At 37.0% G+C, this 64,973-nt stretch overlaps 4 protein-coding genes across 5 annotated transcripts in view; 2 read left to right on the top strand and 2 right to left on the bottom strand.

The window, feature by feature from the left end:
• The window catches only part of LOC121733954 (solute carrier family 35 member F1-like), a 7,615-nt gene extending 7,034 nt beyond the window's left edge, over positions 1 to 581 (top strand). The window contains exon 6 of the mRNA XM_042124358.1: positions 1 to 581. This exon is cut by the window's left edge and continues 1,667 nt beyond it. The gene's annotated coding sequence lies outside the window, so the exon portion shown is untranslated.
• A 7,243-nt stretch (positions 582 to 7,824) lies between these two features.
• LOC121733953 (RNA polymerase-associated protein CTR9 homolog) lies at positions 7,825 to 38,975 on the bottom strand. 2 transcript variants are annotated; one of them, XM_042124357.1, is made up of 21 exons: positions 38,808 to 38,975; positions 38,631 to 38,729; positions 36,890 to 37,129; positions 36,544 to 36,812; positions 36,128 to 36,323; positions 23,074 to 23,301; positions 22,714 to 22,920; positions 22,114 to 22,268; positions 21,642 to 21,812; positions 20,920 to 21,134; positions 20,457 to 20,608; positions 19,472 to 19,600; positions 18,441 to 18,703; positions 17,511 to 17,643; positions 16,980 to 17,078; positions 15,479 to 15,681; positions 15,047 to 15,158; positions 9,522 to 9,754; positions 8,975 to 9,236; positions 8,886 to 8,926; positions 7,825 to 8,422 (listed from the first exon to the last, which is right to left on the bottom strand). In XM_042124357.1, exons 1-21 carry the CDS (start codon positions 38,841 to 38,843, stop codon positions 8,239 to 8,241), a joined length of 3,627 nt encoding a protein of 1,208 aa, XP_041980291.1. In that variant the 5' UTR covers positions 38,844 to 38,975; the 3' UTR covers positions 7,825 to 8,238. The 2 variants fall into 2 exon arrangements, with proteins under 2 accessions (XP_041980291.1, XP_041980290.1); XM_042124356.1 differs by having other exon boundaries at positions 8,886 to 9,236.
• A 2,381-nt stretch (positions 38,976 to 41,356) lies between these two features.
• Positions 41,357 to 43,668, top strand: LOC121733770 (crossover junction endonuclease MUS81). Its single transcript, XM_042124119.1, has 3 exons — positions 41,357 to 42,395; positions 42,675 to 43,101; positions 43,289 to 43,668. Exons 1-3 carry the CDS (start codon positions 41,377 to 41,379, stop codon positions 43,628 to 43,630), a joined length of 1,788 nt encoding a protein of 595 aa, XP_041980053.1. The 5' UTR covers positions 41,357 to 41,376; the 3' UTR covers positions 43,631 to 43,668.
• Positions 43,669 to 44,758: 1,090 nt separating this feature from the next.
• On the bottom strand, positions 44,759 to 49,919 carry LOC121733710 (surface protein-like). The gene is made up of 3 exons (XM_042124055.1): positions 49,753 to 49,919; positions 46,606 to 47,062; positions 44,759 to 45,657 (listed from the first exon to the last, which is right to left on the bottom strand). Exons 1-3 carry the CDS (start codon positions 49,829 to 49,831, stop codon positions 45,540 to 45,542), a joined length of 654 nt encoding a protein of 217 aa, XP_041979989.1. The 5' UTR covers positions 49,832 to 49,919; the 3' UTR covers positions 44,759 to 45,539.
• Positions 49,920 to 64,973: the final 15,054 nt, after the last annotated feature.

The following is a 64,973-nucleotide window of genomic DNA, read 5'->3' as shown; positions in this document are numbered from 1 at the left end:
TATCCTGTCTCATGACTAAAAGTTTCTTCTTTTACACACTTTAAGTATCATCGAGTAAAACTGTTTTGATGATCTATAATGAGGGCTCTTTTAATCCTGACAGTGTTTAAAATAGTTTTATTATACTTACTGTAATTACAAATGTACTGTGCGGTAAGCGATTATATTGTTTTAACGCTTTTAAATCTATATTTATACATCTTAATTACTGTGATTTAAATTTTAATATCGACTATTTATTTAAGCTTAAAGATTTTTAGCTACGTTCAAAGATTTTATTACAAATTTTTAAACTCCAAATGGTATTTAATGCTCAATTATTAAGGTAAGTTTTAGTCGGCTCGATAGTATTTAGTACAGTTTGTGAAAACTAAATTGAACGATGGATTTGAGTGGTTGATTTGCGTGTGAGTTTTGTCGCCCGCCGTAGAGACGTTAACAAATTACATTTCAACAGCGCCCCTGATGGCAAACGTTACTCATTCTGTTAAAAAGTGTAATTGACTTCTGTACGGCTAGTTTTGGCAAAAATTCGCACTTATAGTCTGTCAAGAAAGTGAAAAAATTAAAAAGTGGCAACATCGTAGTGTCATCCCTTTCAAATCAATCTAAGAAAAGGGATGACACTACAATGTTTCCACTTTTTTATTTCTTCACTTTCTCGACGGACTATAGCACACAGTTCTTACAATATACAATAACAGATGACCAGTGATGCCAGGTTGGGGGGAATCCCCCCAAATTTGGGGGTTTTTTTAGGTGATGGGGGGAAAATTCGGGGGAACAATTTTTTGGGGGGATAGTTGGAGGAAAAAAATCTGGTAACAGACGGCGAAATCTAAGTACTATGGTCCCGTTTTTACCCTCTAGTTACGATTTACGGAACCATAAAAATGATCAAGGAGCTCGCGAAGATGCTGATTCTGAAAAGATTGGACGCTATTGCAGAAATAGTGTACATTCATCGTATCCATTTGTGAAATTCCCATTCATAATGAACTAAAAATTTTCTTTTCTAATTTGTGGGGGGATTTTTCTTGAAATCCCGAATTTTGGGGGGATTTTTGGGAACACTTGGGGAGAAACCGAGTTGGCCGTCTGGCAACACTGCAGATGACGCCCGCAACTCCGTTGTGCCGGAATTCGTTTATCGCGCGGGAACCGTAATTTTTCCGGACAAATAGACAGACACACTTTCGCATTTATTATATTAGTATGGAAGTATGGATTGAACATTTGCCATGTCACTTTCCGACGCGTTATAAGTCGAAGGTTACACGTTCAGTTTCTCATCTGTATGATCTATCAATCTGGTAAAGATTGACTCGAAACTGAACGTCTAAATGCCAGTCAACACCCCCTCCCGCTTTGTCTCGGGGGCTGTTGTCCGTCATGTGTGCGTTGCGACGACGCAGCGTTGGTTATTTGTATATAAAACAACGCAACGACAGTGCTGCGTCTACGCAACGCTGATGTAACGCGCCGTGTGGACTGGCTCTAACCCACGGATTGATGGATCATCAATCTGGCGTCAATCTCAGATTGATTGAGTTTAGTCCGAGCGTCTAACCTACGAGTATGGTTTCTCGAAATCCCAACATTTGCTATTGAAACTAGGGTTGTTGAGGAAGTTATTATGAGGAAGAGGAGGAGGAAGAGGAATTGTCACGCGCAAATTTAGAGGATGCGGATGAGGAAGAGGATATTTTTTTGAGGGAGAGGATGCGGATGAGGAAGCGGAAGAGGAAGTACGTCCATATAGTACAGCGTTTCCCAATGTGGGCGATTACGCCTCCTTGTGGGCGCTGAAGGTCTAAAGGGGGGCAGTGTGGGACTCAGAAAAAATGGCGGCATTTTGTAGAGGCTGGGGGGGCTAATATTAGCGACAAATTTGTGGCAAAAGCCCCTTAATTTAAATTAGGAAAAGAAAGTAGGTGAAACAATGGGGGCACTTAAACATATTTTGTTCTCAAAGTGGGCAGTGGACAAAAAAAGTCTGGGAACCCCTGATATGTTCATCTTACAATGCTATCAATACGGCTTACGACATATTCTCTGGTTCTCTTGTCTCTTCTAAAAAGTCTCTTAAGGGCATCTTCGGTTAGGGTAATGGCTGTCTTTTTTTTCCTTTTCTTTTTGTAACTGTATTTATTTTAGTATTTAGTTGACACAACTCTTTTATTTTGTTATGTGCATGTTGTGTTCACTTCCTAGAGAGATACTTTCCCTAGTATTAGTCATTTTTATACTCTATTATTTATAACTGCATGTATTGTGAATTGTATCTTGTTTTGTGAACCAAATTAAAAAATATATATATAGCACTACACTTCGGTCTCATTTCGATTTTCGATAAAAGAAATCAAATTATTAGATTATTCGCACTGCGTGCGTTTCTGCGTAGTGCGTACACGCGTAAACAAAACAACGCTTGCTATATTATGTCAATAAAATTAAAACAAACAAGCAAGGAACAGCGCGGGTGGCGAGAGGGTAGGTCTCGCTCGCCCGTTCGGTCCGGCATTGCGCTCTGGCGAGTGCGTTGCCATGATTAGATACGCGACGCGCATGCGCAGTGAAATTCCTCATAAATTCCTCCTAAATTTTGAGGAAGCGATAGCGGAAGAGGATTTTTGTATTTTTATTTATAAGGATGCGGTAACGGTTGATGAACCCAAATTATTGCGGAACTTCCTCATTATGAGGAAGAGGAATCCTCAGCAACCCTAATTGAAACTGCAATTGCGATTTGAATGAGTACCCAACTTTAATTGTCTATCGTAAGAACTGCAGTAACTAGGAATTTTGAATGTCTTGTTGATTGTAAGTTTTTGGGACCCGCAACAGTATTTTAATAAAGCTGATGATTTTATGGTTCTGGCTGCGACTAGGATCCGGATTCCGGAACGCCGGAAAAATTCGGGACACTGTAAATATAATATGGGCTACTTACTATAGACAAGTCGGAACCAAAATGTCGACATGATGATATGATTTTCAACACAGTTGTATTATCAAAGAGTTCTATTTTCAATAATCTCAATTTTTCTCCGGTGTTTCAGATTCTATCTAAAATCCAGGAGATCTAGAATCTAGATGAGCTATACTCAACCTGCGGCCCATCGGGGCTTTACCAGTGGCCCTCGTGAAGTTAAACCGTTTTAAAATTCATGCCCACCGGCAAAATAGTGCAGTCGTCGTGAAAGTTGTAAAAAAATCATTTGAAGAACGTTACTTTTTCAACCCTAAAAAATTTTAGTTGCGGCCCGCGACACCAAGACCAAAACTAACTTGTTTGTGGCCCGTATAAAAAAGGTTGAGTACCACTGACCTAGATCCTAATCCCAACTTTACAGCACATGGTCGTTTTGTTACGCGGTTTTGGTGTAAAGTTCTCGTAGTGTTGTAGCTCTTGACTGTGTCTTAACTGTTTCAATATACTGTTAGATGACGAATATACACGTTTTCATTAATACTTGTTTTATTGTAGCTGTCTTTAAAATTAAGGACACGAGTGGAAGAAGCTGGTAACTAACATTTTACAACATAACAACAATTACTCATTTTTGTTGCTTATAATTTGAACAAACCTTGTAATTTATCTACTTTAGCTAGCTAATAATTATATCTAGCAAAGTCATAGTTTAAAACAAATAAGCTACCCCTTTAATTTGTCAATTCACAAGAATTAAAACAAAATATTGGGGGTAGACACAAGAAAAATATTAGAATTAGTGAGTAGGTCGAAAAAATTGAACGCAAACACCTCTTCGTACGTTATGCGCTCCTGGTACTTTATAGTTTAAATTTTTAAAACAAATGGCCTACTCCTATTAATTTGTCAATTCCCAAGAATTATAACAAAATATTGGGGGTAGTCATCATGGGGTAGGTAGTCACAAAAAAATCTTAGAATTGGCGGGTTGGTACTTATTTATTTTATTTATTAAAGATATACCAACAACACATTGCGGCAACATTCATAATTAAAATCTACTACAGCTATGATAAGATCTAACGCAATAGTCTATTACAGGTATATACAGCTTGAACAAAGATTCTCCGTATTTAAGATAAAAGAAAATTAAAAACTTAAGAGTAAATTCATGCTTAAAAAATTAACCCTATTAATACGATTAGTTTACAATCAGTTTATATAAAGATAATAACAAATGGTCAATGATAAAAGTTAATAATTCTAATAAAAAGTCATAGGATAAAAATGAGTTTTAACATGATAGCAAATAATTTAAATCAAATCAAATTAAAATAAATTAAATTAAAATTAAATTAAGTCAAATGAAATCAAATTAAATTAAATCAAATTAAGTTAAATACATAATTGGGATAGTCAAGCGTTACAATTATTAGAGGACAACGTACGTTTAACATTATTACTAAACTTTACAACTAGATGACAAACTACATTTAACTTAAACATATGTACAAATAATTATTAATAATCACAAAACTCAAAATATACAATTCATATCAATGTCAAATAGTTTTTTTTTTAAATTTGCAAGGGAATCATAGAAAATGTCAATATCATGGTCGGCGAGTTTGTTATAGGAGCATGTGAGTCTGTTAATTGTAGAGTACTTACTTAGGTTGGTTCTTACGGGGATTGGTGTGAATGTTTTGTGAGGTCGCCTAGGAAGACAACGGGGTACGTGTATGTTGACAAGACCTAATATATTCGAACAGTCTAGGGTGCGATTAATTATTTTGTGAAGAGTGCAGAGATCAGCTACTAGCCTACGTTGCTCGAGAGAGTGGATGTTAAAGTGTTTCAGGCGTCTTTGGTAGTTAGCTCTGTAGGGACAAGACTTATCTTTGTAGGAGAGGTAGCGTGTGAAGGCTTTTTGAACGCTCTCTATCCTTTCGATATGAATTTTATAGTGAGGGTTCCAGACCGGTGATGCGTATTCCAGAGTACTGCGTGCTAGAGCGTTAAAGATTGCGATAATGCTATCTACATTTTTGAATTCAGCGGTGTTACGTTTAATAAAACCCAATAGCATCCATGATTTTGCTAGTATCTGGTTTAGGTGTTCAGCAAAGGATAATTTTTTATCAAGGATAACGCCTAGATCCTTAATTACTGATACTTCCTGAAGCAGCTGGCCCTGGATGAAATAACGGGATTGAATTATATTTCTTTTGCGTGAGAATTTTATGTGGGCGCATTTTAGAACATTGAGGCACATTCTATTTTCATTACACCATTTCTGGAGAGCGTTAAGATCTGTTTGAAGAAGGATACTATCCTCAATTGATTTGATTACTCGGTATATTTTAAGGTCGTCAGCGAACATAGAGTACTTACTAAAATTCAAATATAACGAAATATCATTTATAAAGATTAGGAAGAGGATGGGGCCGAGATGAGAACCCTGTGGAACTCCAGAGGTGGCAAAAAAAGGTTCTGAGGAGTATCCATTGACCGTCACTCTCAGAATTCGGTTTTCAATATAGGAACGGAACCACGAGAGTAGCGGTTCCTGAATACCATACGCATGTAGCTTAGCGATTAATATATTATGGTCTACTTTATCGAAGGCGCTGCTGAAGTCAGTGTCGTAAAAATATTTGTTCAAATAAAGAAATTTGAATTTGCAAACACCATTTACTTCAGTCACAGTATAGCAATATGACATATCCCTACAGTAGTGAAACGAATGTACTTGCGCAGAGCAACGAAGGGGTACCCGCGGGGAAGTGGGCGGCGTGGGCCCGCGTACACAAACTCGCGGAGTTTGTGTACCTGCGCCCACAGGGGTGACGTTGGGGCGTTGTCTACGAATTTTGTGTTGTAAAACGATAACTTATCTTATAAACAATGGGATATTATAATAAATGTTCAGTGTACGGATGTAAATCTGATTCAAAAAACAAAAAGGATTTAAATTTTCATAAATATCGGCTCACAATTTACACCAATAATATGTTGGCCTTGGCGACATGTATTTGCATCTCTGTTTTATTGTTTACGTTGTAAGAAGTGTAACAAGGAGAGGAACAATATAGAATAAATTAAAAATCTGTCAAATACCCTGTTACATACTAATTAGTACCTACCTACCCAGGTACACATATCAAGTGTAACATACCGCGCCCTTACCGCGCACGTAATAAGAGTTTTGAAGTGCTTCTGTTACACCTGACGTGTGACTAAAGCACACTCGTTTTCTCTTTGAATGAATGATTGTCTTTATGCTGCAGCTGGTGTAAGCATACGTTTTTAAAAACAATTTATGTAAGCTCGCTGAGCCCCTATTAGCCCTTAATTAAACAGCAAAGGCGTTATTAACTATCTTCAACCATTTTGGGTACAGATTAAAACAACATTTCGTCTTGTTTATGTTTATTTATAAACTCACATGAAATTAATATAATATTTTGCATTACAACAAAATAGTTATTATGTGTTAAACACAGCGTCGATATGACGATTGCGCGTGTAAACTCACCTTATTGTCAATACTTACTGACAATTTTCTCTGCTTGTCACTCTTAAATATTGGCTTCAAAATTGATTTTTACAGCTTATCTGCCAGCCCAAGAAAACTTCCTGGCTTCCGCAGCCTGTATGTGCCATAACTCACCGGGAAGCCATTGCAACGTGGCCAGTGACGTTACCATGGCAACGTCTACTACGTCGCCGCAAAGCGCTGTTTATAAACTTAACTTTAAGAAAAACACTGCTTTGCGGCGAAATAGAGACGCCAGACGTTGCTTGGACGTTGCCATGGTAACGTCACTGGCCACGTCGCGATGGCTTCCCGGTGAGTTATGTCACTAAGGTCAAACCCACACACGGTACCACAACCACACCACGTCGCAACGACAAAATGCCGTCAAGCAGTGGTTACGTGTGAATGGTGTCGCTGCAGCTTTTGTAGTTGCGTTGTGGTACCGACAAAACGTCGACGTGGTTGCGTTGTCGCCAGTGGTTGCGATGTGCTCCGTCGATTTGAGATTGGTGACTAAGTGAAGATTCAACTTTATCAAATAAACTATTTGCAAATTGCATTTAGCGTTATTGATAAGTAAGCTGCCCAATCAACTTAAAACTGTAAATCATTTTAAATAATCTCCTTCTGTTCTAATAAGCCATAAGTTAAGCCAGCCATAGTTCTCTCTGTTGCCGCTAGATACATTTATAGATTGACACTAGGGGCAGTTTTAAAGTTAAAGAACTAAAAGTTTATTAATATTGTAATGAAACAACTGGAGTGGGTTATAATTTTGAATTTCTTTAACTAAATATTAAAATTGACTGCTTATGGTTGTCGTTAAAAACATGACATTATTTTAACCATTGCTAAAATGGTGCGATCCATTATCGACTAAGGCTGCGTTTCCACTGAAGCGGAGCGGAGCGGAGCTTAGCGGTGCCGAATTGACCAATCACCATGCTCGAAATCTTTGCTCCGCTTCGCTGTCATTCCGCTGGAATAGCACGATTGGTTAATTCGGGCACCGCTAAGCTCCGCTTCGCTTCAGTGGAAACGCAGCCTAAACCAGAGGTTTGACCATAGACAAGGTATACACAATAAGGTGAGTTTACATACGCAATCTTCATATCGACGCTGTGTTTATGTGAAAAACACATAATACTACAAATATATGACGTTTCTATGAATAAAATGTAAAATAAATCTTAAAAATCAGGTAAATTACTCCAACTGATAATACTTTAGGGTGTGTATGGGTCCCCTTTATAGAATTCGCTGTGAAAGTAGCAGCGCTGAATGAGTAACTTTTTTCACATTTGTATGGAAAAATTCATGACGCGGAAGCGCTTGCTACAAATACAATACAATACAAATGACAAAAAATTGCTTTTTCAGCTACTTTCACAATGAGCTCTATATTAGTGACACATACACATCACTTTGTTCTGTTAAGCTCTGGTTTCCTCCAAAAGCGGCGCCGTCAAGCAACGGCCGTAATACAGCGGTGTATGACGTCACTAGAACGCTGTCCATGTAAGCAATATGGCGCGGTTTCCTAGAAAACGGTAATTGACACCGTTCTCTAGGAAACCGCGACATACCGCCCACATAGACAACGTTCTAGTGACGTCATTCACCGCTGTATTGCGGTGAATGGAAATGATGAAAAAAATGGTAGCCTTGGAGGAAACCAGAGCTTTACACCTTGTATATGAGTTGTACGTCAAAAAATCGAACGATTATAATAATTGAAATGTTAATAATGGAGTAATGTACACTAATTCTCGTCTTCGCTGGCGGAAACGGATTTCCTCGACTCCGGCGTTGCCGGACGGGAGTTTCTCGAGCCGGATCTAGATCGGGAACCGGATCGAGATCGGGAGCCGGATCGGCTGCGCGATCGGCTCTTCGATCGCGACCGAGAACGCGATCGCGACTTCGATCGGGACCTGCTCTTGGATCTGAAAAATAAATAAATGTAATGAAAAAGCGAATAGCTATAGGTTTGTTTATCTGGCACATTCAAGTCATATGCATAACACAGCAAACCTTGAAATGTAGCAAAATCTTTACTCTCTTATTAAAAATATAAGAGAGTAAGGGTCACCAATACCTCATAGAGAACGAATGGGCTATCCACCAATTAACTTGACAGATCACGTATGGAGAATCTGTCAAAAAAGTTGTGAATAGCCTATTCGGCACTTTATCAGACAGTGGTGAAACTGAAAACTAAAGATTCTACAAGTAACAATATTAATTTGTAACTAAAATAAAATATGCACAATATTGTCATTCTATGTTGCGTAATCTATCATACTAGAAGTTTGCGATACAATGCATCAAAACTATAGTTAATTATAGGCTATATTAATAAAATAATGTTTAACTTTTAATAAGTCAGAAAATAAAATGAACACATACCTTGATCTAGAGCGCGAAGCGCTTTTAGACCTCGCACGGCTCTTAGAGCGAGATCTACTCTTCGAACGGCTTCTCGACTTCGACCGACTTCTAGAACGGCTCTTGGACTTCGACCGACTTCTAGAACGGCTCTTGGACTTAGACCGACTTCTGGAACGGCTCTTGGACTTCGACCGACTTCTCGAACGGCTCTTGGACTTCGACCGACTTCTAGAACGGCTCTTTGACTTCGAACGACTTCTCGATCTAGATCGGCTCTTAGATCGCGATCCGCTTTTAGATCTGGATCTAGATCGGCTTTTAGCGGAGCCGGAACGCGAGCGACTGCGCGACTTCGAACGGCTCTTTGACCTGCAAAATTACACGTTAAAGTTAGAATGAATACAAATATAAATATAGTTAACCAGGGTTACTCGGGTTAGAAAACTCTTCACATTTTTATCCAATGTAACAACGAAACAAAATAACGACACTTTACATAACACACTCACATACTAATCAAATTATTAAACAGCATATTCATATATTTAATTGTCATGTCACTTTACCAAGTAAGACAAAGACTTTTTTAAATAAATGTTGCATTAAATATTTACTACTAAGGCAGTTAAACTTAAATACATCTAAAAACATTACCTGTCACTATCAGAAGCGGACATGATCCTCTTGCGGCCCTTATTAGCCGGCGGGCTGCGACTGCCGCCACGACTGCGACTACGACTGCGACTTCGCGACTTCCGCCCGGCGTCCGAGTCGGACTCCGAAGTGGATATAGTCTCCTTCGACACGATCTTCGCTCGTTGCTTGTTGCTGAGTTTCTCCTCGGCGAGTTTAGCCGCTTTCTCGCGACGACCGATGCCTTTCTCTCCCTGAAGATGGAAGCAATATTTTTTTTTTGTAAAAAATAAATAACACTTTATTTAATTTAATTTTCTTGTTACAACCTTTTGGGGCAATCACCTCAATACTTTTTATAACCCCAAACTTTCATAACTCCTTTCAAAAGTAGAGGTTGCGACAGCGTAAGGTAGCATACATTTTGTGTGATGTGGTCTGTAGAACAACCACTGCAGTCGTATTGTTCAATGTCGTTTTTCGTTTGTCTATCGCTAGCCTCTGGTTCCTGTTTGTACTTTTCTGTTTTTTTTAATTATAAATTGAATTTATTTATGTATTTATTTATTTATTATTTTATGTAGTTTATAGTTTTATTATTTTATTATTATTAGTTATGTTGCTGCGTAGGGTAACCTCAATGAAACCACCACACTGCTGTTGGAACTCGGTTTATTCGAAACTAACTCAGGCTTATATAGGCTCACATTAGGTTTTCGATAGCGCGATGTAGCGGATTACAAAATTTGTACAGTGCCATCTGTTATCACATCCTATAACTAAAATAACAACAATCGAACTAACAACTTCTATTTAACCTGCCTAGATATGAACCTATACTAGGTGGGATCTTTATATGTCAACGTTCTCAATTGGCAATATTATTTTGTGTACTTATGTCACCTGTCATACCTCTAATTCGTATTAAACATCCCGCCCACCAAAAGGACTCGTTCCTTTTCAAACTTATAAAAAGAAAAAAGCTAGTCAACTTACATCTTGTTGCTATTACAATTACATGAAAATGTTCACTTTCTCAAACTTGACATTCACACATTTGACTTAATAATAAATATTAACAATCTCCTTGGTGTAAAGAGCAACAATGTAACTTAAACACATGAAACTTAAAAAGTAAACAATTTTACACTATCATTCAAACTCACAATTAAGTAACAGTAGACACACAAGATATAATGCAAGTAAAAACATAACTCAAATTAAACAAAACTTATTAGGCTTTTCGCAATGAACACAACTTATTATATGGACGTTCACAGATAGTATTTTTGATAACAGGTTTAATACTAACTACTCTGGTAAGGTTGTCTTTACCTGCATGGTTTTAACTACTCTTATCTCATACACAGTCATCTCTAGCTGATGAAATATTTTGATCTCAAATACTACAAAATCAATAACTTCTGGTACAGCATTTTATGGGAAACATTTAAGTATATTATTTAAAGTCACATTAACCATCTTTTGAGTAAGCTTTCATCGCTGAACGCCAGTAAGACGCATCTCAGTAATCTGGTTCTGAAATTGTAACCAGTGGTTCACCGATCAAAATGTGATCGGGCGTCAAGGGCATTGGATTATCTATACTCTCACTCAAAAAGTAGATTAGATATAAAACTTAAGCAACTTCCACCAGGGTCAAAAGCGGTTCTCAATTTTCCAAAGGTAAGTGTTGCTAGTACTCTCTCTCTCTCACTGACGTGCGATTACTAGGCAAATTGTTTCTCATTGAAAGAACAAGAACATTGGGTAATATAGCCGCCCACCCTGAACGCTCCGTTCCAATGAAAATGGATGATAGGGTATGCAGTTGGTTTTTCTTCGTAACGATTCTCGTAGTTCTCCGACTACTTAAATCTTCTTCGAAATAAATTTCTTGCGCAGCTTTTATACTTCTATTAGACTATCAAATACTTTACCCATTTCTTTAACTAGTATTACTTTTGTTTCAGGTTTCCGATTTTAATAATACTCTCAGAATTCACTCAAGTGTGGAAATCTCAGCTCTCTCTCTTCTTTAGGATAAATTGCCAGCACCGTGGTTGTTCTCGCTTCTATGTCAGTGCTGACATCTATTTTCTTACAGGGAATATCACTCACTTGCATTACGTCTGGAATATACCACCACAAATTGTGCTCTCAGTTCTTTGACCGAAGTACCTCTTGTTCTTGAGGCAGAGTCAGTGGCTTTTGATCTGTGGCAATATGAATCCAGTGGTCGTAGTCTGGTCGAAATTTCGGAAACCTCTTTAATCTTGTGGTCTAACAACTCGGTTCTCTTCGAAGCCAAGCTAAAATTAAAAGTAGAGTGGAATTGGACCAGGCAAATAACTTCTCCTTAGGTATCTTCAATCTGTGAATACCTTAAACAACACCTTTACTCCAATCATAGTTGCACACACCTCAAAATTTGGAATAGTACTAATAAGCTTTTGAACACGTTTGGCTGCAACGATATATACGTAAGTATTACCACTTTACCTCTTAGACTTTAGGTACACGGCTGCAGCATATGCCACCTGAGACACATCAGTGAAAACGTGCAACTCTACGGGATTGTGCTACGTGATCAACATCCATCGTGGTAAGTACTTCCTTAAACTCATCTCTGTTAAATTTGTTTCCTAAGAACTGTTTAGATCTCTTTATTCCGACATCCTTGGATTTATCATACATACACTGTGGATCAGGATCTCGAAAGGGTAATCTCACAACATGTCTGCCTTTAGTAATTCTTGCAGCTGTAGTTTCATCTATTTCTTTACATCTCTTTTCTTCTTTACATAATTTCCTTTCCTTTATGTCTGGCTTTCTCTCTATATCTCGAAACTGTTTCAGCATGCTATCTTCTTTTACTTTCAGGTGATAACTAACAGCTCTTGGTGTTTGCTCTCTTGTACGACCTGCATTGCCAGATATGATCCAGCCTAGCTGGGTATTCTGAGCAATCGGACCACTGGGTGATGAATGCTTAAGAAGACCACTTAATAATATTTGACTATAACCCTCTACTCCTAGAATAATGTCTATTTTTCCAGGTGAACCATAACAAGGATCTGCTAAAGGTAAGTGGACAAGATCTGGCCAGTTCAGGATGCAAGCTTTGGAAGATGGAAGAAATGATGTTAATGAATTTAAAACAAATGCATTAATCGATAAAGAAAAGTCACGATTATGAAGTGACTCTATCTCAAAAGTAACAACACTCTTAGATATATTCTCTTTGCTTTGACCTACACCTGATACTAAACTATTAACTGGTTTGCGGTTAAGACCAAGTGATTTCACTACACTCTCAGTAACAAAGGATGTTTCTGAACCTTGATCAATTAACACACGCGCACTTTGACAGTAGCCATTTTGTGATTTAATTCTCACTAAAGCTGTAGGTAACAACACTCTGTTATGCTTTTGGTAATTCTCACTGGCAAAATGAGCTACTACTTTTTTCTCATACTTTGGAATTTCTCTCTCATGGCTGTGAACTGCGTCTCCTGAGTTGGATGCAGTACCAGTGGATGAAGTTGGTTGGCTGGAATTCTCTCGAGGCCGACTTCTCTCATAATGCAGCAGTGTGTGATGCCTTCTACCACAACGTCGGCAACACGTAGTCTGATGGCAATTCTTGACGTTGTGGGTACGTGCAAAACAATTGAAACAAAGCCTCTTGGATTTGATAAACTCTGCTCTCTCTTGGGGAGACTTAGATCCGAATCGTTTGCATTGGTATAACAAGTGTGGTTTCTCGCACATTACGCAGCTTCTCTTATATTGGACAGTAGAAGAATGATGGACTTTAATTTCATTGGACATTGCAAAGCGGCGACCGGACTTGGAATCGGACAACATCTCTAAGGTTCTGAATTTCTTCTCTAAAAATGTAACTAATTCATTCCAGGTTGGGAAATCATCTGACTCTCTTCGGCTTACTTCCGACTCCCACTCCGTTCGTGTCTCATAGTCTAGCTTTGAGACGGTGATATAAATCATAATCACATCCCACTTTTCCGTCTCAACTCCTAAATTCTGTAGCGATTTCAAACAAACGGCAGTAGTGTCAAGTAAATTCTTAATTGCGGCTGCGGATTCGCTATTTGCGGATTTCAATGAAAATAGTTTTTTCATAACCTCATTTGCATTATATCTCTTATTGCTGTACCGCTTAACTAGTTTGTCCCAAGCTTCAGCGTAATTTGATTCGGTAGTCGTCATACTTCGCAATAGCATCTCAGGCTCGCCTCTTAAGCCACACTTCAAATAATGCATCTTTTGCACAGCACTTAAAGAGTCATTGTTATGGATGAGCGACAGGAACATATCGTGAAAGCTTTGCCACTCTTCATATGCTCCCGAAAAAGTAGGTAGCTGGATCTGGGGTAATTTAACCTCTGGCTTTGCGGGATTACAGCTTTGGTTACATGCAGAAATCGCAGGTGCATCTCTTATCTCACTTCTCTTACTCATGTCTAACTTTAATCTACATTTATATTCGCTGTATATCTCTTCTACAGTATCATACCACTCTTCTATGAAATAAGGTGTCTGTAATCTCTCGGCCTTAGATACAGTATTCACAATCTTAAAATGGTTTTCTCTAAATTTTGTCCATAATGGTTCTAAAATTTCCAATCTATTGTTTATATAAATCGAAGTTAATTTATCTTTGGCTGTTTTTTTATAGTTAGTAAAACCTTTCTTTATGAGTGTACTGATTTCCTCTTGTTCTAGCAAAAGTGACTCCATTATGTCAATCGCTTAATGCCAATACAACTGTCATATACTTCGCAGAATCTGACAATTCGCACAGCTCTGAATACAATTTACAAGTCCAAGCCACTTAATTTGAAGAGTCTCTTATTTATAGTCTACTTACGGTCTATTGTCCTTTGCACCTACTACTCACTGCAATCCAGTTTTCTTGTCATTTGCACGCACTACTCACTGCAATCCGAATCTCCTGTCACTGCAATCCGAGCTTCCTGTCACTGCAATCCGAGGGTCCCTGTCTCTGCAATCCGAGGGTCCTGTCACTTGCACTCACTAGTCACTATTCACTTGGGTCCTGTCCACTCACTATTCACTGTTCCACCGCACTCACTATTTACTGGGTTCCTACCTTGTCCGCCGCACTCACTATTCACTTCACTTCTTCACTGTCCACTACACTTACTACTCACTCACTTAGTTCCCGGTTTCGGCACCATATGTTGCTGCGTAGGGTAACCTCAATGAAACCACCACACTGCTGTTGGAACTCGGTTTATTCGAAACTAACTCAGGCTTATATAGGCTCACATTAGGTTTTCGATAGCGCGATGTAGCGGATTACAAAATTTGTACAGTGCCATCTGTTATCACATCCTATAACTAAAATAACAACAATCGAACTAACAACTTCTATTTAACCTGCCTAGATATGAACCTATACTAGGTGGGATCTTTATATGTCAACGTTCTCAATTGGCAATATTATTTTGTGTACTTATGTCACCTGTCATACCTCTAATTCGTATTAAACAAGTTACCTTCTTCCGTCCGCGTTTCTTGGGTCGGTCGGTGTCGCTGCCGCTGCGGTCGCGCTTGCGGCCGCGTTTACGCTCGCCTTTCTCCTTGCGCTTACGCTGCTTCGGCTCGCGACTGAAACGCACAAATATTGCATGTTAGTCTATGAAACATTTATTTTTACGCAAAGGATGACGCGCATTTATGGAACCTCCTATGTAGTAAGATATAAGTTTTCCTCTAAAATAAAATATTTATATGGCAATAGACGTGCCTACATACAAAATTTCGTGATTGTAAACGGCGGTTGTAAAAGCGTTTAATCACTCACCACTTTCCTTTGCATACCATCAGTAAAGCTGTCAACTCCATAAACTATTCACAACGTACTCATACGCCTTTATCATTGCCGCTTCCTAACGGATACATAACCTGTAACATATTTTTTTACTCACCCTTCCTCCTTAGGTCCATCTGATCCGCTGCTATCACTGACATACTCGTCTCTCCTCCCTCGGCCTTTGCCCTTGGGTCTGTCTGGCGGGGCCTCCTGAAAGACCACAGCGTTGCGGGTCCGCTCCACGAACTGCTGTCGCTTAGCTGCCGCCTCCACGCTGCTCTTTGTCTGCTCCTCGAGACGACGGCGACGCTCTTCCTCCTGAAATAGCATAATATTACATATCAATTCAGATATTATGAGCATAGCTTATAGCGCTGGTCTGAGCGCGGCGACTGAATCAGAAAATTCCGTAACCAAATTAACTTAACACGGGGGTTGTCAGGTTTATTTTGGTTTTTTAAATCCCTGGACTGCAATTCCGCCTTACTTTGTCCTTTCTTTCTTATTTTATATTTATAGTAAGTAAAAGGATGAATTTCTATGTGCTCGGACAATATCACTAGCCTAGAACATCTAGCCATATACATATTTGTACGAACTAGACAAAATTTTCCCTGCGCCGCGCTCGCACTATATCTATCTCTATCGAACTATATCTATCTCTGTCTCACCTGCTGCCCGGCGGAACGTCTCGCGCTGCTCTCTCTGTCTGTCCCTCAGCGCCAATTCCTCCTCGTGCTGTCGTCTAGCTCGCGCGACGTGCCACTGCGCCGTTGTCACCCCGCACTATTTCTATCTCTGTCTCACCTGCTGCCCGGCGGAACGTCTCGTGCTGCTCTCTCTGTCTGTCCCTCAGCGTTAACTCCTCCTCGTGCTGTCGTCTAGCTCGCGCCACGTGCCACTGCGCCGTTGTCACCCCGCACTATATCTGTCTCTGTCTCACCTGCTGCCTGCGGAACGCCTCGCGCTGCTCTCTTTCTGTCCCCCAGCGTCAACTCCTCATCGTGCTGTCGTCTAGCTCGCGCGACGTGCCACTGCGCCGTTGTCACCCCGCACTATATCTATCTCTGTCTCACCTGCGGCCTGCGGAACGCCTCGCGCTGCTCTCTCTGTCTGTCCCTCAGCGTCAACTCCTCATCGTGCTGTCGTCTAGCTCGCGCGACGTGCCACTGCGCCGTTGTCACCCCGCACTATATCTATCTCTGTCTCACCTGCTGCCTGCGGAACGCTTCGCGCTGCTCTCTCTGTCTGTCCCTCAGCGTCAACTCCTCCTCGTGCTGTCGTCTAGCTCGCGCGACGCGCCACTGCCCCGTTGTCACACCGCACTATATCTATCTCTGTCTCACCTGCTGCCTGCGGAACGCCTCGCGCTGCTCTCTCTGTCTGTCCCTCAGCGTCAACTCCTCCTCGTGCTGTCGTCTGGCTCACGCGACGTGCCACTGCGCCGTTGTCACCCCGCACTATATCTATCTCGGTCTCACCTGCTGCCTGCGGAACGTCTCGCGCTGCTCTCTCTGTCTGTCCCTCAGCGTCAACTCCTCCTCGTGCTGTCGTCTGGCTCACGCGACGTGCCACTGCGCCGTTGTCACCCCGCACTATATCTATCTCTGTCTCACCTGCTGCCTGCGGAACGCCTCGCGCTGCTCTCTCTGTCTGTCCCTCAGCGTCAACTCTTCCTCGTGCTGTCGTCTAGCTCGCGCGACGTGCCATTGCGCCTGCAATTTTTTTTTATTACTAGATATTGATTTTGACATAAGTCTCATACATTATCTGTCAAACTATTAAATTGAAATCTAATCACCATTAAATGTCTATGCATTAGAGGAATAAACTTTTCATTCAATTTAATGTTACACAGACACAACTAGTAAAATAATAATAATAACACATTTATTCGGTATAAGTTTAGATTATTAATTATTTTGATCTGTTGGGTTTGACGTAACGCGACCAAACTACGTAGGTCCACCATCTGCCTAGGAATCAACTTCTCTGATAACCATCGAGCAAATTCATTCCTAGGCAGATGGCAGACCAACATCATTTGGTCGGATCATGTCAATCAGATCTGTCGGATGGGTTTGATTTACACGACCAAACTTCGTAGGTTCCCCGTCTGCCTAGGATACAAATTCTCTTGCACATACCTGCGACAGTAGATCGGCGCACGTGCGGGCCTCCGCCGCTGCGCCGTTGTCGCGTCGCGCCGCCTCCGTCGCCGGCGCGGGAGTGCCCTGCACGGGTGTGGCGGGCGGAGCGCCGCTCAGACGGAGGAAGTATCTGTTAACAAATAATATTATATTTGTATAGCATATAATAATATAGTAATATTAGATAAGACAGAACTAGGGAGTACCTCGACTTCAAACAAATGGGCGAATATACCATAAAGTTAATATACCTAGCGGAATAGAAAAACAAAGGCCTGAGCAAGAGAGATGTCACTATCAGTAACACTGCGTGGTAAAAAGAGACGTGTGATACATGACAACAGCACTCTTTTTTTGACGTCCAGTCGGCACGTGCCGCACGTTGACAATTTAATCTCATAGAAATCATATTCAATCATGCTTGTGTAAGTGTATACGTACACATATTTTTCACACAGATGAAAACCAATTTTGGTTACGTTTGACAGCTCGAGATTGTGAGATTGTTGCTCTATTTCGCTAGGTATATTAACTTTATGGAATATACGCGAGTACGGCGCGAGTGTCACTTTTGACATGTTTGACAATGCTGGGAGTTGGGACATTAGTACGGCGCGCGCCGCCAGCCAGACATACTACGTAAAACGTATAAATTTCGAGATCTCTTCAAAGTCGGCCTACCCGTTAGTTCTGTTTACTCTGGTAATACTGAGGTACAATATTGTACATTCTTTCACACACGTTAAAACACCTATGGCTAACATGCAGCTCGTGTACAGCACGCAACACAGCGCGTAACTCCACTCGTTCGTCGCGTAACACATGAGCCGCCAATCGACACAGCGCTAGCGCGACGTTGTGCGTAAGCGCAGCAACGTTACTCGTAACTACGTCGCTTTACAAGCTACATAGAAACAAAATGCTTACCTGTGGCTAACATGCAGCTCGTGTACAGCACGCAACACAGCGCGTAACTCCGCTCTTTCATCACGCAGCACATGAGCCGCCAAACGACGCAGCGCTAGCGCGACGTTGTGCGTAAGCGCAGGATCGTGCGGTGCGACGCGACGCGCGCGTAACAACGTCGCGCGGGCCTGACGCGCACGGCCGGCGAGAGTCTGCGCTCGCCCTAACCACGTCAGCCATTCTACGTCGTGGTGTAGACGGAATTTGCGGATGCAGTTCTCGTACTAGAAAACAAAATTGGTGATGTAAATGTAGTGTAAGTAAATTTCAAATAGCGGTGATAATAGTTAAAATGTGTTTAATAATGTGAATGTTGAATAATAATAAATAATGCCTCTCTCTCAAATACAATTTACTTTCAATGAGTAAATTGTATTTTCCAACCATTATTAATTTTTTTTTTAGAGACATCATAATGGCAAACAAATCAAAAGTCATAGACATAAAAACAAAATAAAAAAATGAATATAAAGTGTATTTACAATATAAATAGATAATAGGCATGATGACAATTTTTTCTTATCGGTAATTGAAGGACACTTAAAAAATAGAAACATCGTTGAAAGAATGACTCTGATAGCTTAAAAATTCACCAAGATATGACAATTCAAATATCTCTTAAAAAAGACCTGCTCGAAACGCTCCATACAAAGTGCTACGAAAGATTGACGTCAGTCTTTCGTAGTTTGTACGCATCGGGAGACAACTTTGTTCGACAGGTATATTAAATATTGCGTTTATGAAAGTAGTTTCATAACAAAAGTTGCTTTTAATTGCATAAGTTATCGAATTGTATACAAATATAATGAAATTTAATTGAAAAAAAATTCGACTTGAATATCCAACTTTAAAGGCGCATAACAAAAAAAATACACATGCTATGAAGCTGAAATTTTGGGAACATTTATTTTTTACCGTGATTTCTTTATTTTATTAACAAAATTTGCTAATCTTTGACCTTGTCATCATCCCTATAGTATTAAACAACATACCATCTGAATAGCGTTGATATACTGTTTCTGCTCGACGTATATGTGAGCTATGTTCATCCACACGTCGGGAAAGTCCGCTGTCGCTTCACGGACTTGGGCGAATATGTCGCGCGCCTCGTTTATACACCCCTGTGGAATAGAATTGTCTATGGTAAAAAAAAAATAAGAATTTGAGGGGCCGAGAAGGTCAGAGACCTCGCACTGTCGCATAGCTTTTTAGCGTCAATTTATACTAGCGCAGAGTCGAAGCGCATTGAAGCGACATACCAAAATTGAAGATAGCAATTTCTACCTTAACTCCAGAGCAACGCACACATTACTTCTGAGATATCCTTTGCCCCTTTAGGCGCGATTTCTCGCGACTTCGTGCGTCCAACGACCAACGCTGATGGCTCTCGCGCAGAATCGCTGATGCTGATGTAAAAACACACCTTTTTACATCAGCTGTGTAAACGAGTGCGCGAGTTTAATGACTGTGAGAGTTATCTCAAGTAGATGAGTAGATAGTAGGCAGCGTTTCACTGTCAAGTAGGTCAAACGTTTCGTTCATGTTTTTCGCTGCCGAAACGCGCGCCGGTCGAGTTCTTCTGACAGGCGTTTCAGAGTGACGCCAGTAAGACGTTGCGTGCACTTAAAATGAGTAATGTTTTCAAACGCACGATACTAAAACTCGATTCACTCGATTCGCCGGTCAAACGCGGGCTGTTATCGCTAGTCGAGGAGGCGTGTCGCCAGCGCCATTTTGAAACCAGCTTTCAGACCGCAACGCGACGCTTAGAATGTAGATGCATTTCTAAGTTTGTACTGAATTGATAGGTTTCAGTTGCGTCATGGAATTCTGTCAAATCCATACAAATTTAGAAATGCATCTACGCGTCGCTACGCGGTCTGAATTGACCCTAACAAGTTACAGCACATCGCAAACTTGCCGTCGCTCCTTGTCCCGTTCGCGATGGCACACGTTACCTGCAACACGACACAGTACCTTGTGCGCGAGCACGCAGCCGATGCCGTTGGCGGCCCAGATATTGCGCGGGTCGTTCTTGAGCACCTGCTTGTACATCGCCAGCGCGCGCTCCTGGTGCCGCCGCTCCTTGTCCCGCTCGCGCTGGTGTAGCGTCTGAAGCCAAACATTGCCTGGAACGAGTTAGCACATTTTCAACCGACTTCAAAAATATGAGCTTATCAATTCGACCAGTATATAATAATTCCAGACCTGCCCAGTTTTCGCTCTTAACCCAGTGGAACGGAAGACCGACACGACTGGCGAGAGGTCAGGCGCAGGACCAACCTTACTTGTCAGACACTCAGCTGATCAGACTGCATTATCCTAACCATACTTGGAAATAACATGTTTCCAACGCGGGGATCGAACCCACGACTCTCAGTCAAGAGCTACGCTCCAAACCACTTGGCCACAGAGGCGTATATCATTGAGTAAAACTTACCGAGAGCAATCAATGAGTAAGCATCACTGGAAGTAGCCGGATTCTGAAGTATCCTCTCGAACTTCCTCTGTCCAGGACTCCACTCCTGCTGCGCTAAATGCAGGTTGCCCAGCAGTGACCAGGTGTCAGGGTGCTCCGTGTTAACCTTCAGCGCTTCCTTGAACCAGTCGGAGGCCTCGTAGATTTGACCCTTGTCTCGGGCCATGCAGCCTAACCTATGAAAATAAGAGAAAGATTTACTAACAAATCTTCTAATGTGATTCAATTACATAGATTTTTCTTGTCAAGGATAAATTCAACATTAACATTAAACAGTTTAGAATTGCTATTTTTTTATTTGAATTTAAAATTGTTTTGGGGTCTACACAGGGGTCTATTTCTTTTATTGTATATGTTTTATCAGGCAGTGGTCAGTTACAGCTTACAATGTTACTTTGTAATGAAGGTTCAGATGTTAGTTATAATATTTTGTTGTTACTCGCTTATAAGCCCATAACTGCCTTTTTTCTTTAGTCTTTACCTATTTTTTATCATGGAACTTTTTCTATCAGCACAGGCGTAGTAGGCGTATTTATGGTTTAGATTTTAGATTATAGTTAGCAATAATGTTAGCATAGTTTAGTCACATAATCATATTATTATATTATTAACAGGACCGACATGTATCAGTATAAAGGTCCTATAAATAAAATAGAATAAAAAAAATCTAATATTATTCTTACCTCAAATAACAATCAATATAATTAGGATGCTCCTTCAATATGTCCTTATATAGTTTTTCAGCTTTGTTATACATGCACAGAGCCTCGTTGAGTCGGGCTAAGTTATACATGGTAGTCACAGCTATACTGTTGTAGTATTGTGCGTCTAGTGTCTCTGCTTCCATCTTCTCTCTGAATAAAAGAAGATAAGAAGAAGATAACATTAATATTATACAGATGATAGTTTGTGTGCATGTTTGATACTTCTTCAGGCTTAGAGTCCTTTTTTTGGGTGTAGGCTAAGGGCCAAAAAGCGGCCACTTGTAATCTCGTAATATAAACTCGAAAAACATGACTCTTTTTGGCGTAGTCGCGTAACATACATTATTTTAAGAACATTTGCAGTGCATACTTTTTTTACCACACACAGGTACTAAAATACACAGGAAAAAAGTCATATTATGTCAAGGATAGTTTTGGCTATCTAATTTACCTTTCCAATGCCTCCTCCAGATATTTCATAGCATCATCCAAGTTCCCGAGCCGGTAGTGCAGAGCGGCCACATTATTCAGTATTTCAGCTGGAATGTCAGCTTTTACCTTCTCTTTCAGAATTTTCATCGCAGTACTGTATGCATTTAGAGATCCCTGTAAATAATTAATACGATTTTATTAGCTTGGGCTGTATGTACGTAACGGAATCATTGAGCACGATTTTTACCTATCTCCAGTAGTCTAATTAATTCGAAACTTTGCATAATATGTAATAAGCCAATGACAATGTAATAATTTGTTATAATTTTAAAAAAAGTGTTTTTTATAAACTATTATTTATTTAAATGAAGGTTTAGTAACTTATAACAGTATAGTTACTATAACAATGACTTATAATAAAGGAGTTATCTAATTTAAACCTTCGATCGTGAATTCTTGGAAATCTATTGTTATTCTATTGTGTCTCGCTCACCGGTGAGCTTATGGGGCTAGATGGGTTTTCAAGTTTCAAACATTCAATTTGAAATTTTTATTGAGTATTAAATTTCAGTTTCATCTTGTCATAGCAGTAATATTAGAAGAACAATACATAATTTACCTGCAAGTCATTTTGTTCTAATATCTGTGCCAACTCGATCCACGCTTCAACATCATCAGGAAACTGTTCTGTGACCTTCTTTAGATGTTGTCTAGCGATATCCCTTTGGAGTTGTGAGGGAGAGTTGGCATAGAGGGAACCAAGGATCTTCATTGTCTCGTAGTTACCAGGTTGTGCCTTTAGTACCTTCTCAAAACACTGTGCAGCCTGTAAAATATATGAAACATTTTATTTACTACGAACCTCGACAAAGATGATAAAGTATAAAAGAAGACATAGAAAATTAAAATTATATATGATTTATACTCATTGTTCAGATGTTAGATAAAACATATTACCCATACTATAAAACAAACTTACATTTTCCGTATCACCTCTATAAATATACATCTGTCCCAGTCCGTAATGTGGGAGTACGAAGTTGGGTGGAGCAAACTGTGTGGCCTGGTAGTAATACTGGAAGGCCTGCACGCAGTCCCCCTGAGCGTGGAACGCCCGGGCAAGGTGGTGACAGCTTTCGGCACGCATGGCCTCGTTTTCCGTATTGTGAAAGGCGTGTAAAGCCAACCTCTGTACTTTACCGTAGTCCTGAAAAATTGAAAATTGATATAACTTATCAATTTTAGCGAACATTTAGCGAAATCAGTTTATCATAGCTAACATTAAAAAGAATTAAGAAGACATTCACCTAATTACTAATCAAAATATTTAACAGTTAATTTAGGTGTTCGAGCCTAAAGGCTTGATCCACCTTGAGATTACGCATGTACATTCTGACGTCATAACAGTGTGAAGTTAGCTTTTAGTAGCGCCCTCTATCGTATTTCGTAAGTGTGAAGTGCATCAACTTCACTCCAATGGAGGGGACTCATTCAACGCGGGTGGTGCATTGGTCAGTACGCTTTTGCATTCTGACAAGTCAATACATATACAAAAGCTGATATCTTTCTAGGTAAGTAAATTTTTGTGAAATAAAAGCTATAGTAATACAATACTCCGTCGTACAAGTGGTCGTAGTGCGCCCTTGAGCCACTAAATGCAGTGCGCCACTGTGCCACGTGCGTGGGTTGACAACTAACCTCAAATCAAATTCCGTGCGTCGCAGTACCACGGTACGACGTCGTATCATCGATACGCCAGACAAACGACTCGTCAATTCGAATAATTTCATACGACAGTAATACGACACCCTACACGTCGTATCGTCTCCGATACGACAACCTTCTCTGCGTTAACGAAACGTAGTTAGCTCAATATTAGGTTCATACGACAAACCAGCTGATTCGACACAAGTCACATAAAATTGATACGACATACACAAATCAATAAGTTGTTATGACCTAATTCATCTCATTGCAGAAATATGGATGCAACCGCCTCCTGCTCAAAAACAATGACGATGGGCGAATTGTCATGTCTTTTACCAGAAGGAGATGAACGGCGTTTTAAAACAGTTTTAGAACTCGTACGAAAATACTACCCTCCAGGTTGGGAAAAATGGGAAATCCAAAATTACTCATTTGAAAACCTCTTTGGAAGCACAATATCGCCAGAAATCGAAAAGAAAATTCGTTTTGCGCTACCTACAGTGGAACTTATTCAAGCGATCTACCCTGATTCGCTAAACGCCTCGGAAAGATCATTCAGAGACTTAAAGCGCCGCCTTTTAAACTGGTCTTTTTGCCGCGCATTATTATATTCGCCACATAATATTATGGAAAAAAATCATTATAAGTCTCACAACATCTTCATGGACACAGTGGTAAAATTGAAACCTCTAATACTCTCGAGACAAAGTGCCCTCGAGCACCTCCAGAGCATTAAAAGAACAAGCACCCCCTCAGAACGCTCGATATCACCACAAGCACGTGAAAAACGAATGCGATCACCTTCACCAAACCAAACAGATTCCCCAAAGAGGCACTGTCCTACTCCACCCGCTTTATCAGCAAAAAGCGAAGACCTACTCTCACTTCTTTTAGAACAACAAGTACGACAGAATAAAATGTTTGAGCGCATCATACAACTAAGTCAAAATCAAGTGGAAAAGATGTCTAAAATTGAAATGAAGATAGACCATAGATCACCTGATAGTGCCCCAGAGGATCTTAACGTATCATTTGCTGACAGTACTCATCCAGAAAACTTTCACTATGAAGATGATGAAGATGACGAAGAAGAAAAGTCAAACACAACACCACCTAATGTCTGGTCACCAATTAAATCTAAGAATGCTGATGATAATAAAGGTGCACAAATCTCCCAAGAAGAATCTCTAAGATCCCAAATAATAGAGGCTCAAAGAAAACTCTTCGATTTACAAAAAGAAAATCCTCAGCCTCAAACAAGCGAAACTAATATCGATTTCTCTCCATCAGTAGTTGAATCTCAAGTAAAAATCGCTAAGGCTGATCCATAACTTGTAAAACAAGGCTCAAAATGCCAACGTCTAGGAGAAGATACGTGGAAAAACATACGGTACGCTGATGTCCAAAAACAATTTCAGGCAACTCCGGTTTTCACGTCACTAAAGGTAAACAGCCATTTAGCACTTGCTATACCTTTCTGGCATAGCGTGTCAATCCTAGAACGACACGACAGTACGCCGGCAGCTATAAGTCATGGACTTCTTCAACAACGCAAACATTTTGAAGTATGTTGTCAAAGTCTTAGTCCAGAGCTTAAAAATCAAGTCAATAAAGAGATCTTAGGTCCTGATTCTAAATTTAGATAGACATCTGATGCCTATTACAATACACATGCGGGAAGAGATCTGAAATAATTCATCAAAGAAGACAACTATACAAAGCTTCTAATAAAGCATTAAACGAAACCCTCCATGATATCCCACCGTCTGATACCCATTTATTTTCCGAAAAATCGCTCAGCGAAGTGGTGAAAGATCATGGAGGACCACATAAGATGTTTCCAACAAAATCAAGAAAAGTTGCAAAAAATAAGCAAACGGCATCATCCAGAAATTTCCACAGTAACAAAAGGAACTTTACAAACAAAGAGCCATTTCGTGGAAACACGCGTAGAGACAATAGGAAAAGTACGAAATCTCAGTATAACATCTCAAATAATTCCAACAAACGATCCAATCAACATCCCAAAAAGCTGTGACACATTGCAAGCGGGTCAACTAGCAAAATTCGCTCATATATGGGAAAGTATACTCCGCTCAATTTTATCGATAATTCAAAATTACAGAATTCCTTTCATACAAAAACCACCCTTAATTACTTTAAATGCAGAAACACGAGCAAAAGTGACGAACAAAAATACAGATGTCATATCAACCCAAATATCGGAACTTTTGAAGTCAAAAGCAGCCATCCCCATAAGGTACTTAAGAGGATTCGTGTCCCCAATATTTTTGAGGAAAAAACCAAATGGAGATTACAGAATTATTATAAATTTAAAGAACCTCAACAAATTCGTGAGCACTCCAAGGTTCCACCTTCCAAATTTATATTCAATACCTGTGGCAGAAAGATTACATGGTGAAAATAGACATCTCTCAAGCATATTACCACATCCTAGTTACACAAGCTCACCAACAGTTCTTAACTTTCCAGCACAATCAGTCATTTTTCCATATGACATGTCTTCCATTCGGACTCGCAAGTGCCCCATCAGCATTCGCAAAGATCATAAATTGGTTAGCACAGTACCTAACACAGAAACAATTAAAAGTGATCGTCTACTTAGAGGACTTTCTGCTGATGCACGAAGATCCAGAGATTTTTTCCAGCAAGGACGCTTCGCAATAGAGCTTTTGGAAAGTCTCGGATGGTGCGTGAACCATTCCAAGTCTATAACTACACCTACGCGTTGCGTCAAATACTTGGGAGTAATATGGGATACAGAGAGAAACGTGAAGTTTTTGCCACCAGAAAAAATAAAAGCATTCCTAACACACATCACGAAACTTCTCAAAGTGGGTCACTGGAACTGGTGGGATGCAAAAAGTATAGCAGGAAAGCTGAATTTTGCTGCAGAAGTAGTAGCCTACACTGCAGAAATATCCAGAGATCGTCAAGACGCCTACCAAAGTCAAACCGTCGCAAAGTAATGACCATCGATCAAGCCGCCAGGGAAGACCTCACGTGGTGGGCTCAAAATGTACACAAATCTTCCCCTATTCACCGGAAACCAGCATCAGCCTTTATAACTACAGATGCAGCAGACACAGGTTGGGGAGCCTTAATGAACAGCAAGAAGTTGAAAGGAAAACGGAACGACAAACAAAAAGCCTGGCACTGCAATCAGAAGGGACTCTGGGCACTTTACGAAGTTCTCAAAAGAGAGAAAAGGTTCCTGAGAGGGAAATCAATTATCTTCCAATCCGACAACCGAACAACCATAGCCTATATCAACAAACAGGGGGGGACGAAATCAACTATCCTACTGAAGACAGCTTCGAAGATACTAAACCTAGCTGCACAACTAAATATGACTATAACAGCCAGATATCTTCCAGGGAAATTAAATGGCATTGCGGACAGCTTATCAAGACAAAATGCTCTACCAGAATGGCACTTAAGCGAAGTAATTCTTGGCCAAATCTTTCAGAAGTTCGGAACTCCACAAGTAGACCTGTTCGCTTCGAAACGCTCGGCAATCGTGTCCAATTATGTAACCGAAGATGTTTCGGACCGAAACAGCCTATACACGGACGCCTTCAGTCGAACATGGAACTTCAAACTGGGGTGGGTCTTTCCGCCGCCAGCACTAATACCGAGAGTTCTTCGTCACCTCAACAAGTGCACGGGGACTTACCTGCTTGTGACCCCGGAATGGACAAATGCATTCTGGATGCCGATGTTGGAAAACAGAGCTACAAGCAAACCCCTCCAGCTGGAAAATCTGCGAACTCACCTTATAGACTTACGGGTCCAAAAACCCCCGGGGGATAGACACAATCGTTTTGCAGGTATGGCACATACAGGCTGGTCCAGTTTCGTTAACACCTGGCCTACTGAACTCAAACATATAGTTGAAAACTCTTGGCGACAATCTAGCATCAAAACATACCGACCAGCCTGGGAAAAGTGGGTCGCACGGGCTTTAAAAGAAGGTGTTTCTGTCCTGGAACGTAAACAAATTCACAGAGTGGTTAAAGTCCTATAAAGTAAATAAGGATAGCATTTTTCAAGTTAGCAGACATCTAGCTATCCTGTTACTTCTAAGAACAGGTCGAAGAATCCACGATCTAACTTTATTAGATGTAAGTGACGAGTTCTTCGAAATAACAGATAAAAGTATTAAATTATGGCCTAAATTGGGCTCAAAAACAGATTCCTGTAAATACTTACAATCAGGTTGGGAAATTACTACGAACCCAGTCAAAAACTTAGACTTCGTTACCTGGACTAGGCGCCTACAAATTTGTTTATAACAACCCGCGGTAAAGTCGCCCCAGCTTCAAGATCAGTAATAGCGGGATGGATACGCACACTTTTCAAAGAAGCCAACATAAACGCCTCTCCAGGTAGCTGTAGATCAGCTGTTGCTACCGGTAATTGGTTACGCGGGTATACAAACATAGAAGAAATTATGAAGAAGGGTAATTGGCAATCTGCAAAAACATTTTTTAATCATTATCACAAACCAATCAACCCTAATATCACAAATACAATCGGTAGTAACCTTTCAGATAGTTTTGTGCCAATCAACTGTGTTAAGTATGTAACTCTCAATGTCATCAATAGATGTCGCTAGCTCCGTGGTTATCGGTAGCTAGATCGCAGTGTAAGAATATATTCTATATTCTAACTTCTAAGTATATTTAGTTCCTAATGTTCTCAATAGATGGCGCTAGCAATGTTTCATTCGCCGGCTAGATCGCGCTATAGAAAACTTTTTGTGATCGTATATATAGGCCATGTGAATCATTGTAAATTGGCGCGACCCTTTCTCGGTACAATAAAATGCAAGTTAATTTTGTTAGCTGGTTTTATTTGGCGAAATCCTAGTACAGTACCATTAAGGGTCAGAGCTCGTTCATTGGTCCTTCGTGGCCGAATTTTTGAGTACCGGTAGGCCAGGGGATCCGTATCACCCCCTTTCCCGCGCCCTCGCAGTGGATCGCTGCAGCAAGAGGACGTGACGTCAACGGCAGCGGTGACAGCTGAGTGACAGCTGTCAGTGCTTCGTGACATTGGAAACGTCAAAGTGGTTTGACAGCTGTCAAACCCTTCACATCAGAAACGCCAACGTCAAAGTGACATCTCAGTGAAGTTGACAGCTGTCAGTGGAGTTTGACATCGGAAACGTCAACGTCTAAGTGAAGTTGGCAGCTGTCAGTGGAGTTTGACATTTGTGCTGACAACGCGGTAGCTGACAGTGACAGTTCGAGCTATTGAAGACAAGGACGGCGGTATCTAGTCCATAGTGCAGGCAACCCCGGAGAGACGTCACCCCGTACAGAAGATCAACTGCAGAGGCGCCCTCTACAGGCGCTATTTGGAAGTACAACCAGTGTGTGAGTGAGAAGTGCAAATTGTGAGTACTTTTGTTTCCATTATAAAATTCAAGAGATTTTGAACTTTAAGAACACCTAGTAAAAAACTTTGAAGATTGTAGATTAATTTGAGACTTGTAAAAATTTTCATATTCGTTCGTTACATCCATACTTAGAATAATTTGCATGTACATATTAGCTCAGGGACTTAGAAAATATTCGCATGTTTTAGCTAGGGACTTAGAATAGTTTGCTTAAAAACGAGGGAACGGGGAACCTATGCCCGATTTTCCCCAGAGTTCAATCAGTGATAAAAACACTTGTAAAATTTTCAACAACTTTAATTTGTGATAGACTATCTTTGTGTTGGATTTATTATTGATAAATTTTAACTTTAGTTTTTTCCTAACTTTGCTTTATACAGTTGTTGTCTTTAACATTGTTGAATATTGCAAACATGGAATTAGATACTTTAATTGTTCTTCAAGAGAAATTGCTTAGTTCTATGATTAAAGGTTTAAGTAATTTCAAAAAATCCCCTAAGGAAAGAATAACTGTTGAGTATATTGAAACGAGATTAGATAATTTAGAAAAAGATTGGTCAAGCTTTAGAGAATATAATTCAGAGATTTATAAAACTTATGATGAAACCGAAGTATCACAATCGAAATATGTAATCGGAGAATTGTATGATAAAGGTGAAGATGCCTACATAGATTATAAGTCATATATGAAAGTATCTTTAAATAAACTGTTGATGACAGATAAGCAAGTTAAAGTCTCGACGGACTCGTCCGGTGAGTCATCCAATAAATCTATGGTTAAATTGCCAAAAATCTCAATCCCCATATTCTCGGGAAAGTATTCAGAGTGGACTACGTTTCGCGATTTATTTTTATCTCTCGTCCACAAAAACACTTCTTTGGATGGAGTACAAAAGTTGCACTACTTGAAAAGTCATTTGAGTGGCGAGGCAGAACAACTTATCAGACAGACACCAATAACTGACGCGAACTATCTCCCGTGTTGGAAGCAGTTAGAGAATCGTTACGATAACAAGAGATACTTATCCAATTGCATTTTAAAAAGGTTATTTGGCCAAAAACGTTTAAATGTTGAGTCTGCCTCGGGGCTCAAGGAATTGTTGGATACGACTGTGGACTGTTTAAATGCTTTATCTAACTTGGAGATAAACGTGACTACATGGGATGTAATTATCATTCATATAATAGCATTTAAACTTGACGCCGAAACTCGTAAACAGTGGGAATTACACGTCACCGACTCGGAAGGTAATGATTTACCAACTCTGTCTCAGTTCAAGGCTTTTATTGAAAGTCGATTCCGAGCTTTGGAGTGCTTGGAACCGAAAAGGGCCTCAAATCACCTAAACAGTGGGTATAATGCTGGACATCATCACAATCCAAAGGCGTTATTAGGTACAACATCTAATGTCAAATGTGAGTATTGCTCTGAACCACATAAACTCTGTTTTTGTAAAAAGTTCTCTGCTCAACAATACGACAAACGGCGCGAGTTTGTGATTAATAGCAGGATGTGTTTCAACTGTTTAGGTAGCAATCACATAGTGCAGGATTGCAAAAAGCTTACCTCATGTCGAGTATGCAAACGTAGACATCATTCGTTGTTGCACCCACCTGGTGCACGTGAGAACAAGCCACAAGACAAGCCCTCTGCTATCCCTAGTGTACCTTCTGATGAAAATCAAATAGTGTCCTGCTTATCTACTGGCAAGGTAACAAAGTCCAGACAGGTTTTATTAGCCACTGCGCTAATAAACGCTGTATCACCTAATGGGCAGCCCCAAGTAATTCGCGCATTGCTTGACCAGGGCTCACAGGCTTGCTTTATTACTGAAGCTACAGTTCAATTGTTGAAGCTGAAAAAGATACCAATCAATGGATTAGTGTCAGGCTTAGGTCAAAAGGAATCTTTGAGTACAAAGTCCATGGTCTCTCTGTCGATTCAATCGAGAGTAGATCCTCAGTTCAAAGTGGAACTCAAAGCTTATGTTTTGAGTAACATTACGTCTTATCTTCCAGAGAGACACGTAAAGTCAATCGAGTGGGTTGATTTACAGGCTTTGCCCTTAGCAGACCCAAAGTTCAATGTTCCTAATAAAATAAATCTTTTATTGGGAGCAGATATTTATAGTACAATACTCAAAAAAGGTATCAAAAAGAGTCCATCTGGCACGTTGTGTGCTCAGAACACCACACTGGGATGGATAATATCTGGTGTAGTACAACCTGAGAAGGCAATAAAGGACAATCCAACCCATATTAGCGTTATGCACGCACAGATCAATAGCGATGAAATTCTCAAAACATTCTGGGAAATTGAAGAGCAAACACCGAAGTTAAAGAAAATTCTAACAGAGGAAGAGCAAAGGTGTGAGGATTTATTCAAAGCTACAACCACTAGATCAAACGATGGCCGTTACGTCGTTAAATTACCATTTAGAGACGAATACCCTGCTTGCAAATATGGCGATTCACGATGCATTGCGATAGCTAGAATGAAATCGTTAGAAAAAAGGTTTGCAAAGGATAAGGACTTGAAAAAAAAGTACACAGCAGTCATAAATGAATATATACAATTAGATCACATGAGGAAGGTTGAAGATCAGGACACAAAAAAGGAAGAATCAGTCTATCTACCGCATCACGCTGTCATTAGAAACGACAAATCCACTACAAAGGTTCGTATAGTATTCAATGCTTCAGAGAAGAATAAAAACGGTGTCTCTCTGAATGACACGCTGATGGTTGGACCTACACTACAGGCAGACTTACGTCACTTAGTAATGCGATGGAGAGTCCATCCCATTGGCTTTGTCGCGGACATTATTAAAATGTATCGACAAGTCAGAGTGACAAATGAAGACGCAAGTTACCAACGTATAGTCTGGAGAGATGATCCTGCAACAGAGATAAAGGATTACGAACTACTTACCGTGACCTTTGGTACAGCGTGTGCTCCACATCTCGCAGTCAAAGCCCTACAACAAATTGCACATGACGAAGGACATAACTATGTTCTGGCTGCGGATAAAGTCCTGAAAGATTTTTACATGGACGACTTAATGACAGGGTGTAGCAGTGTAAATGAAGGCATAGAAATCTATAAACAAATATCACAATTATTAGAGAAAGGAGGTTTCAAATTACAGAAGTGGAATAGCAATAGTAAGGAACTTTTAATGGAAATAAACTCGTTAGCTGAAAAAAGAGAAGATCAAGAATGTGCTGAAAAGGAAAGTAAGGACAAACAAGAAGATAGGAAAAAGGAGAATAAAGGAAAGGAAATAGAAATCAAACTAGATAATACTACAAAAATACTTGGACTTACCTGGAATCGCAGAGATGACAGATTTCAATACACGGTGAATCTTCCACCGACGTCTGGACCTGCAACTAAAAGAACAATTATTTCAGACATTGCACGACTTTTTGATCCACTAGGATGGATAGCACCTAGCGTAGTTATAGCAAAGATTTTCATTCAAAAGCTGTGGCTCACAGGGCTTGGATGGGATGATGAGTTAAGCGATGAATTGGTAAAGGAATGGAATACTTACCGTCAAGACTTATCTGAACTTACCAAGATAGAGATCCCTCGATGGATGAGTTCACGTTCTGATGATGCAGTTAAAGAATTACACGGCTTCAGTGATGCGTCCAAGGCTGCGTATTCAGCTGTCGTCTATCTAAGAGTGGTTGATGCTAATGGAGGAGTGCACACCTCGCTGGTTGTAGCCAAGACCAGAGTGGCACCAATAAAGCAAATAAGTATCCCGAGACTGGAGCTCTGCGGGACTGTGCTTCTTTCAAGATTGCTGCTGGAAGCTGCTGAAATTTTAAGTATCCCCAAGGACAATATATGGGCCTGGACTGACTCAACAGTCGTTCTCGCATGGCTAAACAGCCATCCGAGTCGATGGAAAACCTTTGTAGGAAATAGAGTGTCCGAAGTGCTGACCTCTTTGAATTCCTCGCAATGGTTTCACGTATCCACCAAGTTAAACCCAGCGGATTGCGCCTCGCGCGGAGTACTACCTACGGCTCTGGTTGATGACTCGCTGTGGTTTTCCGGACCTCCATTTCTGAGAGAACAGACCATCCAGTACAACAAACCGAAGGATTTGAACGTAACTTTAGAAGAATCAGTTAAGGTTCACATCACAACAGTTCCAGAACAGTCAATCTTTGAAAGATTCTCCTCTCTGCAACGGATGTTGAGAGTGTTTGCTTATTGCAGACGATTCTGGAACAAGGACAAAGAAAAGACAAAATATTTACAGAAGAAAGAATTAGACGAAGTTTTACGAAGTTGTATAAAAGTCACACAAAAAGAACATTTTGATTCAGAATATAAGGAATTAGAAACAAAAGAAACAGTACAAGGACAAAAAAGTAAGTTAAAAGCAATTTGCCCGTATCTCGATGATAAGGGTCTGATTCGAGTCAGCGGGAGGCTAGAAAGATCTCAGTTGGACGAAGATACAAAGCACCCAATAATTCTTCCTAAAGACTCTCATCTTACCAAATTAATAATTGCTGATGCTCACGTAAGAACGTTGCACGGTGGTCCATCTTTAATGATGAACTATCTAAGGTCGGCCTATTGGATCATAGGTGCAAGAAACCTGGTGAAACATCACGTCCACAAATGTGTTGTTTGCCTCAGGCAGAAAGCTAACTTCAATCAGCAACTGATGGGTTCGTTACCATCCGTCAGATGTGTTCCATCCAGACCATTTTTAAATAGCGGTGTGGACTACGCTGGTCCTATAAATATAAGGACTACTAAAGGACGCGGGTACCGATCCTATAAAGGATATATTTGTTTGTTCGTATGCATGGCCACTCGTGCTATACACTTAGAGGTAGTGAGTGATATGACCACTCAAGCTTTTTTAGCCGCATTTAAGCGATTTATTTCACGTCGTGGCCGTTGTGCTCATATTTGGAGCGACAATGGGACCACCTTTGTTGGCGCCTCCAGAGAACTTCAAGAGATAGCAACTTTCCAACAGACTGCTGCAGAACACTTGGAGAGTGCTGGAACGGAATGGCATTTTATTCCCCCACACGCTCCTAATTTTGGTGGTTTATGGGAGGCGGGAATAAAATCCACGAAATTTCACCTCAAAAGAGTGATAGGCGACACAACCCTCACCTATGAGGAAATGAACACGTTGTTGTGTCAAATTGAAGCCTGTTTAAATTCGAGGCCTTTGAGTGTAATCAACACTGAAGAACCTGGTGATCCTTTGCCGTTAACCCCTGGTCACTTTCTGATAGGTGAACCACTTCTTACGGTTCCTGAGGACACCTATGAGAGCGCAAACATTAACTGTCTTTCTAGATGGCAATTCATTCAAAGGATGTTATCCTCGTTCTGGAGACGTTGGTCCTCTGAGTATTTAAACACTTTGATGCAAAGATATAAGTGGGCATTGAAAACTCCTGAACCTAACGTAGGAGACGTGGTTCTCATTAAAGAAGATGATTTACCTCCAAGTCGCTGGCTAATGGGTAGAATTATTGAAAAACACCCGGGTCGTGATAATCTCACTCGTGTAGTCACGTTACGCACCAAGTCATCTATTCTTAAAAGACCCATTTGTAAAATTTGTGTGTTACCTGTTAATAAGTGATTAAGCTATAAATTGTTATTTGTAATAATGGTTTTCAGTAATGTTACATACCCAAGTAAACATACCCAGTTTACTTTCAATGGTCATAAAGACAACATGTCTTTAGTTTGTTGTCGAAAATATGTTTTTATGTTTATGATATGTATTTAATATTATTAGATTCATAATCTAGCTTCTAAAACTGTAGTTCAAAATATTGGAACTTGTTGTGTGTGTTTTTTTGTAAAAAGACATTCTTTCAATAATGTCTTTTGGTGGGCGATATGTTAAGTATGTAACTCTCAATGTCATCAATAGATGTCGCTAGCTCCGTGGTTATCGGTAGCTAGATCGCAGTGTAAGAATATATTCTATATTCTAACTTCTAAGTATATTTAGTTCCTAATGTTCTCAATAGATGGCGCTAGCAATGTTTCATTCGCCGGCTAGATCGCGCTATAGAAAACTTTTTGTGATCGTATATATAGGCCATGTGAATCATTGTAAATTGGCGCGACCCTTTCTCGGTACAATAAAATGCAAGTTAATTTTGTTAGCTGGTTTTATTTGGCGAAATCCTAGTACAGTACCATTAAGGGTCAGAGCTCGTTCAAACTGATTTACTAAACTTGTGATAATCAAAGTTCCTTTAGTTGAGAATAAGAATTATTTATTTTTTGTTAGTATGTTGATTAGTTTACACTGTTTAAGAATAAATATATTAATTTTTTTTCATACTTTATTTTTATTAATCACAGTACGCTCATTCAGCACCGGCAGATAAGAAACACGTCTCAAGGTGGATCAAGCCTTTAGGCTCGAACACCTAAATAGCAGTGTTTTACCCCCAAAGGGCAGAAAACGCTTATTTAGGTTTCAGCCATTCGGCTTGATCCACCATAATTTTTAGTGCCTTGCCGGCTTACAAATTGTACTGACCAATGCACCACCCGCGCTGAATGAGTCCCCTCCATTGGAGTGAAGTTGATGCACTTCACACTTACGAATTACGATAGAGGGCGCTACTAAGAGCTAACTTCACACTGTTATGACGTCAGAATGTACATGCGTAATCTCAAGGTGGATCAAGCCAAACGGCTGAAACCTAAATAAGCGTTTTCTGCCCTTCGGGGGGAAAACGCTGCTATAAGCTATTGAATATGTTTAAATCTCATGTTGCATGTGAAAAGTATTATGTTTAAGTCTCATGTTGCATGTGAAAAAGTAATAAGCCAACAAAGATGTAAAATGTTTTATAAAAAATACAGTAAATTAAGATTTACCTTTTTAAAGAAAAAGTGGTTAGCCAAATGGTTCAAAACCATTGGATTTTTCGGGTCTATAACATACGCTTTTGTCAACATGATCACTGCCACTTTGTTGGATTCACTCTCTTGTAAATTAAGTTTTAGAATAGACAGACCGACCAAAGCACCGACGCACTGTGGATCCAGTTGCAAAGCTCTTTCAAATGCCATCCTTAAATAACACATATTTTTTGTAATATAAATTATAAATGTACAAAATTATTATTTTAGGTCAAAAAATACATTTGTAGATCAATGATTTTCATTTTACTTAACTAACTTTAAAGTATACTTACCTTATACCAAAAGAGAATTTAAAAATCTATCCACAAATGGGACACTATTTAAAAAACGAATAAATAATTAAAAAGTCCACATAATTTTTATATTACCTAGCCTTCTCCTGATTGTTCAGTTTCATAAAACAGTGGCCCATGCCAAGACGTAAAGCAGCTGGACTGTTTGGATTTGTTCTCAATGCTTTCTTATAAAAAGCCAGCGCTCCTCTATAGTCCTTTCTATTGAAGGCAATACACGCTTTTCCAAGTAATGATGGTACATTATTTGGAGACTGATTCAGTACAAAATTGAACTGGGTATCAGCCTGACCCATCTTGTCTCCTTCCAGCAAGCAGAAGTAAGCACGACCCAACAGATGATTCTAAAAAAATAATATAAATATTACATTATGCTCTATAGGCTTCGCCTTGGTCAACAAACAGGCGATCAGTGACTCACCTGGTCATACATGATAATTTTATCGGCCATAGTATAGAGAAGAGTTGCTTTAGTGAACAACTCTTTTTTCTTATCTTTTGACTTCTCTTTATTGGCTTCTTGGACATAGTATGCTGCGAGCATATCAAGAGCTCGCATCTGATCCCTTTCAAAGTCCCGATAACCAATCTTGGCATCCACACGGGACGACTCAAGTATTTTGAGGAAGTCATCGATCTTCTTTTGTTTGTAGTAAGCAAGCTGTAAGGGAAATTAAATATTAGATAAAATGCAACAACGAAAGCTTAGATATTTTTAATTAGGTAGGTGGTTAATAAGTTGCATAATGCAATTACCTCGATTGTGGGAATTGCAGATACAATAGATTTTCAGTAGGCTAGGTAACCTGTTTTTTCTTCATGCTAATCGCTTCTTAATCATTCATTTTCACAAAAGAAACTAATATTTTAATATAAATTTAACACAGTGGAAACCCATAAAAATGTTGATTGAAAAATATGCCTTATAAGTTATAAATGGCGCCGAAAACACTGTCCACCATAGTGTGACGTCATACGTTTTGTATTTTAAACTCTCTTTATTGAACATTTTTTTATGTGCTAAATGTACGAGTCTAAAAGTGCCCAAAAATTATTAAAGAATTAAATAAGAAATTAGAAATCATTTGTAATGTTGAAAACTTTTGGAGAAAAGTTTTGGCCATTTCATTTCCCGTCTAAAATAAATGGAGATAATATTATATAAAACTGATGCTTTATTTGCGTTATTTAAAAAATATATTTTACAAATCTTTCTAGGCTTATTATTATTATTTATGTACAAATAAATTTACATATAAAAGATATTAAATTACTAGTGTGATGACGTCACATCCAAAGTTTTCGTCAGTACAAATCATATTTTCAAATCGACTTTATTTATCAATCATAAGTTTTTATTTGATGATAAGGGTGAAATACGGTTTCCTAGGCCAAGTTCTACTAGAAATATGTATTTGTTCAATGAAATTGAATTTAGGTCAAGTAGCTTATTCATATGTGACAGTTGGGTGCCACTTGGGGATTGATGGGTAAATTAAATATACTTAGGTATCATCATTGGTATAGGAGGCACATAAAAGCAAAGTTTATTAATTGGTAATTAAATTGTTACCAAAATTACCTATTGATACATTAATATTATCTTCATTCATAAGTAATCATGCTTTATAGAAGACAATCCTACTAATATTATAAAGGCAATAGCTCATTTATCGAGTAAGAGTTAAGACTATAGGCTATATTATATCATCACGCTAAGACTAATACGACCGAAGAAACTCAGGAAAATGTGGGAAAAACGGGGGAAATATTAGAAATTACGAACTACTGGAGCAATTTTTATGGCAATATTTGGCACAGATATAGAGTAGACCAAGTGAAGGGAGTAGGGACAAAAGCTATTTTTTATGGGAAAATGTACGCTTTCCGTAAAATTCGTAATTTACGCGGGCGAAGCCGCGCAGGACATCTAGTCTTTTATATTTCGAAGAAATAACTTTGGTTTTCACTTGAATTTGTTTGACTACCACATGAAAAGCATACATTTTTTTAAACAAATACTGTCCTAAGTCCTTTACCGAGACTTAAAGCATCTTCATACCAGTTATCAAATGAATCAGTTTAGCCATTTGAACGTGAAAACGAAACAGTCCCACTTATGGATTTAAAGCATAAGTGTACACAGAATAGGTTATACTTACAGCGACATTGATCCAGACATTGAGTTGGGAGCGCTCCTGCTGCAATATGCTGAGTACTTCATCACCGGAGGGTAGTTGCTCAGGATCGAGCTCTATCACCTACGTAATTAACAAAATGTTATTACGCCACAAGCCCAAACTCAGCAGATGCCATTTTTCAAATACAAATATTGTTACCTCATCGGTGCTCATCAAAGGAATTTCCAACGACATGGTGGCCGTTTATCGTAACTCCTCGATTTTAACTCAATGAACCATTGTGATTGATATTTTAGTTTAATTTCGTAATTTTATTATCCACACAACCACAACTCACAACAATTTTTGACAGCGGCAAGCTACACAGATTACTAGTATAAATTGGCAAACTAGGTACGAGAGATGACACTTGACAGCTAAGCTAACCATAGAGAAGTCAAATTTTACAGATAACATAAAACTGGTCAGGCTGCTCGATTCAGGCATGGCATGGGCGCATGGCTAGTGGCTACTAGCCACTAGCCACAAGCTGGATCTATGATAGGTACCCACTTTTTTTTGTGCCATTTGAAGCGGAATCAACGCTCCCATTATTAGGACCGAGTACTAAATTTAACGTAACCATTGGTAACCATGTATTTATTTTAATTCTCTATGGCTTAATCGTTCGAATTGTTTTCGTGTTTTTAAAGTGTTTTAAAAGGTTTTACGCGATTATGTAATATATATACTTAATATATATGTAAGTGGTGGTAGTTCATAGTTAAACTATGAAAGGGTGTATGTTATGTAAAACACGGTACAAAAAGGGATGTGGGGTTACATTTCATAGGTAAGTAATTTTAACAGCTCATTTCTACGATATTAAACTTTTATTGATAATATAGGATAATATAAATGTGGCACTAATCTTATTATACCGTATTCACCACATATTTACCTTTGTTTTACCGATTTTTGATAAACAATAAAATTCAATAGTGCTGGAGTTTTCTGTCGATAAAACTTATCGATATCTATAATAATTGTATTGAAATCTCCGATAACCGATTTTTATTATCAAATACATATTATGCTCTTAAAATAATTGACAGGTTTCCGTCTAACGAAGGAAGACTGGAATTATGGTTGAAAAAAATTAAAAAGCCTGGTTGGCGTCCGAAAATTGCTACTACCGCTTGCCGTTACTATTTGAAGTATACAAACGTTCTGTGTGAAAATACAAGGCGCAAAACTAACATTTGATCTTGATTATGTTTGGAAAATTTATTTCAGCGTCTACTCTTTCTTGACAGACTGTAACTGTGTAACGGTAACTAATAAAATATAATGTTAAACTATCGCACATATATTTTTATTATTTATAAATACCTTGCCTACTCTACCCCAATAAAAAAATGTATTCAAACGTTCCATATTTATTTATAGATTGCATTATCCAATTAGTTAATTTCCCTCGCACTTCTGCAATCAGCGCCAAAATGGCGAAAATCAAATGAGATAAAGTAAATCGATAAAAATTGGCTTGCTAGATCCATAAATAAATAAGGAACTTTTATATTATTACTAGACTTTCCGCGCGGCTTCTCCCATGTAAATATCTAATTACACAGACAAATTGGTCCACAAAAAAATAGCCTATATAATCCTTCACGTTAAATACATTCCCCCGCTTTTTCCATATTTTCCTCTATTTCTTAGCTCCTATTAGTCTCAGCGTGATTAAATATATAAAATGGGCTGTCTAACACTGAAATAATTGTTCCAATTGGACCAGCAGTAGGAACTGCTAGATTAGAGCGTTCAAACAGACAAACTCTTCCGCTTTATAATATAATATGAATAATATGATGAGATTAGTTAGGATCTAATCAGAATCACACAGAACACTTATTCAGCTTTAATACGATACACTGTAGCACTACTTTGATAATATTAAAAATGAAATTAGAAAATACAATACAACAAAGTTTTCGTTAGAAGCTTATAAGTTTTGTTTTTAGTTTTTCGGAGTGCTAACTGCTAAAAATAAATGGATTATAGATAGGTACTGCTACTTCATGTTATCTACGTATGAAATCGTTGTTAATTTATTACGCCTATCTAAATTACGGAGAGGAAGTCTGTAATCTTTAAAACAAATATGTAGCGTTTGTATTATTCAATTTAATATTTTTGTCCTAATGGTCGACATTATCTGAATCTGGAAACATTTCATCGATAATAGAAAAAACAGTTGTACATCACTAGTATTAGTTCCAAATACTCCCACTACTGCTATCAGCGCCAATATGGCGACATGATGGCGACTTTCAAACGTCATTTTTACATAAAATTTAGTTCCTATCCCTAATAATGGGGGAGCTGATTCCGCTTCAAATAGGGACAAAAAATAGCTGTCATTTCAAAGGGTATCATCAGTCCAGCGTACTTGTATAATGGAGGTCAGTGCCAGACCTGCATTATAGAGCAAAGTCCTTAGAGTATACATTAGCAAGCTATATAATGTATACTCTATGGCAAAGTCTTTCTAAACCACTCTGACATTAGCAACTCACGGAGCTAGCCATTAAAAAAGAAGAAGAAATTTTTTTTTTTTGTTTTTGTTGTTTTAATAGCAAATTAATACAAGACAATTTATAAATATTTTTGATTTTTGAATAAAAATAAATTTAGTTAATAGCAAATTAATACAAGACAATTTATAAATATTTTTGATTTTTGAATAAAAATAAATTTAGTTAAATGTAAAATTTTACAATAAATAATGACTGAAATTACTGGCAAAAGGATCACTTTCAAGAGATCCCGTCCGAATCCGTTATTTGAAAGCTGGCTAGAAGAATTACACGAAGAAGCCAGTAACAAAAAGAGTAAACTTGAACCAATGCTCAAAGAAGCTCTTACTTCTTTATCTAAATATCCTTTGCCTTTACTAACAGGAGCAGAGTGTGCTATCCTATCTGGCTTTGATAAAAGGCTTTGCCAATTTTTAGATAGCCGACTAGAAGTTTATAACAGTAACAATCTAAAAATACCTAAACCAGCTTCACCAATTCAAGTAAATGCTTCCCAAGACAGTTCTAGTAACAATTCAAATTTACAACAAACAAATGGTGTACAAAACGGTAATTCTAACCAAAATATGCTTAACATTAATGAAGCAACAGCATCCACATCTCAGATCTCATCTCATCTCAGTTCTTGTAATACATCTTCACCACAAACACCGAAACCTCCAGAACACTCTGCTGGCAAAAGGGCTAGAAAAACTAAACATTACAAGCCAGCCCATAGATCAGGTGGCTATGCAATTTTACTTGGATTACTTGAAAATTCTGAATCTGGAAATCCAGTAAATAAAGAGAATTTAATTGAAATCGCTCAAAAGTATTGTGAAGAGTCATTTGTGAGGCCAAAACCAGAATCTCTCTATACAGCTTGGTCAAGTATGAGTAAATTAGTTACTAAGGGTCTGGTGGTAAAACATGGAGCCAGGAAAGCAACTTATACCTTGTCTGAACAGGGTTTGAATCTTGCGAAAGAATTGTTGGAGGAATCAAAAAATATACCTACAATTAATAATATCATTTTCAATGATAACCATGTGAAAAACCAGGAGCCCATTTTGACAATAAATAATGGTCACCAAAATCATATTGATATTGTAGACAATGAAATTCCAACTACATCAGAACAGTGCCTTGTTGATAAGAGTCCAATTCTTGAGATGCTTCCCGGCACATTCGATGTTGTACTTATAATTGATATACATGAAACTAATGGGTTTGTATTTTTTATTCTGTCTCTGCTTTCTGAACAAGTACTTTATTCTAAGAATCCTCGGGTGATAGAGATGAAAGTTCAGTATAATTCTTCAAGCCCTATAAGAGCACCGGTGATCACGACAACAATAGAATACAATAGCATTTCAGCAAAGTAATAATATGCCGCTAACATAAATCAGCTACAAAAATTCTGACTTGCTATTTGTCACATAAAAAATAGTGGCATGACTACCTGAAAACTTGTTTTGGTGGATAAACATTTTACCCTTTTTTTCAGTTTATCTAAGAAAACTGATCCAACTGTGGCACAGTTCAATAAATATCCAGATCTCAAGCACGAATACAGAAGTTTAAAAGTGGGAGACTTTACATGGATAGCAAGGGACAAGGTAAATAGTAGCAAGGAATTCATCCTTCCGTATATAGTTGAACGTAAAAGAATGGACGACCTCGGTGCTAGCATCAAAGATGGAAGGTTCCATGAACAAAAATTTAGATTAAAGAAAAGTGGATTAAAGAATATAATATACTTAGTTGAGAATTACGGTAGCAATAAGCATATTGGCTTACCTGTCCAAACTCTTATGCAAGCATTAGCAAATACTAGAGTCCAGAATGGCTTCAAAGTGCATATAACTGATTCACTCACAAACTCTGCTAGATTCCTTGCTATGATGACAAAAAGACTGACTATTGAATATAAGGTAAAATATTTTTTATCTACTTTCATAATAAATATTATGACTACTGACTTTTCATTTCTATAAATAAGATACCGTAGTTATTTCATAAAAGATCAGCAATGCATTTGGTCTAGTGTTGCAACAGGGACTTATTTTCGCCCCCAATGTTTGTACATAATTTTTCTACAAATTATTGTATTACTTTCAGGATAAAACTTTAAAAGGGCATAATCAGGAGCCTAGTGGTGACATTCTGCCGACATTTGCGTTCTTCAACAAGGCTGCTTTGAAGAATAAACCACTATCAGTGACTGATACTTTTATAAAACTGCTGTTGCAAATGAAAGGTGTTTCCGTGGAAAAGGCATTAGCTATAACTAAAGTTTACAAAACACCAAGTTCTCTGTTCAAAGCTTATGAAGGCTGTGATGATGATCGGGAAGGAGAATTATTATTAGCTAATTTAAAATATAAAAATGTATCCAGCAATGTTGGACCAAAAGTTAGCAAGTCAATTTACCAGTTGTTCACATTTGACAATTATATTTAAAAGTTGAAAATGGTTACCCTTAAATATTGTATTTTAATTTTTTGTTGGGACTAATTTTGATAATATTACTTATGTGAAAATTGAAACAAAACCTAATTATGTTAAAAATTACTAATTTGATTAAGTAAGTATATGTTTCTTTATTTAATGAGTAACTGACTTATATTTTAAATTATGTATCATATAAATCTGATCAAGTGATATTTTTTCAATTATAATATATTTTATTGTTATAAAATTGCGTTTTTTTTCATGTTTTGTTACTAAAAAATAATAATAACTAAAATTTAATTTAGTTGTGAACCTGGTGCATTTTTATCACATCTTTTTAATATTCATAATTTATTGGTTAAAATTATTTATAACTGACCTAATTTGTTTGAGATTTTTAATTTACATAAGTATATGGGGGGTATACGTGGGAGAGCCATGCTTCGGCACGAATGGGCCGGCTCGACCGGAGAAATACCACGTTCTCACAGAAAACCGGCGTGAAACAGCGCTTGCGCTGTGTTTCGCCGAGTGAGTGAGTTTACCGGAGGCCCAATCCCCTACCCTATTCCCTTCCCTACTATCCCCTATTCCCTTTCCTACCCTCCCCTATTACCCTATCCCCTCTTAAAAGGCCGGCAACGCACTTGTAGCTCTACTGATGCTGCGAGTGTCCATGGGCGACGGAAGTTGCTTTCCATCAGGTGACCCGTTTGCCCCCTTATTTTATATTATTTTTTTAATATGGCTTGTTTTTTGTTATTTCAGAAAGATTATCCAAGTATATAATTAGAAAAATAATTACATTACATTAGTTGAAACATATTAACGAACAAGAAATTAAAAACTCTTTTTTATATTAAATAACTGGCAACACCTATTTCTATGACCGTATTGGATCCAATCTCTCAGCAAATATCAAAAATCTATGATCAAGGAAGAAATGAATCTTAAGTCTATATTACATTATCCAATATCATTGACTCAATGATCTCGGATCCAATGTATATGATAATCTAATATCCCCCTAAGTAATTTAAGAAAATTTTAAAAGAATAGTACTATCATAATCATAATTTTACTGGGGCACAACTACCAGATCGCTAAAGAAATCTAATCTAAAAAGAAAAGCTAAAATTTAATTAATATACTTTATTCATATTAGCTGTCGACGGTGATTCGGGAGTAACACTTCTGATATAATCATATAGACCAGATTTAAGAGCACTTTAGGATGGAATCATCTTTCCCAAGTTTACAAAACCATGAAAAATGTTTGATCGGTTTAGCACAAACCTAAAAACGAGATTCCATTCCAGATCAAGCATTTGCAATAAAAATAGGTGTTCCGACTACTTTGTTTGTGCCAAACCAATATTTATCACATTGTTCTTAATCTAATGTGTAGAGGCAAAGTGAAATATCAAAGTCTAAGGAAACCAGGTGTTTTAGACATGGCACAGAAAATTTAATATAGAAACATCCAAAGCCAAAAATTGCACTCTCTCTTTACACATAATATACTATAAAATTTGAAAACAAATAATAAATTCTAATTCTTTTACACCTACCAATAAAGGTATATAATATCAAATTTATATACTATTAGGCATTTCTTATATTCAGACAATTATATAACATTTTAAATATGTACAAAGAAAAAAAGAAACAAATGCACATACATTGGAAACTTTAACTTAAAAACTACGAGAAATGAGACTTAAGAGATATAAATTCGAAAAAGTATCCATTAGGTACAAAAACTTTTAGAATCTATGAAGGAACCCTGTTTTTGACTCCACAAACAGAAAATACAGTGCACATTAAAATAAAAAAAGTAGCAAAAATAATTTCAAAAGTAAATTTCCTTCAGTTTAAAATAAAACAGATATGTGCACTTACAAACTAAAATAGATTCTTAGAGAGTATGATAGTTTCTCTCAGTTTGGTTCTTGTAGTATTTGAAGCCCATGAACCCAATAGCCAAAAGACCCAGAGTCAAAATAATGCCACCAATGAAACTGGGACCGTCGAACCTAAAACAAAAAATTATGTTAATTGAATACACATTAAAATGGTTAAACATTTTATGACGACATCGGTCAATAGGGGTTGTGAAGTCAGCATACATATATTCTATCTATACTCTGTGTATTTATATTAAAAAAGTAAAATTTGTGGTCTATGAAATTATATTAATGTTTGAAACTTATTATGCCTGTTTTCACCAACCACCTCCTAACGCTAAGTGGTCCCCTAGCGGCCATTAAGGGCACATATCCTTCAAGATTTCACGAATTTTTGTGTGTCATGTTCGTCCTTAGGGCGTAAGAACTTTTGCAAAACATTACTTTTTTTTAAATGTCGTTGTTTTAAGAGATATTTGACTCGCATGTTAGGAGACTGTTGGTGAAAACAGGCTCTTTTGAGTCTTGATTCTTAACAGATATAAAGAAAATTAGGAAGTGCTCCTAATTTTCTTTTGTTATTTCAATTGCTCTTTGCAAATTCTACAGTAATCTGTTTAACAAGTACATTCCGAAGTAAAAGTGTTTTAAAGTAGCTAAAAGAGCTTAGCACAGTCATACTTGACTTGCATAGCCTTAAATTATCTCAATTAGATAATAACTCCATAATAATTTGTTTACAACGAGGCTTACATAACAACTTGTTCCATTAAACATTTCACAAGTATTTACAGATAATTTTATCTGCTGTGCAAAACATATTCTAGAAATGTATGTAATGTAAGAAATGGCATGAATATTGCAGTGGTTTGATAACCAATGCAATTTCATTACACAATATAATATAATAGCTTCAGTAAAACAAACCCAACAAGCAAAAACTGAGGAATTTAAAATAAAAATTAGCTTTAAAATATTTTTGTATGAAATGAGGGGGCAAACAAACAAATGGGTCACCTGATGGAAAGCAACAAATAAGAAAAGCAACTACCGTCGCCAATGACACTCGCAACTTACCCTCTAGCTTGGAGTACAGGTGTCTCGTCAGCTTTGGGAGCTACAGTAGTTGTTGTGCTGTTCTTGGGAGCCACATCACTCTTAGGTGGGACCGGCTCAACCTTTGGTTTAGTTTCTTGAGGGGCAGGGGCTTCTTCGCTCTTTGGAGTCTGTTCTTTAGCTGGGATCACAGATGTGTTTTGAGAGTCCTCTTTCTTTGAATCAGATTTGGGTGTTTCCTCTTTCTTGTCGGTTGTTTTGTTGTCTGGTTCAGTCTTGGTGGCGGTTCGGTTTGTGGACAGAGCTTGAGTGGCATTTTCTTGCACTTTCGGAGCCTCAGTTATGTTTGCTTTTTGTGTAACAGATGCTTCTGGTTTAGTTGATGCTTCAGCCGCCTTTTTATCAACTACAGGGGTGGCAGTTGGCACTACAGTAACTTCAGATTTGGTAGATTCTAGCAATGGAGCCTTGGTAGCATCTGTAATTTAGCACAGATTTTAAGTTCTTACTACAAATATGAATGTGATGGATTGAGAAGAGAGATGAATGTGTCTTAAACTTAAAAAGTATTAAAATTATATGAAAGTAAAGTAATGATAGTGGTATAGGCATATCGCTAAGAGTTTCATAGGCGTATCGCTAAGTGTTATATTCTCTCTATACATACTAATTACTACAAACTTTTTGTACACTTTAATTTTTAACGATTTGCGAAATTTTTTCAATGGCTTCTAGTAACAATTTAGTTAAGTTTATTTGTAAAAACACTAAGTTTTCCGAAGAAATAAAAATTGTTTTAAGAGTTAATTTTATCAGGGCGCATAAATCATAAAATCTTTCTCATCACCAAACAGGTAATATTGAATAAATTATAAACCTTATTCTATTTCCAAACAGTTTATACAATTTAATGGGAATATATATTTGCATACATTAACATTAGAAATGTATTTCAAATGAAATATAATATGAGATATTCATTGTTTGTATCATGTATGGTCTTATGATAGACTCACATAAAAACAGTAATATAGCTAGTTGTATCCGTGTGCATTTATAGTATGTTCTTTCAACATTCGGAATCAAAATTCAAAAGTCCAAAACATAATAATTTATAGCCCTATGTTATTTGGTCAGGTTTATGTTAAGTAAATGTTAGTTGAGGTCAGTTGGTTGATTGTAGGTTGTACATATTTTAACCTGACCAGATAATGTAAAACCGGCATCTGCCTATGGATCAATTTCTGTAATCATACATATTTGTTTGGATGTAAGTTTGAAGTCTACATTTTGAAGTCTTCATAATAGAGGAAGCATTCTACTGAGTATTCTACTAAGCCAATTTATAAATCCCAAGTAATCTCTTTTAATCCTTGACTTTAGTATTGACTGCTTGCTACAGTTAGTACTGTATTTTATTGTAATAGCAATAATTATTCATACCCCCCGCCAAAACAAAAACAAACTAGTTGGCTAAGTGTCGTCTAGCTGTAGTGTTGAATGTTGTAGTCAACAATTCGGCTAAACGACGTATAGCCATGTGATTGAATGGCGTTGTTCAGTCAAAGGGCTAGCTGTTTGATTGAACTGCTATTTAAAGCAGTCGGTTGCGACATATATACAAAATGTTAGTGTAAACACCGTTATCCTTGAAACCATCAAATGAGCCTGTCAAAATGAACAACTTTTTCTATTGAGTTCCCAGCGTTGAATTGTTCTCACAGAAAAAGTTGTTCATTTTGACGGGCTCATTTGATTCTTTCAAGGGTAACGGCGTTTACACTAACACACTGTATATTCATAAATAGCCATCTATCAGTATGTTAGCCTCGTTATCAGCATATTATGTTTTATTTCTACAATGTAATACAATTGATTGATAGATCCGTTGTTATTTATAATTACAATGTCATTATCTTATGAGTTTTTTAACCTACACAATTGACAATAAAAATGTGTAATAGGGGGAAATGGATTTATGAAGTACGAAGGTTTCCTTCAACAAAATGACTGTATTTTGTAATCAAATTAGATTATAATATTATTACCAAACATTTCCTGAGTCCTGACTGGTGTATGTTTCACCCAGGTTTTTAAGACCAATCTGCTGGTATAAACCTACTAGTTTGTACCTACCAGCAGATTTGTTTTAAAAACCTGAATTGTAGGATTTGTTTTAAAAACCTGAATTGTGCTGGCTTGATGCCTACTACATACTTATTAGTAGGTGACCAAGTTTTCTGTTTTTAGTATGTTTATAAATGTGACTGTACAGTGTACATATTGAGTCAATGCATTAAGCCAGCATAGCATTGGGCAAAAGCATAGAATACGGAATTTCGCTCCCAGTTTGTTAGCCCAATGTGCTGGCTCAATGTGGTAGTCCGATGTGTACAGAGGGCTTCATAGCAATGTATAAATTTCCATAGAAATTGTTTGATAGCGAACTGTGGAAAGGATTCTAGGTTGCTATGTAGCAGTTTTTTGTGTTTACACACGGAAATTAACTGTGGTGTGTGCTTCTAGATTTTTCTAGAAGAACTAATTTGTGTGTTATTGTATTTTCATAGATTAGAAGACTTATATACTTACTTATGCGAAATTGTGTTATATATAAATGCGAAAGTGTGTATGTCAGTCTGTTACCTCTTAACACCCAAACCGCCGAACAGATTTTGCTGAAATTTGGCATGGAGATACCTACTTTGAGTCTCGAGAAAGGACATAGGATATTTTTATCCCGGGAAATGTACGGTTTCCGCGCGATAAACAAATTTTGGTGCAACAGAGTTACGCAGCGGGCGTCATCTAGAAGTTTATAATAATGAATGCTACATAATATTTTGCCTCTATCCCCTCAATAATGTTAATCCAATTGAAATGGTATTTTAAATTTAACATTTTAGTTCGTTTGTTTTTCGTTAAATAAAGATGGCGGCTACTTTAAATTTGTTTTAAAAAGTGGTAAAATTACGTATTTTCGAAATAATAATTTAGGGAATCGGTAGGAAAACGCATATTTTTTAAACTCAATCATAAGATTATACGATTGTGCAATAAAATGAAATGTTTAATGTAAAATGTGGAACATGGAACTTGTTTTCTTGGAACTGTAATTAATAGACAAAATTTCAATAGAACGCAATTGATGTATAAATCTAAGCTTACCTTGTGCGATTGGCGGTTCTGTCGCTGTACTCAAACACGTAGAGAAAGAAATAAGAAGGATTACAAATAGTTTCTGCATTTTAGCTAATTTCAAATGAATTTGTTGAAAATTGTAATATATAATTTTATGAACGCAGCTCACACTTCTAGCGTAGAAAAGAAAACAGAATTTTTTTTATGACGTTAGCAGGGTTGCCAATGCTAAATATCATATTTCCCCAGAAATCATTGTCAAATTCCCCAAATTCAGGACAAAATGTTACCCCACAAACCCAGGTCCTGGAAGTTAGCCCCCCAAGATTATTTTTTTTGTAATTTTTTGATTTTTATATTCGTATATCGTTTGTTCGTCGTTTGTTCGTGATTGTTCGTTATAAATAATCGTTTGTTCGTTACTAGTTTATTTAATAAAAAATGTTTTAAAATATGATCTTAAGTTAGCCCCCCCATTCTAATTTTTAATTAATTTATGTTAATATTGAATTATAAATATTCATTAATGTTTGTTCGTCGTTTGTTCGTGATTGTTCGTTATAAATAATCGTTTGTTCGTTACTTGTTTATTTAATAAAAATTAATTTAAAATATGATCTTAAGTTAGCCCCCGCATTTAAAAATTTTAATAAGATGTCAATATTGAGTTTTAATGTTTGTTCGTCGTTTGTTCTTGATTGTTCGCTATAAATAACCGTTCGTTCGTTACTTGTTTATTAAATAAAAATTAATTTAAAATATTATGATCTTAAGTTAGCCCCCTCATTCTATTTTTTAATGAATTTATGACAATATTGAATTATAAATATTCAATAATGTTTGTTCGTCGTTTGTTTTTGATTGTTCGTTATAAATAATCGTTTGTTCGTCACTTGTTCATTTAATAAAAAATAATTAAATATTATGCTCTTAACTCTTAAGTTAGCCCCCGTATTTTAATTTTTAATAAATTTGTGTCAATATTGAATTATAAATATTCATTAATGTTTGTTCGTCGTTTGTCTTTGATTGTTCGTCATAAATAATCGTTTGTTCGTCACTTGTTTGTGTAATAAAACTTAATTTAAAAAAATCTTCTTAATTTAGCCCCCCGTTTTAAATTTTAATAAATTTATGTTAATATAGAGTTATAAATATTCATTAATGTTTGTTCGTCGTTTGTTCTTGATTGTTCGTTATAAATAATCGTTTGTTCGTCACTTGTTTGTGTAATAAAACCTATTTAAAAAAAATCTTCTTAACTTAGCCCCCCGTTTTAAATTTTAATAAATTTATGTTAATATTGAGTCATAAATATTCATTAATGTTTGTTCGCCGTTTGTTCGTGATTGTTCGTTATTAAATAATCGATTGTTCGTCGCTTGTTTATGTAATAAAAGTTAATTAAAAATATCCTTTTATGTTAGCCCCCCAGTCTAATTTTTAATAAATGTATGTCAATATTGAATTTTAAATATTCAATAATGTTTGTTAGTGCTTAAAAGACGTTTGTTCTTCCTTCTTTTTTGTTTAATTAACAATTTTTATAATTATTATTTTAGTCTGGCTTACCCAGCATAGGTATATTTCGACTGGTAACATTATTCTGAAGTTGAGCTTTGTCGTCTATGGTTATTGGATTTCATGATTTTGATACTTGGGAATAAGGCAAGGTTATTTAAATATTATTATGGTTATTATTTTTTACGTCTTTACTTGTCTGTGGCGCCTTGAGCGGGTTTCGCCACAGGCAGAGGTTTCTACACGCCCAGCATACACTAAAACTGCAATTTCATGTTTATTGTTTTGAATCAAATTAATTAATTTTAATAAATTTTTAGAATATCTGGAGTTGCAGCGTATACCACAGGCCTCTACATTGCTTATTGCCAGCGACTAGGAGGTAATTGGCAAATATATAATGATTTGTCAACGAAACTCGAATCGGTATATATTAGTACCAGAGTTGAGCCCCACGCAGTATTTTATGTCCTAGAATAATAATTATTATCGCACCAAAAACATTTTCATGTAAAAAAAATTTCAAGACGAAACCATGATATAGTTCGTGGTGTCAAAAAGTAGCGAGATCATGATATAGAGCCAAGTTCCTAACCTTACATACCTACTCAGCCCTAAATCTAAAAACCATTTTACACATAAGTCGCGGCAAAATACTTAATAGAAACTTGGCTCTACATGAGATCTCACTACTTTTTGACACCACGAACTATATCGTCTCGATTTGGCAACATTTTTAGTTTTTACATGAAAATATTTTTAGTTGGATTTCATTTCTTTTTGTAAGTTGGTTTATGTTTTTTTCTTTTGGTTAATTGAATTTGGAAATATTTCAAATTGAAATTGATGAAAACTATTCTTCGAAAAGTAATGGCGATACAGCTGTTTAGAATAGACATATTCGTTTCATTTTCATGTGCATGTGCAATAATAGAAATGGGGAGCTAAGCTAAGTGAGGATCTAACAGTTAAATGTGTTAACTCATATTCCATGAATGTGATGTGTGTGAATTCATATTCCATTACACAATATCATCAACTTCACTCGATAGAAAAAATGGAAAGATGGTATCAGGGAATCTGCAGATTACCTAGGTAATGTGCAGTTTAACGTATTCTGCATTCTAACGGTAATATATACAATATTTATTCTAGTAACATAATTTAATATTTTTGTTGTTCTGTAGACATTGATATTGATTTTTTTTTGTATTTTTAATTGATGTGACAATGTAATTAATTCTATTTTAATTGTTATTAATTTTGTACATGAATTTTTGTGTTATTTTTTATTTTTTATACCAATCAATTATTATGACATTTTAGCTGGATAGTTTACATTGTTGCTGCATTATACTAATTTTTTTTATGAAATAAGGGGGCAAACGAGCAAACGGGTCACCTGATGGAAAGCAACTTCCGTCACCCATGGACACTCGCAGCATCAGAAGAGCTGCCAGTGCGTTGCCGGCCTTTTAAGAGGGAATAGGGTAATAGGGGAGGGTAGGGAAGAAAATAGGGTAGGGGATTGGGCCTCCGGTAAACTCGCTTACTCGGCGAAACACAGCGCAAGCGCTGTTTCACGCCGGTTTTCTGTGAGAACGTGGTATTTCTCCGGTCAAGCCAGCCCATTCGTGCCGAAGCATGGCTCTCCCACGTGTAACTTAATTAACTCTTAATTAAGATATTTAACCTATTTATTATTATTATTATTGACTAAGTATTAATTAATATACTTAAATCGCATGTTTTATGATGAATCGATTTTAAAATGTTTTAATTGCTATTTTGATGTGACTTTTACTTTAATTTTAGATAAGGAAATAATGATCATAATATATCAGAATACTGGGCTTAACTATAGTTTGTGCGTTTTATGATGATATGCGTGACACATTATAATTGACAATAGTAGGGAAGTTACCTAACAAAAATTAATCGATAGTTTAAAAATATCGAATCACTTCGTAAAGGAATTGCAATCGAAATTATCGATTTCGTACTGACATTTCAGTGGTGCCGGCGATTTAAGATAGCCGCCCTTTTATATCGATTTGATTTCAATTCAACAGAGTCAATCTCTATTGACATAAGTTTCGTTTCATGCTTATGACATTTTTCAAATGTTTTCGTAACAATAATTTTATACTCCTATGTCACAGTTAATATTTATAATTTTTATTAATAAGTTGGCATTTAGCATCCTTTCATTTTTATTTATTTACAATTATAGGAAACATTTGTTTTTGTAGATGGAATATAATTTATTACATTTTGATTTTTTTTGTTTTCTTGTAAAAAAAACTGTAGCAAGGAACATGAAAACTGTCACCCATATCGAACGCACAAACTATAAAGTGACGTAACTTGCAAATGACCGCTTAATCGTTATTGGTTGTCATCACTAGTATTAATAAGAATAATTTATTCAATTTATCGTAACAAAAACACATAAAATACGCATAAGAATAACAAAAAAAAACTTAGAAATAAAAAATAAAATATTCTAAAAGAACCAAAACATGTTGTGAAAAAAAAAGAATAATATGTAAGTACAAAAATAGCAGTGCTTTTTTTGTAAGTACTTACATATTTATCATATTGAAACCCGTTTATGTAGAGCAAGACAGCTAGCAAAAAAGGCTAAAATGGTCGCTTTGAAGAATCATGATATGAATCATAATATGATTCATTTTTCTAAAATCGCAAAATGCAACTCTGCTTGCAATTCATTTCTGTATCTTTGTAGTTGATTTGACATTTGTCAGTTTAACAGTTTTGACAATTCATTTGCTGAATTGATTGAGAGGAATAATTGCTAAATGTGACCATTTTAGAACCGCTGTACTTATAACGTTGATTATTTAAAATAATTGTATGAGAGTCGTGACTTGTGTGATATTATTTTTGTGAATAATATTATAAGGTTATATAAATAAATAAATACTCTTGGCTCGCTAAATAGTGGTTTATTATTAAAATATGACCCAAAATCTATTGAACATAGGTATCTCAGTAATTATACCGGCTGTATAACATTATACCGACAAATATATATTACAAAAGTACTATTTTCTAGGTAGAAAATTTAATTTAAAAATGATTCAGATCTTTATAACGCATTCCGCAAGACCAAGGAACATGAAATTGCAGTTTTAGTGTATGCTGGGCGTGTAGAAACCTCTGCCTGTGGCGAAACCCGCTCAAGGCGCCACAGACAAGTAAAGACGTAAAAAATAATAACCATAATAATATTTAAATAACCTTACCTTATTCCCAAGTATCAAAATCATGAAATCCAATGACCATAGACGACAAAGATCAACTTCAGAATAATGTTGCCAGTCGAAATATACCTATGCTGGGTAAGCCAGACTAAAATAATAATTATAAAAATTGTTAATTAAACAAAAAAGAAGGAAGAACAAACGTCTTTTAAGCACTAACAAACATTGGCCGTGTTCGTCGGCGTAATTTTTAGCGCATTCGCTGCAAAACCTAGTTATTGCGCATGTCCAAATCATGTCATGCCATGGCAACGACAACTGTTTACGACTTGACATTTAACCCAATTGCAATTTGTTGGTGGCGTTACAATGAACAAACCAGTGGGAGAGCCATGCTTTGGCACGAATGGGCCGGCTCGACCGGAGAAATACCACACTCTCACAGAAAACCGGCGTGAAACGGCGCTTGCGCTGTGTTTCACCGAGTGAGTGAGTTTACCGGATGCCCAATCCCCTACCCTATTCCCTTCCCTACCTTCCCCTATTCCCTTCCCTTCCCATCCCTACCCTCCCCTGTTACCCTATTCCCTCTTAAAAGGCCGGCAACGCACCTGCATCTCTTCTGATGCTACGAGTGTCCATGGGTGACGGAAGTTGCTTTCCATCAGGTCACCCGTTTGCTCGTTTGCCCTCTTATTTCATTAAAAAAAACAATTAAATTTTTAAATTTTTCCAAGTGATCCATACCCATATTTTCCAAAATAAAATAATCAAACACTATCATAGTGTTAAATAAATTATTTTTGCGGCTTTTAGACAATTTAGGCTTATGTATTTATGTTTAGCTTTTATTATTTTAATCATGTATAAACAATTAAGACGTTGTTTACGACTTGACCAGCAACTTGTTATGGCGTTGCCATGACATCTTTTGGACATGCGCAATAAAAGGTTTGTCCAAAAATACGCCGACGAACACGGCCATTATTGAATATTTACAATTCAATATTGACATACATTTATTAAAAATTAGACTGGGGGGCTAACATAAAAGGATATTTTTAATTAACTTTTATTACATAAACAAGCGACGAACAACCGATTATTTAATAACGAACAATCACGAACAAACGGCGAACAAACATTAATGAATATTTATAACTCAATATTAACATAAATTTATTAAAATTTAAAACGGGGGGCTAAATTAAGAAGATTTTTTTAAATTAAGTTTTATTACACAAACAAGTGACGAACAAACGATTATTTATGACGAACAATCAAAGACAAACGACGAACAAACATTAATGAATATTTATAATTCAATATTGACACAAATTTATTAAAAATTAAAATGCGGGGGCTAACTTAAGAGTTAAGAGCATAATATTTAATTATTTTTTATTAAATGAACAAGTGACGAACAAACGATTATTTATAACGAACAATCAAAAACAAACGACGAACAAACATTATTGAATATTTATAATTCAATATTGTCATAAATTCATTAAAAAATAGAATGAGGGGGCTAACTTAAGATCATAATATTTTAAATTAATTTTTATTTAATAAACAAGTAACGAACAAACGGTTATTTATAGCGAACAATCAAGAACAAACGACGAACAAACATTAATGAATATTTAAAACTCAATATTGACATAAATTTATTAAAAATTAAAATGCGGGGGCTAACTTAAGAGTTAAGAGCATATTTAATTATTTTTTATTAAATGAACAAGTGACGAACAAACGATTAATTATAACGAACAATCAAAAACAAACGACGAACAAACATTATTGAATATTTATAATTCAATATATCATAAATTCTTTAAAAAATTGAATGAGGGGGCTAACTTAAGATCATAATATTTTAAATTAATTTTTATTTAATAAACAAGTAACGAACAAACGGTTATTTATAACGAACAATCAAGAACAAACGACGAACAAACATTAATGAATATTTAAAACTCAATATTGACATTTTATTAAAATTTTTAAATGCGGGGGCTAACTTAAGATCATATTTTAAATTAATTTTTATTAAATAAACAAGTAACGAACAAACGATTATTTATAACGAACAATCACGAACAAACGACGAACAAACATTAATGAATATTTATAATTCAATATTAACATAAATTCATTAAAAATTAGAATGGGGGGGCTAACTTAAGATCATATTTTAAAACATTTTTTATTAAATAAACTAGTAACGAACAAACGATTATTTATAACGAACAATCACGAACAAACGACGAACAAACGATATACGAGTATAAAAATCAAAAAATTACAAAAAAAAATTATTGGGGGGCTAACTTCCAGGACCTCACAAACCCACACAAGTTTTTTTTTTTTAATTTTAAATGAATCAATATTCTACTATCTAAGTATAAATATTCACATTAAACTTTAAAGCATATTTAATAATAACAAAAACTCAAACTCAATAAGTTTTATTTTGTTCACGTATTCTTGTACGAAAAAAATAATGCGTTATCTACGCTCCAAAGACAAGAGAGTGCCACAGAGCCAAATGGTTGAGTTATAGTCTGTCAAAAAAGTGAAGAAATAAAAAAGTGGCAGCATCGTAGTCATAGATAAAGTATTATAGTATATTTAAGTACAGTTCGACAAGGCTTTAATTGAATGTGTCAATGTCAATCAATGAGCGCTGCTGGTAAAGAGAACTGTCAAAAATGACGTTTTTGTATGATAGAAGCGTTGGTTCCTTTTCTCGCCACGTTCATAAACAGCGTAGACAGAATATAGTCTAAAGCGAGGAATTGACTACCGGGCCGCCCGCTACGGGCCGCCCGTCACGGGCAGGTCTGTCGCATGTCTGCTCGTCAATTCTTAGGTACGGCCACAGACATGCCCGCCGGCCTGTGCCCGCAGCCTGCCCGCGAGATCGCATTTTTCCTGCGCGGGCACGGGCAAGTCTGTACATGAATGGTCTCAACGGGCGGCCCGTCGTCATTTGCGCCTTGGAGAGCGACTAGAGTGCACTTAAAATATTATTTTGAAACATATTATTGTAAACAATATAAACACTAAACTTAAGAAAAACCAACAAAAACAATTTTGACATTCGTTTATTTCCATTTACCGGTCGCATCCTTGTTTATGGAAAGTTGAAAGCAAGGATTACATGAACACCGATCTACGTACAGCGAACTTATTGAAAAATCCAAAGAAATCAATGCCGATGCTGATCTATCATTTGTTAAAAAGAATGTCGAGTTCATGAGTCCACGACCGAGCTGCAGCTCTCTATCTATTCGACTGACTTGCCTGTTCTGTGTGTGTTCAATAGGGGCAAGCGGCAGACTTGTGCCAGACGGGCGGCCCGCGGGCAGCCCGGTAGTGAATTCCCCGCTTAAGCCGGCGCCAGACATGGGCTTCAAAGTTTGAGCAAACTTTGCACAAATAGGAAAATGCCAGCAATAACTTTACACAAATAGGCGAATGTCAGTGCCACACTTAGTGAATTTGCGTATTTGATCACACGTCTGGCGCCCGCCTTAGCCCGTCATCGCGTGGCCATTTTGTGCTTATTTTCATGCAAGTAGCGTGCGTTTATTTTTTTAAATATTTCTTTTTGTCGATTATTTCGAAGCACTTTATGATACAGGAAAGAAAGTCAATTAGTTCATGATATCGATTAACTATAGTTCAAGTTATGAGAATCCGTAAACACACGTAAAAAGATATGCAATTTTTATAGCCAAATTTTTAATTGATGTGACATTTTTAGCACTAATGCCTTACATAGCACGAATAAGGGATTAATAAACTTATAAATTATCTTTTTAGCTTACAAAAATACCGATTGAAAAGCCCAAAAACGTTGTTCAAAACTTACGTATTTAATGTTAAATTCACGTGTGATTTTTTTTAGCGTAGACATTCTTATGGTTTATTTTTTAGCGGAACCACAAAACTCAACAATATATAGCATTACATGTTCACTAAAAACCACTTTTATTACATGAAATATGCAGACCGACTCCTTTGTTATGTCCTAGTAAGTAGGACATAACATTACACGCTTTTGACGCTTATACACCGATATATTTTAAAGGCTCTCTCCAGTCTATAGTACCTCAATGATCGTAGTGTCATCCCCACAGATTAAACCTCCATGGTCATCTCTTTCAAATCAGTCTTGTGAAAAAAGGGATGACACTACTATGTTGCCACTTTTTAATTTCTCGCCGTGCCGCGACCAGTGTTGCCAACTTTTCAAAAAATTTCCTCCTAAAGCAACTTTTAAAAAGTGGCAGCATCGTAGTGTCAGACCCTTTTTTAGGGTGAAAGGGACGAAACTAAGATGTTGCCACTTTTTAATTTCTTCACTTTCTTGACAGACGATATAAAAGTATTAAGTAAGGTAAAAGCACTAAGGGGATATTAGATTATCATATATATTGGATCCGAGATCATTGAGTCAATTATATTGGATAATGTGTGATATGATTCATATGATTAATTTCTTCCTTGATCATAGATTTTTGACATTTACTGATAGATTGGATCCAATGGCGTAGATTACACGCGTCAGTATTATTGATGATACGAGAATCACGCGATCCACGCGAATCACAAGTACTGAAGCGCCCTATTATACGGTCAATATTATCACCGTCAGTACACAGGTGAAATCGCTAGAGGAAGGTCGTCTCGTACATTTTTTTTATAAGAGAAAAGCAGCAAAAGCAATAATACTCACATGCGCGTTAAAAACTAAACGCATGCAAAACAAGACGGATTATTGTTTATTATTATTATTATCTATCTTATATTACATTATATTTAAACATCTTTCGGATTCCATGAAAATGGGCATGTTTCTTACAAAAGAATAAACTCCTTGAAGTCATCAGGCTCTAATAATTGTTATAAGAATTCCTTATCTCATTATTAAGTATGTTTATTATTAAAATTATATTTATGAATTCTGGTTATCTGCATAGGCATATTATATATAATGTCGGCTGTACACTCTCGCCGAGACACAGCGAGGCGGCCCGAGTGCGAGAGTGTAAATGGGTGCGCTCGCCTCGTCTCGCCTGTCTCGGACCCTCTCGGTCCGGTGTCGGTATTTTGCGCCCGAGACAAAGGGTCTCGCGAGGAAAGCGAGCGCATTACTGTACACTCGCGTTTTTCACTACTAGTCGCGCCGCTAGACAGTGCAGAACAGAAAAATAACAATAATAAACTTCATTATCAGTCATTATCTGTGAGAAATAAAATGATTAAAGATCTTTGGATTACAATGATATCTTTCGATGCATAGAGAAAAATAATGGTCCATCTTCTCTGAATTCATAACTGCAATTGAACTAAGCGAGAATGTACATGATCGCACTCGGGCAAGGGGCTCTCGCACGAGACTCTCGCCCGAGAGCTCTCGGCGAGAGTGTACAGCCGACATTAAAGGGTAAAAAACATAATATTCTGCTATATTTGCACTCCACATGTCACTGGCAAATCAACTGGGAGGCATATCACCAAAAAAAAAAAGAAGAAGTCAGAAGAGAAAAATATTTCAAATCTGTTTCAAATATCAAATTAGCAAAAATACACTTTCAAATGGATTCTAGGAGAAAGGTCGCAATCGCTATCGTGCTCGCATGCGCGCTCAAAGCTAATCGCAAAAAGAGAATCTCTTGCATTCCAAAATGTATATACCATAGATAGTGATTAATGATTATATTCTCTTTGGTATATACCATAATCTGTGGTGGAAGCCACGCCCCCCAGTATCGCGTGGATTTCAAGAATTTTTAAAATCTCTGTGATAATATTGATGATTCTGTGATTTGGCCGCTTACACCATCAATATTATCACGGAATCGTGATAATATTGATGCGTGTAATACATGCCAATACGGTCATAGAAATAGGTGTTGCCAGTTATTTAATATAAAAAAGAGTTTTTAATTTCTTGTTCGTTATGTTTCAAATAATGTAATGTAATTATTTTTCTAATTATATACTTGAATAATCTTGCTGAAATAACGAAAAACAAGCCATATTAAAAATGACGATGTCTTTTCACAAATCGAATTCTCTGAGAGCTAGTAACCCTGACGTCAATACCTGTCAGCGTAGCGCTCTCCATTGGCTATTGAAACCACATTTATTATGACGTAAAATAGGATCAATGAAATATGATAATGTAATATCATTGACTTTTATATGTGGACGCGGCTTAATGGTCTCTACCAAATCAAAATACTGTGGCCGGTCCGCCATTTTATGTTCCGGCTCTCCGAGGTACATAAACTGTCAAAGTGTCGTATTATAGGGATGTCGAAATCGAAAGAAATTATCGGTATATCGATACATCGATATTTGAATAAATATCAATATCGGTCTCGATATATTGCGAAAAAAATATCGATATATCGGTCAAATTTTACGACCAATTTGCTTTTTTTAAAATTAATTTATAGTCCGTCAAAAAAGTGAAGAAATTTAATAAAGTTTGTCCTTGGATCGGTACGTTTATATTTTTACTAAAATTTTTGTTATTTTACCGATGGCTTGGCTTCGTATGTGCTAATTTAGTTTATAATTAGACAATAAATAAGACTTGTGATAGAATAGAATATAACATGGCTTGATTTTCGATATTTAATCAACATAAAAATTAGTAGATTTGACGTTTAGTGATGTACTTTTTTATCGAATTTAAAAAATATAAGGTGAAGAATCTGATCATTTATTTAAAAGATTTTACATATTAACCATGATCTATTCATCGTTTTAAATGCTCATAAACATCGGTTATCGCATTGGAAAATATCGACTCAATAGGCCTAGCCTATAAATAGTTATCACAAAATAATCGCTTGTCCTATCAAAAGTTCTAATTACCGTAACGCAAGCTGTTTTCGGGTGCCCACCCAAAAATAACAGGATTTGGTGCATTACAAGTGCACGGGTCACTTCTCCTTAGCGTGTTCCACGGCCCATCAGCGGTCCCACGTCGTTAATGTTAGTGTGCCGCCGATGAAGCACGAGAGTATCTACTTAACGTAGCTTTTCTAATTACCGTAATCTTATTTTGCTACTTGATTTTTAAATAAGATTGTATGTTATCTAGAAAGTAATTCGGCCTACGTACTTTGCCCTAAGCAAGTTTTTGCAAACTGTGTCGGTTTTTTAAATTTTTCAAGAAAATCTAACTTTTTCTAATTACCGTATACTAATTACCACATATTCCTAATTACCGTTGTATGAAAAACTGATACGTATTTTTTTATCAATTGAAGTTTTCTCGCGGTTTCCATAGATTATTATTATCATGAATGAGTCTTTAATAATACTGGCTCTTGCCCGCGCTTTGCCCGCGTTAAAAAGTATTATTATATACAATCTTTCATTTTATCCCCTTAGAGGTAGAATTTATCAAAACCCTTTCTTAGGGGATGCGTACGTCATAGTAGCTTTATGCATGGAAAGTATTAGCCCGATCGGTTTAAAATTATGTTGTAAAGTTATCTGGGGCTCTCTCTAGCGAATATAAATTAAGGTGTGGAGTTCGACAAGGTGGATTAACATCTCCTCGTCTGTTCAACCTTTACGTAAATAAGCTGATCGAGGAGCTGAGCAGCAAAACTGCTTGGCAAGTGTCAAGCGTATGCCGAGGCCCAAGGACTCAGGTATAACTCTAAGAAAAGTGAACTTCTTGTTTTTCAACCCCGTGAACCCAAAGTTAGCACAATACTACCCGTGTTTCTGAATGAAGTTCCACTTGCTAGAGTCAATAAATTCAAATACCTGAGTCATTGGGTAACTGACACGCTTGCTGACGAAGTAGACATTGAGAGGGAGCGAAGGGCGTTGGCCGTACGCCAGTATGGGAACATGTTAGCTCGTAGATTTGCAAGATGCTCTACAGAGGTGAAAGTGACTTTATTTAAAGCTTAGGTACTGTCAGTACTTTTACACATGCAATCTATGGGCGAGCTAAGCCCAGCGTGCGATAAATGCTCTTCGTGTTCAGTACAATAATATCTTTAGAATGCTGTTAGGACTACCGAGGTACTGTAGTGCCTCAGGTATGTTTGCCGAAATGCGCACTGATGGCTGTAACGCCATACTAAGGAAACGAGTGGCGTCATTGATGCAGCGTGTCAGAAGTAGTCATTACAGCATTCTAAGGGTATTAACTGACAGTTTTGATGGTTTGATAAGGTATTGGATAGAGGTGCATGTTAGATTAAGTTTCATTAATAGTTTCAATGCGTTTCAATTCATAATAAATTATTTTAAACTATAAGAATCGCAATGTAATGTACTAACATAATTTAAATTTTAATTGTACTTTCTACTAACACTATGGATTTCCTGTGATCCGAAATAAATGGTTATTATTATTATTAAAATTTACAAAGTTTCATACTCCTTTGGGGGTAGAATTGCAAAAAAACTTTCTTAGTGGATGCCTACGTCATAACATCTACCTGCATGCCAAATTTTAGCCCGATCCGTCCAGTGGTTTGGACTGTGCGTTAATATATCACTATGTCAGTTAGTCCCTTTGTGATATAATTTAGATATCTATATGCTGAGTATTCATAAAATTATATACAATTTTTTTTGGATGGGAATGACCAGAGAAGAAATTGGAGAAAAGAAGGCTTGTTCCTTGGATACGTCGAGTAAAAATTTTAAATTACCCAGTTTTATATCAGAGATCAAAGAAAAAAGTGAAAGAAAGGTATACTTAATAAAAGAAAATACTGCTTATCAGCGAAATTCCAACAAAACGGCGGAAGAAAACTCAAAAAAGAAATGAGTGAAACTTTAGTGCTTATTACAAAAGACAAAAAGAAAAGAAAAAAAAAATGGAAAAAATCGAGAAATAAGTGTTCATAAATAGAGATGAACTTGTAAAATTACGAGAAAACAAAAATAAGTAAATTTTTACAAGAGCTACATTTGAGTTGCTATTCTGTCCAAAGAGATTTAGAATATAATTATTTTTAGGTTCATCGTACCTGGATCTTAATAAATATCTACCGATTAAAACAATGTTGTTGTTATTTTCTTATTTTTCAGATTTTATTTGAAAGTGTCTATTTTTACTATTGGCAGGTTATGGTTGTATAGGACATCGTTAATTCTACCCCTTTTTAACCGACTTCCAGAAAACGAGGAGGTTATATATTCGGCTGTGGATTTTTTTTTTGTGACAATTATACATGTGCAACTTATTAATCAGTGTTTTTCTATGATGTTTTAGATAGAATTATAATGCTTTCTAATTACCTTTACATAAAATTTTACATTTGTCTAATTACCGTACTCATAAAAAATTTAAGTCATATTATCTAAAAAACTATAATTAACTGTACCACGCCAAATTTATTATTGTATTCGTATCTTTCATTACTTTCATATTTTAATGGCTTTCATATTGAAATGAATGAAAGTCAAATAAGCGAAGAAAAAAAAAGGTAACGGTAATTAGGCAAATAATGCCAAACCGGGGAATGGCCGTTTATTTGCCGTTCTTCAAAAGATTTCATTTACTTCATCATAGTAACTACATGCATATGAAATATTATCCACGTTCTTCCATGCTAAAACTATCTTTCCTTTTATTTTTAATATTTTTTTCCTAGCAAATTTATTTTCAGTCTTTAGTCTCCATGCTTCTCTTGCCTCTTCTTTTTTCTTCTTTCTTTTCTCAGCTCTCTTTTTTCTTATTTTCACTGCTAAAAAGCTAAAGCAATCGATTTTTAGATCAGTACAAGGTCTAATATGTCAATTTTTAGGTACAGTAGTTGTTATTTGTTAGTTTGATAATAGAATTATATTTTCAGAGAATAGTGATGATATTTGCAGTAGAATAAACTACAAAATAACTTTAGTATGGATGATATGAGTTCCATGTCGTCTGTTAGGTTTTTTACATTTTCAAGAACTAATAGTAGACACCCTTTATATTGTTCGGGAAAATGGATAAAAATTTATAAATAAACATTAAATAGTGTATACTCGTATGTCGCAGCCGACTGGTTTAAATAGCCGTTCAATCAAACAGCTAGCCCTTTGACTGAACAACGCCATTCAATCACACGGCTATACGTCGTTTAGCCGACTTGTTGACTACAACGGTCAACACTACAGCTAGACGACGCTTAGCCAACTGGTTTGTTTTTGTTTTGGCGGGGGGCTGCGCCCAGAAAATGTCTTTTTATTCGTGTTTTATCGATAATCGATAAACTGAAAAAATATGACTCTTCCTGACATCTATTGGCGAATAATAATATTATTTTTTGAGCAAATAATTGTTTTAACGACCAGCAGATGGCGTTATTAAGTAACACGAAGTCAATGAGTGTTTGCTATACCGAGCAAAGCTCGGTCATCCAGGTACTAAATTATAAAACGCACCTAGCGCCGCAGCGGTGCGCGCTGAACTACTTCAATTAGACGGCGGCTTTTGAATCAGCTGTAGTGTTG

This window comes from Aricia agestis, chromosome 14, assembly GCF_905147365.1.
Source record: "Aricia agestis chromosome 14, ilAriAges1.1, whole genome shotgun sequence".
NCBI lineage: Eukaryota > Metazoa > Arthropoda > Insecta > Lepidoptera > Lycaenidae > Aricia > Aricia agestis.
The sequence above is the reverse complement of the archived record's forward strand: the minus strand, read 5'-3'. Positions and strand labels throughout refer to the sequence as shown.

What these genes read in the sequence shown, in the direction of transcription:
- LOC121733953 (XM_042124356.1), bottom strand. Translation starts at nt 38,843, where the DNA reads ATGTCGTTGGAAATTCCTTTGATGAGCACCGATGAG. An exon ending in TAGAACAAAATGACTTGCAG is followed by an intron (nt 22,269 to 22,713) that starts GTAAATTATGTA and finishes AATTATTTACAG; the next exon opens with GGATCTCTAAATGCATACAG. An exon ending in TCCGCTTCTGATAGTGACAG is followed by an intron (nt 9,237 to 9,521) that starts GTAATGTTTTTA and finishes GTAATTTTGCAG; the next exon opens with GTCAAAGAGCCGTTCGAAGT.
- LOC121733770 (XM_042124119.1), top strand. Translation starts at nt 41,377, where the DNA reads ATGACTGAAATTACTGGCAAAAGGATCACTTTCAAGAGATCCCGTCCG. An exon ending in GATATACATGAAACTAATGG is followed by an intron (nt 42,396 to 42,674) that starts GTTTGTATTTTT and finishes CCTTTTTTTCAG; the next exon opens with TTTATCTAAGAAAACTGATC. An exon ending in GACTGACTATTGAATATAAG is followed by an intron (nt 43,102 to 43,288) that starts GTAAAATATTTT and finishes TATTACTTTCAG; the next exon opens with GATAAAACTTTAAAAGGGCA.
- LOC121733710 (XM_042124055.1), bottom strand. Translation starts at nt 49,831, where the DNA reads ATGCAGAAACTATTTGTAATCCTTCTTATTTCTTTCTCTACGTGTTTG. An exon ending in AGAACCGCCAATCGCACAAG is followed by an intron (nt 47,063 to 49,752) that starts GTAAGCTTAGAT and finishes GCTAAATTACAG; the next exon opens with ATGCTACCAAGGCTCCATTG. An exon ending in CCTGTACTCCAAGCTAGAGG is followed by an intron (nt 45,658 to 46,605) that starts GTAAGTTGCGAG and finishes TTTTTGTTTTAG; the next exon opens with GTTCGACGGTCCCAGTTTCA.